This window comes from Ambystoma mexicanum, chromosome 1p (genome assembly GCF_040938575.1).
Source record: "Ambystoma mexicanum isolate Mex_15411 chromosome 1p, UKY_AmexF1_1, whole genome shotgun sequence".
Taxonomy (NCBI): domain Eukaryota; kingdom Metazoa; phylum Chordata; class Amphibia; order Caudata; family Ambystomatidae; genus Ambystoma; species Ambystoma mexicanum.
The window spans coordinates 1,029,826,784-1,029,898,872 of NC_090921.1; the positions used below are offsets into that span (position 1 = coordinate 1,029,826,784).

The 72,089-nt window shown below is 44.1% G+C and overlaps 1 protein-coding gene across 1 annotated transcript; it reads left to right on the top strand.

Annotated features, from left to right (window-relative positions):
• The first annotated feature begins 29,235 nt into the window (after positions 1–29,235).
• On the top strand, positions 29,236–58,351 carry LOC138447663 (chymotrypsin-like protease CTRL-1). The gene is made up of 7 exons (XM_069603908.1): positions 29,236–29,313; positions 36,169–36,272; positions 50,154–50,233; positions 52,011–52,089; positions 54,857–55,037; positions 56,341–56,474; positions 57,855–58,351. The coding sequence occupies exons 1-7, from the start codon at positions 29,262–29,264 to the stop codon at positions 58,014–58,016; spliced, it is 792 nt and encodes a 263-aa protein (XP_069460009.1). The 5' UTR covers positions 29,236–29,261; the 3' UTR covers positions 58,017–58,351.
• Positions 58,352–72,089: the final 13,738 nt, after the last annotated feature.

Consider the following 72,089-nt stretch of genomic DNA (forward strand, 5'->3'; position numbering starts at 1 on the left):
TCGCTCTCCACGAAAAGCACGTACAAGGAAATGGTGTTCTACATGTACCTTATATACTGGCCCACACGTACAGCGTCACTTACGCGGCGTGTACGTTCACCAATCACACGCTTTGTCACTCCTGCATGTATTTCCATTTTCACCAATCACATGCTTTGTCACTTCTGCGTGTAGATCCATTTTCACCAATCACACGCTTTGTCACTTCTGCGTGTAGATCCATTTTCACCAATCACACGCTTTGTCACTTCTGCGTGTAGATCCATTTTCACCAATCACACGCTTTGACACTGGGACGTGTCACGCAACAATTTCCTGCACGTGGTGACTATAGGCGCGCATATGCTGTTGACGGGTTTACGCGCTAAGGGCCTTTGCTGACGTGTGGGATTTCACTCCCTATCAGGCTGTCCATGCGTTCACACACGAGAGACCACGCTCCTGGCCAGGAGGCCAAATTACTGCCCCCCAGAGCCCTGAGCACGCTCCCACCTGCTGCTGCCTGACTGCCTGCTGGCCACGTGTCCCACAGTGCTGGTGGGTGGGGGTGTTGGGAGACATGGGTGGGGGCCTGGTGGAGGGTGCCCCTGCACTGGTGGGGGTGGTGGGAGACATGGGTGGGGGCCTGGTGGAGGCTGCCCCTGGTGGCGGGGGGGGTGGGGGTGGTGGGAGACATGGGTGGGGGCCTGGTGGAGGGTGCCCCTGGTGGCGGGGGGGGTGGGGGTGGTGGGAGACATGGGTGGGGGCCTGGTGGAGGCTGCCCCTGCACTGCTGGGGTTTGGGGGTGGTGGCAGGCATGGGTGGGGGCCTGGTGGAGGCTGCCCCTGGTGGCGGGAGGGTGGGGGTGGTGGGAGACATGTGTGGGGGCCTGGTGGAGGCTGCCCCTGCACTGCTGGGGGTTGGGGGTTGTGGGAGGCATGGGTGGGGGCCTGGTGGAGGCTGCCCCTGGTGGCGGGAGGGTGGGGGTGGTGGGAGACATGGGTGGGGGCCTGGTGGAGGCTGCCCCTGCACTGCTGGGGGGTGGGGGTGGTGGGAGGCATGGGTGGGGGCCTGGTGGAGGCTGCCCCTGCACTGCTGGGGGTTGGGGGTGGTGGGAGGCATGGGTGGGGGCCTGGTGGAGGCTGCCCCTGGTGGCGGGGGGGTGGGGGTGGTGGGAGACATGGGTGGGGGCCTGGTGGAGGCTGCCCCTGGTGGCGGGAGGGTGGGGGTGGTGGGAGACATGAGTGGGGGCCTGGTGGAGGCTGCCCCTGGTGGCGGGGGGGTGGGGGTGGTGGGAGGCATGGGTGGGGGCCTGGTGGAGGCTGCCCCTGGTGGCGGGAGGGTGGGGGTGGTGGGAGACATGAGTGGGGGCCTGGTGGAGGGTGCCCCTGGATGGTGGGGGCTGGGGGTGGTGGGAGACATGTGTGGGGGCCTGGTGGAGGCTGCCCCTGGTGGCGGGGGGGGGGTGGGGGTGGTGGGAGACATGGGTGGGGGCCTGGTGGAGGGTGCCCCTGGTGGCGGGGGGGTGGGGGTGGTGGGAGACATGGGTGGGGGCCTGGTGGAGGCTGCCCCTGCACTGCTGGGGGTTGGGGGTGGTGGGAGGCATGGGTGGGGGCCTGGTGGAGGCTGCCCCTGCACTGCTGGGGGGTGGGGGTGCAGGGGGACATGAGCAGGTGTGCAGGGTAGTCCCCTGTTTTGTAGGCTGCCTGCAGGGGCCGTGGAGGGTGTACAGGGAACACCTGTGAGGACCCACCCAGCCTAATCACGTGTGACTTCCCACGCACCCCTGTAATACACGTACCCAGCCAAATCGCGTGTGATGATTCCCACGCACCCCTGTAATACACGTACCCAGCCAAATCGCGTGTGATAATTCCTGCGCACCCCTGTAATACACGTACCTGGCCAAATCGCATCCCTGTAATACACGTACCCAGCCGAATCGCGTGTAAAACTTCCCGTGTACCCCTGTAATACACGTACACAGCCAAATCGCATGTGATAATTCCCGCGTACCCCTATGATACACGTGCCCTGGCTAATCGCGTGTGAAACTTCCCGCCTACCCCTGTAATACACGTACCCTGGGCAATCTCGTGTTCAACTTCCCGCGTACCCCTGTAATACACGTACCCTGGCTAATCGCATGTAAAACTTCCCGCATACCCCTGTAATACACGTACCCTGGCCAATCGCGTGTTAAACTTCCCGCGTACCCCTGTAATACACATACCCTGGCTAATCGCGTGTTAAACTTCCCGCGTACCCCTGTAATACACGTACCCTGGCTAATCGCATGTTAAACTTCCCGCATACCCCTGTAATACACGTACCCTGGCCAATGGCGTGTTAAACTTCCCGCGTACCCCTGTAATACACGTACCCTGGCTAATCGCGTGTATAACTTCACGCGTACCCCTGATATGCACGTTACCCGCTTTGCGTTCCTTGTTTGGCAGCCCTGTAAACTGGTCCAGGGTTAGCGCAGCCCTTTGCGATGATTTTGCGATTTTGATGGCTTTTCCTTGCGCGAGGGCGTTCTTGGGGGCGTTACTGGCGCTGCTGCAGGGTCGCTGCGATACTCTGCGCCACGGCTGGTTTGGGAGCCTAAAATCCATGAATACGCTGTGCGCGGAAATCGGTTTTAGCGCACGTGCCTGGCGCAGTCAATCGCACGCGGACACTCTGCGCCAGCCGCTTGCGACACTTTTCTGCGAAATTCTATGAATTACCCTGTCAGTCTGTGGGAGAAAAAAAAATCCATGTTGGATTAAAAAAAAACCTTTTTCTGTTATGCTACAGTTTATTTGTTTGTTTGTTTTCAGTGTTCACTTAATGTTTCTGGCTAATGCTTTATACTTTGGCTTGTTGCATTTTTTTGGAGCAGTAACATATTTATTTGTTTGGATATTATAACATTTTGGAGCAGTTAGATAACAATTGGCGTATTCTAACTGTCTATCTTTTTGATATATTTTAGTGGTATTGATTTATCTATTTGGATATTGTAAAATTTTGGGACAGTTAGATACCAATTGGCGTATTCTAACTGTGTATTTATTGGTTTAATTTAGTGGTATTCATTTATCTGATTAGTTGTTCTAGAATCTTTGAGCTGTTAGATAGCTTTTGGAGTATTCTAACAGTTTATATTTTTTAACACAAGTTTACTTAGGGTTTAAATACAGTTTAGTTATCACATTTTGGTTTTAAGAAAATCAAATAAGCGTTTGTAAGATTTGCAGGTAATCTCTGCTTTAGAGTAATGGTACTATCATTACATTCAAACCATCCACATTTCTTTTTTATATATGCAGTGTAGTGCCCTGAATTGGTTGTGGCTCCTGCGTGGTAGATTATACCTATTGTTGTGAAGGTTTTCTTACCAAGTGATATTTGACCATGTGTGAATCCAGTCAGCTTGCAGTTGTTTTTGGTACCATCTGCATTGTAACGTAGAAGCATTAGTATTATGTATTTACTATGTGTTTGTATTACTAACGTGGAGCGATTATCTGAATTGCAGGTAGAGCATAATCTACCATGGTTTGCATTTTGTACAAGTCGCTGAAATGGAATAGATTCACAATTTGGTATTGATATATATATGAAGCGTTCATTGGGGATTTCTTCTTGTGTCACATTGTTGCAGATAGTGCATGTATGTTTCCACATTTATGACATCTGAAAGATTTCATTTATAGGTATGTTTTTGTTTTCCAGTACTTGTAGTAAGTACATCAGAAATTCTTGTGGATCTTCCTGTGAGTTTATAGTGAATTTCACCATTCCAGCACAGTAGTCCAATTGTTGTCTTATTCCATAAACACTATACGTGTTGTCAGGATTGTTTGCTGCATTTTTGTGAAGTACTAACATTTGCAAACACAATGGGTCTGTACTATGTAAGTAAATGTTGTCAACAATTGGTGGTAATTGAAATAGAATATTCATTGCTACATTTGCGTAGCAACTTACACCAACTATATTTGAGAATTTAAATGGTCCAGGTAGTTATGTATCTAACTGCTTTTTTTGGAGTTTGTCTTCCTTCTTTAAAGAAGTACCTGGTTTACTTTCCCTAATTGATTCTTTTTTGCTTGTGGTACTTGATGGAGTATTAGTTTCTTTTACTCTCTTTGGAGGATTTGCAGTGACATCCTGGCATTTCTGTTTGATTTATTTTTCTTTTATAATGTTTTACTTTTTGTGGAACAGAATATGTGTTTAGGTGGGGGGTGTATAGTGAGCGAAGTCTATTGTATTCTAAAATGCAAGGAATATCAGTGTTTATTTTACTTGCATCAAAGTTGATTAGAAATAGACAGTCAAGTGTACGTAAGCGTGTTAGTGCTACGTAGCTCATGCCTTCTTTAAAGACTGTGTTACCAATATCTATCATTGCTTTGTCTAGGGTAAGACCTTGTGATTTATGAATCGTGACTGCGTATGCAAGAGTTAGAGAAAATTGTTCTCTGCGTACATACATATCTTTGAAGAGAAGGAATCTAGCTGTTGAGCTTCCTATCCTTTTTACTTCTGAAAGTTTGTCAAAGAGTATATTGACAAACTGAATTTTGTTGTCGCGTGGGTATGTTTGAAAGCCAACAACTGTACCCAGTGCTCCATTAACTAGTGCTTGGTCCACGTCAAGGTTACGTTTAAGCATTACTCTGCAATTTAAGGATAATTTGAATATCTTTTCTAAGCCTGCTGTGTTTGAGATTGATTTTTCTAAACTATTTAGTCTTGTTGTAGCTTAATCACACATGGGTAGTGTCATACCATGTACATCTAGTTTGTCTGTGGCGCTAATTTCCATGATTGGTTGCATTTCTTTACTTAGCATGATTTCATTGAATTTGAAACAGCTTGCAAGAGTTGGCATTAAGGCCATACAATTGACATTTTTGTGGGCTAATTGTTCCATAACATCTGTAGCACATGAATTATCGCCATAAAGTGCATTAATGTGCCGGGTTTTCAATATTGCTTCTGCTTATTTAGAAAGTATACCAACTTTTTAAAATGTTGGCATAAGTGAGATCTGCAGATTGCCGCATGTTTTCTGTTAATTCTCTGTATTGGAAATGTTGCCAAAGGTTGACATTTCCAATGCTGCCAACAGTTTTACGGCAGAGTTTGTGTCCTAATGTTTTAAAAATAGGCTCACCTTTTACTGGTGTTAATTGAAGCAGATCTCCAAAAACAATAATGTGTTTTCCTGCAAAGAGCTCTTCATAGTCTGTTTTGAGTACTTCTTGTAATCTGAGGTGAATCAAAGCTAACATCAGGTTGGAGACCATGCTCACTTCATCTATTAGTAGCATTTTCATTTGTTTCAATACTCTGCTTAGTTCCATTGCAGCTTCTGCAGAAAGTTTGTAATAGTCTAATTTGTTCTGGTGTTCCACTGGTAATAGTAGTAATCGGTGTAATGTAACACCACCTATGTTGTAGGCAGCTAAACCTGTGGGGGCAGTGACAACAGCTGACAGTTTGTTGTTTGTCAGTTGTTGAAGGAACTTGTTTTGTTACTTCTTGAAAAATGCTACGCTGCTCATTGTTTAGTTTTGATTGTAGTATAGTTAAGTCTTCTTTATCTTCATACTGACACATGGTGTTTTCTACTTCTATCATAGCTAATTCTGCCTCATTTATTAATAGTGGTTTTCCCAGTGGTTCTTGGCTTCCTGTTACAGAAGGTTGACTACTGTCAGGAGTGTTCTTATCTAGTTGGGCTTGGAGTTCTTCTTCGTGTTGCTGTTCATTGTGCAACATTGTTTTGTACTGTGTAAAGTTTACATCAGTTATACTGCTTTCATTTGCTTTGAAAGCATCCTCATATGAGTCATAGTTATCTAGTATTTGTTCTTCTTTTCTCCATGGTTTGAAGAGTTGTAGCAGGGACATGTAATATACTTCTTTATGTTGAGGAGTCTTTAATGACAATTTGATATGATTAATTAAATTTGGTCTAGTGAGTTTAACTAAGCTGCCTTCACAGTTTGTCACTCTATATTTACCTTTTTTTTCATCAGGTTTCATATTATTTTTGTATGTGTAGTTTTGGGCTATGTGGTATAGACACATGTTTTCCAAAGTATTACTTCTGTGTGGGTAGTATGTGTCCAATAAATTGTTTTTTAAAATGTCTTGGCTGTTGGGATCACATTTGGCTATTGTTTCTATATCTTCATATGATTTTAGAACTATTTTTCTAGATTTAGCTGGACCAGGACTTAGCCATACTATATTTTCAGATTTACCATACAATGCAGTACCAGTTAAACGATCAGCTGCTTCATATGATCCACATTCTCTATGGGTGAGCATTTTTATGCCCAAGCTGTATAATTTCTGAGATACTGTTTTATCTGATGACAGGTCATTCCAGAGGTCTTGGAGCTCTGTCTTTTCTGCTTTAGTTAAGTATGCTGTGACATATCGTGCAACTGCAGTACAATTGTCTGCAATTTACTGCACATCTATGTTTGCATTCCATAAGTGGGCAATGATTGCATTATAATCATTGATATATTTTTCTTCTTCTTTTCTTTTTATGTAATATGTATTTTTAGGTGACTTACCTTTAACACTACGTCTAACTGAAGACATGAGGTTGTTCACTTGACCTGTATTTGTAACTGGTCTAGGGAAACCAAATCGGCATTTGGTGTAGTATTTCCCTTTGTTTTGTATTTGCGACGAAAATATTTTCCACATTTGTGTCTTTGAAATTGTGAAATTTGTGCATGAAGATCACTATTTGTGGCTTCTGATGGAATTTCACAAGTGACATATTTTTCAATAAACTGTAAAACAGTGGCATCACTGTCTTGACCAAATTTAGGAGCATCTTTAATCCATAAAAGCATGTGGATATGTGGTGCGCCTCTGGCTTGGTATTCTTTTCTCCAAAAGAAGTGTTGCACTTCTCCAAGGGGAGGAACAGTTTTATTACAAATAAAATGTAGCATAGCAATGAAGCAATGGTGAAAATATTTGGAAACATTAACAGGATCCAAAGAACAAAGTTCTCCAGGTGTTAGTATATCTATGTTTGTTTTGTTTTTGTTTGATATGCGTAGGAAATCATGTAAATCTTCCTATGCATATTCTGCACAACTTAATGTAACAAACCAAGTGGGCGGGCCAAGGTTTCTGATCATACAACGTACATCTCCATGACGTCGAAACCAGTACTCTTTAGTACCACGCATATTTGCTAATAGATCTGTAATATTTGATTGTAAAACCTCTTCCTTTTGTTGCACTTTTTCTAATATTTGTGTAGCTGTCATATATTGAAAGTGTGATCCTGATTTTAATATGTGTGCAACTCCGTAACATAAAGTTGCTAGTTCACTTTCAAAGAGTAGGTGGAATATGTATTCCACATTTTGTCTAAATCTGGGATCTTCAGAAGACATCTGTAATGAGTGGTATTCTGAAGCTGATATTTGAATAGGTCTATCATCCTACCTTCCTCCTTTGCCAGTAGGAAAGAGTAGAGGAAAAGTACGTGCTTCTATACTTTTTTCCCATATGTTGATTGGCGATCCTTTTGTTTGACGCATTTGGTACGTTTCCAGTACGTCTTCTATGGTGTCATTAGAGTGCAAAGGATGAATTGTATAATGATCTAAAGTATTTGATATTGTAGCAGGATCTAGTAGCTCAAATTGACCAGGTTCTTGTGTTTCTTGAATTATTTCAGTTGTATCTTTCAAGTTTTTTTCAATATTAATTTCTTTGCAATATTCATTATTGTCTTTAAGATATTAGAAGGCTTGTCTAACTTTATGTAAATCTACCAGCTGTTGCCATATTTTTTTGTCTTTTGTAGGTTCTCCATTTACTAAGATAATTAAAGATTGCTGCATTGGACGCTGCACTCCTAGAGTATGCACATTTTCTTTTAGATCTAATGGTAAATAAACTACTTTTCCACAAATGCCTTTTACCAATTCAGAGGGAGGTAATTTTGCTGTTTTTGGTTGAAAGCGTATTATTGCTTGAAATGGGTGTACTGTTTGAATTATGATGCTCTCATATAAAATATAAATTAAGTTGTTTTAGGGGTTTTGGTACTGGGTATAATTCCAAATTATTTGTGATAGCACGTGAAGGAGTTTGGTTGTTGTCAAGTTTTGTAGTGCAGTAACGGCAAAGTATTAAGGGCTCAGTTATTTCGTATTTGTTTTCTGCTACAAGGTAGAGATCTAATTCAAACCATTTAGACTCTTCATTGTCTTCTATTTTGTATGATAGGTCTACAGTTTTTGTGTTCCTTTTATAAAAAGTTCTACGGCAACACACACATACATGGCTTGGTACTTCAGCCGATGTACTTTTAAATTTTAGTATTTCTTTTTTGTATGTGTTTAGCAAAAGGTTGCCATGTGTAGAATTGTTGCTTAATTGGTTTAAAGCTATTTCATTCTGTAAATGGCTTTCACTTCCAAAATATTTTTTCTGGATATAGTCAGTTTCTCCAAGTAGGTCTTTTGCTGTACCATGTAGAAGGATGTTATTTAAATTTGCTAGTGCTAAAGCAGGACTTTTAGCATAGTACAGTTTATAGACTAGATTTCTTATAGTTGAATGATGTGTTGATATTCTTTTGATATCATGGAAAGTGGTTTTACAAGTAGGTCCTGTAATGCAGGCCAATTAATGTCCTTGTAGTCCTGTGTACTTGCGCACTGGACAGGTATCCATATTTTGCAGTAATTTAATTTTGATTTTGTCTTTGCTTTTTACATATTTATTGAGAAATTGGCGTAAAAATTTGAAACATTGTTTGGGAATGTTACACATTGACGTGCATGGCCATTTGTACACTAGACGTTCTGATTCAGTTGAATGGAGGGGTAATTCTAAGTTTTCCAGGCATAATTTTGTAAGGAGTACTTCTTGTTCCATTATGGTATTATTCACTTTTTCATAACCTCGACCTATGTATGGCAATTGTATTTGTTTGCTTTTGTTTGTATGCTTCTTCATTAAAATATGGTTCTGTGCTCGTAGTCTGATTCCATTCACCTCTGCAGATACTTAAGAAGTTCTTTCTGTTGACATGTTGCTTATTGAGAAGTCTTTTTTGTAATTTAGTTATTAGTTTTGTTAGTGGTTTCATTTTGTTTAACAGTAAAATAAATAACTTTCTTTTGAGAAGAATTGCACTGTCCATCAACGCTTCTAAGATTAATTTCCTACGATAGGTTTTAAGCATTGAACCTGATTTCTCTCCTGTTTTTATAAGATTTTGAAGGACTTTGTGACGGGACATTTTGGCTAAAATACTTTTCTTGGTATCATTACTTTGCACTATATTAAAATTTAAAGAAGTAGTTTTATCTGTAGTGATAACTGATTTTCTGTTAATTGTTTTTTGGTTTGTTTTACATTTTGATAGAGGAGGCAAAGTTTTTGTACTTGAAACTTCTTGTGTTTCACTAAATGACTGTATTAGCTGTTTTGTTTCAACTATTTTTACAAATTCTGCTAGAGATGGATGCTTATGTTGGACACTTTTATTTTCATTTGCTCTACTTCTGCGTTGCTTTCTACGGACGGAATAAAGAAGGTATGGGTTGGGGTGTTCTGCAATGTATGTGTGCTTTGTGCATGAGTGTTTGAGTAAGATGATAAAGGTGTATGTAATGGTGTGTGATTGTGCATTGGGAACTACAACTAGTAGGGATAGGTATTCTTGAATTTATGTGTTACTAAACTGGGGTTCAGATGACAAAAAAAGTAAGGTAGTGGTGTGGAAAAGTACAAATAGTAAATCTAATGTACACAATTAAAACAGTTGTTTGTTCTATAATATGAAAATTGTAGCGATTCAGTTGGGTAATTTGTATGTCCAAAAATAGGAATTTGTGGGCCATTCTGGCTGTAAATCGCTGTTTAAGACATGGAGATTTTGGGACAAAATGGTAGACAATCTCTATTTTTAGGCACAGAAATAGCTTGTATTAACTTTACAGTATGTTTGAGTAATAATACAAATATTATGGTGATATTCTACTTACTTTTTTTCTTAAATGAACAGGTAACTTCTTAGTTCTTCTTTGTTCTTCGAATTCGGCTGCTTCTTTTCAGGAGACTGGTCTTCACTGCAATTGCAAAAGATTCAAATTAGTAACTTTGTTTGTATATAGCGCTGTTTTTAATTTAGATATTGATTTTTTGAAATCCTCAGCGCCTTCTTCAAAACCATTAAACTAATTTATTTACATAAGAAACATTGCATCAGTTCAGTACATATGATATGTTCTTAATGAACAAATTGTATTGAATGACTAACTTTAGCAAAAAAAAAATATCTTTACTATGTCTTGTGAAATTTATAATATACCGGTGAATACCACTATTTCTGTAACTAAGCTGTTCTAGGTAATAGCGCCTCAATGTCATGTCTAAATTAAAGTAATTAAGTAAATAAATAAATAAAAACAAAAAAATATGAAATTGTATAAGTATTTTTTTTAAAGATTTAAACATAGATTGTGCTTGCATGCAATTTTGTTTGAATATATGTAGTTTATATATTTTATTTAAAAAATGTTAGTCTAACATGATTTGAGTGTGCGTGTATAAAGAAAGTAAATAGTATAAAGGTTTATAAGTGATAGTTGATTTTAGGAAATTGAAAAAAATAGAGTAAATTCATTTTACACAAGCTAAAAGTCTGTTTGAAAATGTGTTCATCTACAAACATAGTTTACGCCATGGTGGTAAAGGTACGACCCAGGCGGTAACTTACCGCCTGGGTCGTAATGAGGCCCACTGACTTTAGCAAAGAACACAGAAACTGAGCAAACTGCACAGTACTCTGGTTTGTAATCTACTAAATATGAGGGTCCAAAAAAAGAAAATGTTGATTATACAATGTAAAAAGTCATTACAAAATACTAACATGCTATTTTCTTTTATCACAGAAATTAACATGAAATACATGTGCTCCAGTTACTAAACCAAACAGTAAGTATATTATACACTCTATGCCATGGCCACAACCATCGCAGCATATCACACCCATAACATCTTATAACTTTGTTCCTTATAAATTTGTTTTTGACCCAAAGTTATAAGCAACTATAAGTGTGATATGCTGCAGTGGTTGTGGCCACGGCATAGAGTTTTGGGTGTATGACCAAATGGTCATGCACCCAACACTCTATGCCCTGGCCACAACCACTGCAGCATATCACACCCATAGAGTCAAACATTTCAACTGTAGCCTATGGAAACTTTTAATGTCCGCGGACATTACCAGTGTTCTTAGAACACTTTCAATTTTCCATCGAACAATACGGACAGCGTCTTCAGAACACCCCCTACGAACATTTCAGGACAACGCGAGAGTTCTTAGAACACTTTCAACTCGACAACGAACAATACGGACAGCGTCCGTGTATAATATACTTACTGCGTCCTCAGGACACCCCCTACGAACATTTCAGGACAACGCGTGTGTTCTTAGAACACACCCCCATTTTGTTTATGTGCGAACATTTCAGGACAACGCAAGAGTTCTTAGAACACTTTCAACTTGACAATGAAAAATACGGACAGGGTCCTCAGAACACCCCCATTTTGTTTATTTGCAAACATTTCAGGACACCCCGAGTGTTCTTAGAACACTTTCAACTTGCCATTGAACAATACGGACAGCGTCTTCAGGACACCCCCTACGAACATTTCAGGACACTGCGAGAGTTCTTAGAACACTTTCAACTCGACAATGAACAATACGGACAGCGTCCTCAGGACACCCCCTAATAACATTTCAGGACAACGCGTGTGTTCTTAGAACACACCCCCATTTTGTTTATGTGCGAATATTTGAGGACAACGCGAAATTTCTTAGAACACTTTCAACTTGCCATTGAACAATACGGACAGCGTCTTCAGGACACCCCCTACGAACATTTCAGGACACTGCGAGAGTTCTTAGAACACTTTTAACTCGACAATGAACAATACGGACAGCGTCCTCAGGACACCCCCTAATAACATTTAAGGACAACGCGTGTGTTCTTAGAACACACCCCCATTTTGTTTATGTGCGAATATTTCAGGACAACGCAAAAGTTCTTAGAACACTTTCAACTTGACAACAAACAATACGGAGAGCGTCCTCAGGACACTCCCTACGAACATTTCAGGACAACGTGTGCGCTCTTAGAACACACCCCATTTTGTTTATTTGCGAACATTTCAGGACACCGAGACAGTTCTTAGAACACTTTCAACTTGCCATCGAACAATATGGACAGCGTCTTCAGGACACCCCCTACGAACATTTCAGGATAACGCGAGAGTTCTTAGAACACTTTCAACTTGACAACGAACAATACGGACAGTGTCCTCAGAACAGCCCCATTTTGTTTATTTGCGAACATTTCAGGACACCCTGAGTGTTCTTAGAACACATTCAACTTGCCACAGAACAATACGCACAGAGTCCCCAGAACACCCCCATTTTGTTTATTTGCGAACATTTCAGGACACCCCGAGTGTTCTTAGGACACATTCAACTTGCCACAGAACAATACGGACAGCGTCCCCAGAACACCCCCATTTTGTTTATTTGCGAACATTTCAGGACACCGCGAGTGTTCTTAGAACAGTTTCAGCTTGCTTGCCAACAAAACGTACACATATTGAGTCCTCAGAACACCCCCATTCAGTTTATTTAGAACATTTCAGAACACCCGTCATGTCCGCAGACAAATCGAACACAAAAAGAACGTCTACCACATAAAAAAGCACAACATTTAACCTATCTCATACCCTCCCATCCTCCCCAAACACTTCTACACACCAACACACTCTACTAAATACACATTTTGAACAAACTTTCACCGCGCTGTCCGCGGACGTCTGCAAATCCAAGATGGCGGGCGCTACCGAAAATCTGACGCGCTTCACGCTTAACACCGTCCAATCAGCGAACACACTATATGTCCGTGGACATGACGTAAGCCACTCGGCCAATCAGGATACTGTCCGTGGAGTGAACAGGGAAGTGTGTCCGCGGACCGAACACAGATATCACACATTTTTTTTACCTACTTTTTGGTCATTTTCACCAAATTTGCAAAAGCACGCTTTCGGGACCAAGCCGCTGCTCCTGGTCCAAATTTGGTGAAAATCCGTCCAGCGGTTTGGGCTGTAGGCGCGAGCAAACATTTTTTCCCATTCAGTCTATGGGAAAAAAAGAAACTTTGGGACCCCCCTATAACTTTCCCCCCCCGGACGAATCCTCACCAAACTTTGCAAATAAATTCAGAGTGGGCCATATACTTTTTTTGCAAAGTTTGGTGTGGATTCGTCCAGGGGGAGCAAAGTTATAAGCCGCCCAAAAAGTGCTCTTCCTATGGAAACACCAACTTAACCATAACTACATGGCCACTACCGTGGCCATGTAAAATATATATATATATATATATATATATAAATAATTTAATAAGAAAATGTGAACCAACTGTGTATTTATTTTTGTCCTGGAAGTTAAGAAACTAAACAATATTTGTGGGAGGAAACTTGAGTATCAAAAACAAGAAGAATAAGAAATCTGTATGATGTTTCTATTAAAAGATGCCTGCCAGGTTTAAGGACTCCAAAAACAGGGAGAAATAGTCCTACTTTGTGCTCAGCACATGATCACAGACCAGCATAAAAGCAGAAACAAAATGGTGCCATGTCCTCTACAGAATGTGATCTCCATGTGGCTAACATACCACGTTTCAATGCCAAACCGGGTCGGAGGTGCAATGAAACGTACATTTCGTTGGTGGGGGTTAACTGATGATGGGAGGGGCCACTTCAGAAAGTGGGCAGGGCAGACTTGGAGGCTCCACCTCCCTCTGTTCTACCACAAGGGTTGTCTGGCAAAGGGCCAAGTATCAAATGGTAGTGGCCCAGGAAAACACCTAAGTGCGTACACACACACACACACACACAATTGCACATCCACTCACTCAACATCCCATTCACCATACACTCACTCATTTACATGTGCACCCAACTTCCCATATATCATATACTCATTCACACATACATTCATTCACACATACATTACATACACTCTCCTTGCACACATGAATACATACATAATGAGCTAACATGCAGCACCCTTTAACACTGCTAGTTTCAGAAAAGGTTTCCCTTGCCTCTCTGCCTAACAGAAAGCAGGTGTGCACATCAGCCGCTCCCCCTTGGATGTAAAAGAACACAAAATGTTGTTATATGTTTGCTTGCATCCATGGGGAGGGGGCTTATGTGTGCATTTGTTTTTTTTAAATTAGCAGCTTTTAAGTTTTGCTGTGTTTGCGCAAATCCATTTTTGTGCATGAACACAGTAACACTTTAAAGCTGTCAGTTTGCAGGAAAGGCTTTGAGCTTAGCGCCCTTTAGTAATGTGCATGAAATGGATGGGTTCACAGAGTACAAATAACCAAACTGACTCAGGAAGATGGCAAAGATACTGTTTTATTAATAATTATCTAAAACACAGAGTTACAACGGACATCAACGGATGTTCGCTCAATTTCTCTCAGCGATCCTTTCACAAAACATAGGGCCTCATTCCGAGTAGGGCGGTAAGGGATACCGGGCACTGGTAAGGAGACCGGTGCCGGTAATCCCTTACCGCTCTACTATGAGGTCCCTTAGCGGGTCCCTCCTTTAACGCCTGGTCTGACCTGGCGTTGTGTACGGGACCTGTTAAAGGACCAGGGCGCAAATAACAGGTTTGACATATGCCAGCCCGTTATTTGCACCCTCCCCATTACCATTGAGCCCTATGGAGGCTCAAATGGGAATGGGGAATGGTTTGGTAAATGGGGACTTACCATTCCCGCAAAGGTTGGATTACACCGGTAAGTCCCCATTGAACCAAACCGAGTCGGTACCGGTATGGGAGGCAGTCATGGCGCAAATAGTGCCATGACTACCACCATACTCGGAATGACCCCCATAGACTTTAGACTAAAAATAGGTCAGAGGTGATGTCATACTACGTGGCAAATAATGAAAAACCTACTAGGGATTGTGATAGGCTTAAGGGGAACATCTAAGTATACATTAAATAGGACCTAGGACTGTGATTGGCTGCCCACTGTCAGGTGAACAATATATGCCTACCTCTAAAACAGGTCATCTTTAAAATCATTAAGTACACAGTTTTCAATTGGTCTTTAAACTATACGGTCCTTCATTATACAGACCTCTACAATAGGTTGGCACGCTTGTGCCATGTCTGAACCATTCGGTTCATTTAGCAGCATGTAAGCCCAGACCTAGGTGCAAGGAGGAGGACCTGACTCTATATCCCCACCCAATTAGCCCAACATCTCTCATCACCCAAGCCTTCTGCCCTAAAGAGTGTCTTTGAACTTGGCCTTGAAAAGTATCCCTGTCTCTGGCAATACATGGGAGTGCGAGCACTCATTATCGTTCTAGTACTCCAAGTTCAAATCTATTTTCATCCTTGGCTCATGTGACAGGAGATCACACAAGAGATGATTCATCCTTCGCACGTTCAGTCCTTTCAAGAATAGATAACCAACATTGGCTGCTTCAGTTTTGATACCAGGCCAGACCGCCTCGCCATGCAGCTCCACGATTTCAGCGTATTTTTGCTGCAACACAATTCCCCCTTTCTTCTTCATGTGTCCTGGCTTACTGAAATTCATGATACCGATGTCCAGCTTTTATACAGTAGCGGCTTCGCCTGCATTCTATTCACTATGTATAGCCAGCTTCTATGATGACTTAGTCTACCTTGTGTTTCAGCGTCTGTACACATATTGAATGGTTGATTCTCTGCAGCACTTCATGTACATGTAATCTTCTTTTTTATATTTAAAAGTTCACTCGATTCTTTACTTCGTCATTAGTTTCTGTAAGATCCATGCATCCATGCATCCTCTTCAGCCAGTATCTCGCGACATCGCACATGTCTTTTGTGACGTCACTAGCTTCTCTCTTTGCACTTTTTCATATTCCTTCAGAGTTCCTCCCTCAGATTGTCATCTCTTCGGGGATACATTTGATAGGGTTGTCTAAATGGGTATCCTCTTTTGAATATACGCTGCGGTATTGGCACAACTGCTGGTGTCAAACACGGCACGATCTCAAACTTCCAACATATACGAGGTAGGGAGGTGGCATTTCCAGCAGAGGCATGTAACTACTCCTCTACATTGCCCCTTCTGGTCGAGTCCTCGACAACCTCCTCCGTCTTTTCCACATCTTGATATTTTTTCTTGAAGAAGTGTTTCTTTGGCGTCCACATCTTCATCACCCCCCTCAAGGTGCCGGCTGATTTTACATGTTCATCTACACTCCAGGTAATGTAGTTACATTGTCCATTCAAATTACAATAGACCCATCGTCCCACGTAATTTGCATTGGGCAATCGCTATCCTGATTACACAGAATCCAAACATCACCAACACTAATATTACTCCAAGGATCTTAAATATATTTGTCAACCCCTGCAGAATCCATGAGAACCGGGAGCCAAATCAACTGTCAACTTCAATGTCATCTGTCTCATCTTCCATCTTGTTATGCAGGTCTGTCAACAACGTTATGGCCTCTGTCAAGTTCTCATTTTCTTCATCATGAGAAGGTATGAATGTGCAACATGATGGCCCAATTTTTGTGTAAACTCCTCCTTCCATCGCTGTGACCCAACAGGATTACAACTACTGGGCCTGATTAATCTTCTACCCACGTCAGTAGTTTGGCATGTTTAGATCATGACTTCTAACATCCATTATTCACCATTTGCACTTCTTGTACATATTCTTTCTTCAGTAGGTGAGCTGTACAGTACATCATTTCTTCTTCCCATCCCTTTGTGGTGTGGACTTCCCTCGCCCATAGATCAAAGATTGAGTTAGTTCCTAACATCCTGGTGATCCAGCTATTTCTGTCACATCAGGGCAGTTCATTCTCTTCATCTCTTCAATGATCACCACATCCTGTCCTGCAGCAGGATACACAAGCATCTTGCTCTTCCATCCAGGTTCCTTTTCCATTTGTAAGGTCTTGATGTAGTCATCCTGGTATGGAAATGACCATTTTGATCTCCATCGCAAAGTTTCCCAGCTTCCTTGGAATTGTCCACGAGTTGTACATGTTGCAATATGACTGAGGCACCTTGCATCATGCTCTGGAACCTCTCTGCCAATTAAAGTTTGCACTGTATTCATGGCATAGGGGATGAGAGAGCAGACGTAGCAACCCTCCTTAGATGCTTTCTCCCCACCTTTTCTCATGTGCTGGTACCACATATTATTCCCCCGAATGTGCTGTGCTATCTAGATAGGTATTTATCCCTTCGCTATCTTCCTCTGCATCTCTTTTGTATCTCCCAAAAAGGTGTGTATTAATCATGGTGTAAATCAAAAGCAGTTTTCATAGTAGGGAGAACCATAGGGACTCCTCCTTCAGCAGAAGTACTAACATGATGTAGGCTGTGAAAGATGAGAAACAGAAAGACAAATAGAACAATCATGCAATCATATATTATGTATAAGAACATAGGCATCCATCTCTCACACCATCCTACTACTCGTTGCACTTGTTTATCTTCTAGAACTCTGACATTCTGTTCATTAATCATTTTTAATACAATAATTAAATGTCTTTATGTTTGTAACTGTAAAATCTGTTCAATCATAGCAATAAGAAGTCTTCTTATCACTGGGCTATTTTTAGGATCCTGCACGAAAGTGTGAATATTAACGTCTCTTCTAACAAGAGCAGGATAAGATTAAAGTATGAACACAAAGACAGCTAGCACAAGCTGATGAACATCACTATCGGCAAGTACCATATGTTTAATTACTTAAAACAAATATTCTCAATGAAACAAATCCGGATACTGATCTCGTTTCCAATTTCTGATCAAGAACTGACGTTTAGGCATAACTCTGATGCTTCAAAATGTACTTCTAAAAGTTAATTTAAAAATTCCTGGAATTCTCTGCAAATCTTTTCACTCTCTGCTAAAATATCTATAAGGAGTGCCCATTGAATTCCAGTTCAATATAAAATCTGTATTAATCACTCATTGTTTTGTTGTCCTTCTTCTTTGTCATCGATCGGGTCTGCACACACTGAAATTCTTCTTCTTGTCTTGCTTCTGGATCAGCAATGACGGGAGGGCAGTTATTTCCTTTATAGATCTTCACATCGCCCATGTGTAGCCAAGTTCTTCTTCCCTGTACCCAAATTGCAGAAGTGGACACTACTTTGGTGATAAAAGGGGCATGAAAACATGGCTCATGCCACTTTCTGGTAATATTTTTAATTAGGACTAGGTCCCCAACATATCACTTAGCTAGTGGTAAAAGTTCACTTGGATTAGTTGTCGAATTATCCAATTCCTGGCGCTTGACTGAAGAAATACTAGAGGTCATACATGTCATATAATCATGGATCACATCACCTAAAGTGTCAGCTACGTTCTGGGCATCACTTCTACTCCTAGATGCAGGTGTAAGAGCCATTCTCATTCGAGGCCCTGTAACTACCTCATGCGGGGTGATGTGGCAGTCTGATCCTGGCTGATTCTGAAAGGCATATAAGGCTAGGGGTAGGCAATACAGCCATCCCTTTTTCAAAGTCAATTTGATCTTGGCAATCCTTTCTTTGAGGAGGCTGTTGAGTCTCTCACATATCCTGTTCTCTTGCAGGTGATAGACAGAAAAAAACACGTGCTTCATGCTTAATAGAAGCCCTATCTGTTCAAATACCTCATTGACAAAATGCGTCCCATTCGCGGATTTCAGCACCTCACACAAATCCCACCTCGGCAAAACGTGTACTAAAAACTTCGCTGCGCAAGTGCTTCGATCCATCTAGAAAAGGGACATACCACAACTAATAGATAGCTATATTGACTACATATCTGCAGTAAATGCTGAAACTGTTCATTTGGTTGAGGTATTACTCCCCTAACCGTTCTCAGTGTATGCCCAGCAGTAAACTTTTGACACAGGATGAAGTTCACCATAAATAGTGCAACATGTTCCAGAAGATTAGGAATGAACCAGTCTTCTGCAAACGTAGCAGGAAGACTCTCTCTAGTTACATGTGCAGGGTAATGCAGCTGTTCGAACGTGACCTTTAATTAAGTTACTGGCATCACTGGCTTTCCAGTGCTGTCCTGTCGCCAAAAAGCTTACGTGGAGGATAAGGAACACCCTTTTTGTTTCCATAATTCCTGCTCTTCCTGTGGTGTGCTTCCTTGAATCTCTATTAATTGGGTTATTGACAACTTATTAAACCCCTCTTGAACTAGCATTGTTGTAACTACTTTTTCTGTAATACTCTCAGTGTCAAAACTCTCTGGGGAATATGAAACCCTTTTGGATTCTTGATCAGCGGCTTCATTCCCACAAGAGATCAAATCTGTTCGCTTAGTATGTGTTGCGCATTTAAAAACCGCTATGGCCACTCGGATTTGTAGTGTCTTAATGAGACTATCCAATAAGGATGCATGCTGCACAGGAGTGCCGTCTGTGCGGAGGTAACCCCTCCTTTTCCAATGTGCTAACCCTGCATGTATGGTTGATATCACATTGGCGGAGTCACTGTACACCGTCACTTCCTGCCCTTCATGTTTCTCAAGCACGACAATAAGCGCTACTAATTCTGCTGCTTGTGCTGAGAAGTTAGATGGTAGTCTTGCACTTGCCACTATTTCAAAATCTCCATTTAACCTGTGTCTTATTACTGCAGCACCTGAATGCCTTTCCCCACTAGTCTGAACAATTTTTGAAGAACCATCATAAAATTCAACATAATTAGCACAGTCATGCACATGATCGCCTAGTCATGCACATGATCGCCTTCTTCTATTGGCTCAGGTGTAAATGGGGCAGGGTTCACTATTTTGCATCTTACAATTTTAATTGCTGGGTTAGAAATCATTACCTCGTAAGCTGAACTTCTTTGGGATGTCAATGTGCCCTTGGGTTTCTCTAAAATGGTGAATAGAGCATGTTCCACGAAGAGGGTCATAGAGCAGCCCATGACAATACTTGTAGACTTCTCAATCATGAATGCAGCAGCTGCCAAAGACTGTTCACAAGGGAAGTGTCCTCTTACACCTGGGTCTAAAATTCCACTATAATACGTCAAAGGTTTGTACCCCAATGTGGTTCTCTGTGTAAGCACTGCTGTCATGACTGTCCCATTTGTGTGTGAAAATAAATACAATTCCTCAGCATAATTGGGAATTCCTAAAACAGGGGCTGTACACATTGCTTTTTTCAACTCTTCAAATCCTTCCTCCAATTATTTAGTCCATTCTAATTTTGGTTTACCAACTGGTGCTTTCTGTAATGATTGCAGAAGTGGTCTTGTCTATGTGCTATAATCAAACATGTAGGCACTAACATAGTTGCATAGACCCCATAACAGTTGCATCTGTTTCACTGTGTTTGGTTTTGAGGTTTTCATAATCGCCTCAGCTCTTTCAGGTGTTTACTTCTTTCCTTCATGCAAAATCAACTGACTTATATAACACCTCTTCTTGGCAGTATTGTAGCTTCTTATTGTCTACTTTATATCCATTGTCTGCTAGAATAGTCATCAACTGAGCAGAATCCTGTCTGCACTCATCCTCTGAGGTGCTACAAATCAAGATGTCATCTACATATTTCCCTGATTCATCAGTGCTGAAACAGTGTAGAATATATCCTCATCAGCTTCTCGAGACATGGGGTACTGTTTTGCTCGTGGTAAAATTGCTCCTGGCTGAAGCTTTATTTTAATCTCTCCTATCTCCTTCAATAAACCTACGTCATAGGGGCCATTGGTCCCTAAGGCACTTGGCACCTTTTCCAATTCTTCCTGAAAAGTTTCTGGTCTTTGCTGCACTATCGCCATTCACTGTTGAACTTCCCTTTTCTCTATTATTATCCATTATGTAATACTCATGAAGTACACTACTTCAACATCACTTCGATCTTCCCTGAACATATGGTCATTGGTTATGTCAGTCAATCTATACCCTTCCTCAAGAGCTATCACTGTTCTCCATGGTCTACTCTCATCGTCTATCCCTTAGAGCATTGTCATTTCCTTTCGTACTACGGCTGCTTCCAATTCTATACGACTAGGATGTCCACCAACCTCATCCATAGGTATTTGTGCTCTAAACAGAAACTCATCAGGTATTCTCACAATCTTTTTCACCAGGCCAGGTAGCCATGTCAGTAAAATGCTCACTCCATATCTCTCTGGATCTACCGGAATGCCTCATAGAGCCAGTTTTCCTGTGAATGCCAGTATAAACTTTCCCACATTTAAATAGTGTATTCCTGGAGTGGAGCACACTATTCCTTGATCAGTAAATGTAATCGGCATACTACATTTCGTCATTAAATCTCTTCCCAAAATATTAACTGGTGTCTGTCATGAATATAACAAGAGAACGGACATTTCACATTCTCCTATTGAGACTGGTAATTTATCAGTAAAAGGAACTTGACTTGTAGCTCGAGAGAACCCTTTAGCATTCATGGCAATACTTGACATTGGATATTTTCCCTCTCGTGTATAGGAACAAGTTGCTCCAGTGTCTACAAGAAAAGACAAGCATTTGCCTCCTATCGTCACATCGACCCTTGGTTCCTCTTGGGGGTCTGGAGTCACCGATAGTACTGAACACATCACGTCACCCTCTGAGCTGTCCTATTATGGATACAGGCTCATCCCCGTCTTTGTGAAAGGATTTACTCCTACCACAGTGACACCTCCTATCCTGGCGGTCAATACTTGTCCTGTGTTTGCATACTGCTGTGTCTGCCTAGGGGCTTGTTGTACCTGCCCTTGTAGCGGATTCATTTGTACTTGTCCCTGCTCTGGTACCTGTTGTACTTGCTGCGCTTGTGTCTGATAAGATGTGTGATCTTGGGCAAACCCTTCTCTGGTCTGTGTCTATATCATGGAGGATATGTTGTCCCCCCTCTTGAGAACTGCCCATTCTGTACATTCCCTTGGCTTCCAAATACGTGTGCAATAGGTCCTGAAATTCCACAATTCCAACATACTGGAGGAACCCTCCTAGTAGCCCCTCCTTGGCTATATCCTCCCTGAGCATTCTGGTTCTCATTCTGTGTACCTTGAAATCCATCCTGATTATTTTGAAATCCACCTCCTGTTCTCCTGCAACCCATACCTTTGCCTCGTGGTATGAACTCATATCCACCTGGATCCATCTGGCGCAGATTATTCGCCTGCGATGTACCAATTGTTTCCTGCATTCCCAATCCTTCTCTGCTTGTCAATACCGCCCCTTCTATGGCAAATTTTGACAATTTATTCAGAACTAATTTAGCTTTCTCTATTTTTCTATTCTCATCCTTCTCCATGTTCTTCTCTTGTAATAACCGACAATGGTGTACTATCGTCAGCTGTATCTCAGCCCATGGCTTTGCTTCCATCCCTACTTTTTTTCTGCATCTGTAGTGGCTCAGGCAACCCCTGACATAAAATGTGGTTAAATAATTCCACTGTCTTTTCCCATGTCTTGCGAATTTGAAGCTGCCATTTCTCCTGAATATCATGCCTGAATGTAAGTAATAGGGTCTTTATCTAATGACACACATATCTGATGTGTCAGGATACTTTACCCTGAGGGCCCTCCAAACATCCACTTTACAATTATTAAATGGCGCTCCATCATGTTTTATGCACTCACACTTGAATATCCTGCTCTCCTCCATATGTCATCAGCCCTTTCCCCAAGAATAGCTGCCAGAAGACCTTGTATGTCCCCCATGGCCAGTGTATTTCCTCCTGTCATTTTTTCTAATTCGTATATCCATTTCTCAGCGCCCGAAGTCAAACTAGGGAGCTTGCATCTTAAATTATCCTTATCCATCTGTGACCATGGAATATATTGCGGTCTTGCTCCCCCTTTTTCTAACAAGGCAAAGTGTGTAAACCCTGTCCCATAGTCGGATCCCACTATTAATCTATCTATGGCAGGGATAATCATCCCTGTTGGTCTCCTTGTGGGTAATGACCTTAACCTGCTCACATATGGTGGCGACTCTCCTTTCTCACTATGCGATCGTCCTTGGGGACGGTCCGCATATGCTATAGGATTTAATGTTCTACCTTTAGATTGTTCCAGATCAAACCATCTCACTTCCTTATCCATTTGCAGACTTCCTTCAGGGGCACACACGCTTCCCCTTGTGCCCCAAGACCGGGCTCTCTTTCCTCGCCTGTCATGTCTAGTCCCCAACTAGTGAAACTACCATCCCCTTCACCTTTGTCTAAGTTCAGCTTACTCAAAGACAATGCCTGATGTTCATCATTGAACAGGTTTCCCTCCTTGATTTAATATAATCAATTAGCTAAATTAATTATACTTTACAAGAGAAATATAAAAGAGAAAAATAAAATGGATATGGAGTTAATAATCTTTTTTTCTTTCTTTTTTTAACAGTTTGTAATTACTACAATTCCAGTCCTGAAGAAGCGTCTACATTGTATTGGAACTTGATGTGAAATATGCATTGGCCCCATTTCTAATTTTCTTATAAAAAAATGAATGTATAAACTGCTTTTGTACTTGAAAAGGATCTTGATTGAGCGGTTTGACATGTCTATCAACAATTGATTCTGTAATTATTTTCTGTATACATTAATTATACTGACTGGGTGTGCAGCTTATTGAATTGTAGTTTTATTCAAATGGATTCTCGTTACATTATTGTTGAATGTATGAATTGTTAAATTTTGTATGTTGCTTTCCTACATAGTATAATGTAAAATGTTAAAATTAATACTTCTTGAGCAATAGCAACATATTGTTTGTAATTCAGTCCTGTTAGGTAGACTATAAAATGCATGAATTAGAAAAAGATGAGTTTATTCTAATCTTTATGTGAGTAATTGGAATGTGTTATGAAGCAGAATTTGAGATCAGCAAAATGAGGGAAACAGGTGTTTTCATCGATCCATTTCGCTGAATTACAGATTACTGCAGAAATTGGCATTGCAAATCCATTGCATCCTTATATGATTGGGTTATATCAGACATTGTGGTCTCATATCTGTGAACTGTATATATTATACAGTACAAGGGGAGTAGGGGCTGCAGGGGTGTCCCCAGCTCCCCTTGCATGGTATAATGAGATTGGGGGTGCAGCATGTCCCATTGGAAGGATTATTATGGAGGATAAATGACCGGTGACCATTCTGTGGTTTTGGAAATGTCAACGTAAAATACTGTCAAATTCCACACGATGAGCAATGGTGCCATCGTGTGGAATTCGACAGTATCGTACAATGACATTTCAAAAACTGCATCATTTCAGTGCTGTTTTCAGTGGTCGAAGTGGGTGGGAGCGGATGGGAACGGTGCTCCTCTACTTTCTTAAATTAAGTTTCACTGTTCCTATACTTTTATTTTAAAAAGAAACCGTTCCGGAATGATTTCGGTTTAAAATGAAATTGTAGGTAGAAGTTGAAACTTGCACTTTCAGTGCACTGCACTGAACGTTCCGTTAAACAGCAGGCTCATCTGTTTGGGGGTTTGTATTGTGCGTGGGAGGGGGGGTGGTGATGGGGTTTGTGGGGAGCGGTGGCAGGCCAGTAGGAAACATAGTTCCACTACTTCTTTCCATACACTTCGACCACCAGCTGTTTCTGTTTACGATGAACACTTTATGAGCATTTAGTAAGCGCAGCAATAGCTTGCTTTCAATTCGGAAGTGTAGTAATCACCCTAAACGAAATGAGTGCACTTGTGCACAGGCAATCCTAAAAGATTCAGAGGGCCTCATCACGAGTTTGGTGGTATCCCGGTGGTATAACTGCTGGGGCTATTAGCTTTACCGTCAAACCCCCGATCACGGGTTTGGTGGACCGATAAGTCCCAATTCCCCACTGGGCCCAATGGCGAATTTTCGGCACTACTACTGCCGGCGGTATTAGCGTGCGGTAAAAGTGCCAAAAATCAGCAAAATTGCGGCGGATTTGCCCCAGATCAGAACTGTGGGTAAATCCTGCCAAACCTGTGATTTGGTGGACCCTTAAATGCAGTGATAATAGCGTTAACACCGCATTTAAGGGATACCACCAAACTCGTGATGAGGCAGTCAGTGTCTTATCTTCTCAGATCTACCTTTATCGTACATCACAGGTCAAACTACAGAATATTAATTGTGGGACTGCCAAGCCTGAGGGCTGAGTAATAGCTGTGTCGGGAGGTGAATGTTTGTGCACATCAGAGGGAGAGAACATGAGGTACTGTCCAAATAACAAATGCCAGCATGTTTTGAAAGTCTGGCAACCTCAAATGTAAGAATTTCTCACGATCAGATTGAGGAGCATTGGATCGCTCTCATTTACATATGGATCTGATGAATTGGCATAATTTAAAAGCTGTCAGATCTGAACTCCACTACTATGGGCTGAGTGCTTTATGTAAGCGAGTATACCACACTAGAATAATGCTATGCGAACAGAAAGCCAAGTGCAAAGATGTGCAATAGGGCACAGAGACCAACTAGGTCATGAAACACAAGAAAAGTATAACAGAGGTTATGCAATATTAAGAAGAAACCCTTGGGTATTACATCACCGTAAGAGGTAGTGAGAGTCTTTGTTGATTCCCCCACACCTGGGCCTTATCAGTTAAGTCAACAGTTCGACATGTATGCAGTGTATGTTGCGGCCTGGGGGACATCTTTTCTGCACGCATGCCTTCCCTTCAGTGCATGCTGCAGAAGAATGTATTTTTTTTTGTTATTCTTTATTTATATATTCAATGCATCAACCCTTCCATATCATTACAAAGATTTCTCCTAAGGTAGTTACATGTATCATCAATTTTTCAGAATCTATTTCCAGAGTGTCTTCTATAATACCTTCTAATGGTGCATTGAGTTTTTTGTCATTCCACTAAATTCAGCAAGTGACTCAGTAACCTTACCATCCGTATAAATAACAATTGAACTCCCCTCTAAACCTGAATGGGTTTCTATTGGGTTTTAAGTGCTGTTGCTACTCAAAGACTACCTACATCACAGATGTCTGCCCTTTGCAACTTGTTGATGGGCTTTTTGGAAAGCAGTCTACATTATCTTGTAGTAGATCAGCCATGCCAAAGCCAAGGATTGAGGGCCTGATTATGAGTGTGGCGGTATTTGCTCTGGAAATACTGCCCATTAGTATTACTGTTACCGAAATAGAATAAGAATTTGGTAACTTGAAGTGTCTGTGTGATTTTGCGTCATATAGACCCTTCCGTTATTCTGCCTTTTGGAGTCCATACGGCTCCATGGAGAAATCCCCATGCAGTAATATCGCACCCGTCAATGCTTTTGCGAAGAGCTATTTACTGGTGTACCGTTACTGCCAAACTTGAAATCAGGTCCTGAGTATGTGCCATCAAGTGATTGGTTTATGGGAGTGGTGGGACATTGTCAAGCAAAAGAGTTACAACTATGTGCCCTTTCCCACTTTTCTTTTTTCCATGACACCTAATATAGGTCGGCATTGTATTCTGGTTCTCTGTTTTTATGTCAGTACTGATGCTGTCCTAGAGTTGTGGGCAAAAGGAACTGTGTCGCAAAGCTCATTTTGCTATATTCTCCCATTTTTGGTTTTGTATTTTGGGCTGTGAAGACACAAGCTTACTACGCGCGTGTGATCTCCTGGTTGGACAGGTCTTACAGTGAGGGCCGGGACGATGGTTTCAGGTAACTCCTCTGGAAACTCCCTACAGAGGTACCCTGTGGCTACAGGCTTACCCTTGCAACGAGTTGCACCGGCTCAGAATGCAGAACTGAATTGAATTCAATGTATGCACCTAGTTGTATGCTTTGAATTGCCGCAGGACCGGGATGTCCTACTGATGGTTTTGGGAGCTCCCTATTGGTGTAATTTATGTGAGATGTCTGTCTGTGGGCATTCACAGGCCCCGCTTCATCTGTTTTGAACCCACTACTTGAGGTTAAGTACCCTTATGGAGAAAGGTGTGCGCTATTAGAGCACTGTGAGCTCTAGTCTTCTGTGGACGGGGATATCCAGTGCAGTCTTCCTTGAGTGGTGTCTTGAAAAAGCTGCTCAAATCCTACCCTGATCTCCTGGATGAGGTTCTAGACCTCCACCCTTTTGGGGTCCATGTCAGAGAATTTTTGGACCCAAGTGTTGGTAAACTGGAGTTTGGTTTCTGAATTGCCCTGCGTTGAGAGGTACGTAGCAATTCCAGGTGGAAACACTCAGCAATCACCAACACAGATCCAAGACAATGACAAAGTGTTTTTGAGTTTAATCGATATATTAATGCCCGCCTTTGTTGGGCTTGTAAGTTCATACCACCTTCTCATTGGCACCTAAAGCTCGCTCTGGGAGGACTGCTGCCCCTGGAATCTGATTGGCCACCCCAGGTGCCACCCCATTATCCTAAACTATGATCATTATATGTGTGTGCGCTCGTACTTCATGCCACCCCTGCATAAGTCAGTGCCCCACTTGGGGTACCCCAGTCAAAAGAGCCTGGACACGCCACTGGCATGAAGGTCTTTCCAGCCCTTGAAATGGTGCCAGCCATTCAGAACATGGCAGGATACAACACTGGCATTTGCTGCGTCTGGAGGAGCTATGTGGGGCATTCAACATAAAATACACACTTGGACATCTTTACCAAAATGCCAAGGCTATACCTATACACGATGCTTGATACCTGCATTCCAAACACTGGCTCTTGCCAACATTTGCTTTCTCATACCCAGTCCCTTGCAGCACTGGGGGTAAGCCAGTGTTGCAGGCCTCCTGGGCTCTCCACTTCAAATCAGACTTTACCCAGAGTTCTTTTCCTGGTTTTGCAAAATGTATGTGTCAGCCTAGGTTTCAGAGCCTCTTTGGTTTTACTTGTACTGGGTTCCAGGAGCCTATCTGGTGGATGCGCTGATCTTCCCTTAATGCACGTGAGCTTGTCCGGAGTTGCTTTAATGTTATTACACAGTGGGTTGAATGTTATTTTAATAACCGAAAAGCTGCAGTACTTTGCCTTGAATGGTAAATGCAAATGCCATATTCTGGGTCATTCTGGATGGCACTTTACGAACCCAATGCTTAAAGACTTTCTCAGAGCAGACAGAGCAGTGTGTCGCTGGTACAACGGAAGCTTTGTGCTTACCATTCTTTCTGCTCAAAATCGTGATTTTCCGGGCTTTGTATAATATATACACCACTCTACGACTCTTGGCGTTTTGGTTTCCGTTTATACGTATTTAGAGTGACTGGCATCTTGCCAGGCAGTCAGGCCGGCGTGTTGCGTCAGGGGACATCTGTTAGTGCCAACAGATACGTGTCATCATGCTGGCCTTATAAAATCCTATGCCTTCTGGCATCTGGAGTGCAGCCTGGCTGCGCCACTGAGAAGCCAGGCGGGCAGGACCTACAGCATTGAGATGTAATCGCAAACGAGATCAGGAAAGAGGGGTTTTGCAGCAGAGGAATGACAATAGAAAGAGGACTTTCTTTGTAGACAGGACGTAGGCCCTAATTACAGATATGCTAGTAATGCTGAACAGTAGAGGTGTTTTAAATAAAAAATTAAAATTACAGGTTGGGATGGCATGGGATATTTATGTCATGGAGTAAACATGGGTAATTTACCCCATTTAGTTCTAAGTACGTACCCCATGTACGCAGTGAGTCCCAGTCTGCGATCAGAGATGCCATTTTAAAAATGGGTGGTGGCATATAAATTGCTGCTTGTTTTGACCGTTTCCGCCATACTTGTAATGGGGCTCTTCATTTTATAAGTGCTGAAGTCGAAGGCATGTAACTGCAGCGGGGGAGCGCTGGCAGTCATGCCGCGAGAAATGGCAGCTTGCGGTATGTGCTATTGGCGGCTGTGGGTGGCAACATGCCCAATGGCAAGGTAACACGTCAGACTATCACATCGTGGGAAAGTGGCATTTGCTCTTTGCGCCTCTTTTAAAACACCTGTTCTCGTCTCTGGCTTATCTATGCTTGCCCGTGCGGTGGGTTGCACCAGTATTGACATGTTAACAGATAAACTATGCAAAATTCAGCTGATGGCCCCTTGACCTTCACAAGCAGTGAGAAAACAAAGATCAGGAACACATGCATAAGAATTGACCTCTCCAGCCTATGCAAATAAACTGCAAGGTTGCAGGCCAGCGCTATAAGGAGGGAGATTTGGCAGAGGCCAGGTACCAGTCTTCCTCAGAGTGCGCGCAGACATGGCCGCCCTCTTGACTCTCTGCGGCTTGGCCCTACTCGGCAGCGCCTATGGTAAGTTTGCATTGCTGGTAGGAATGGGTGGAAAATGAACCATTTTAAGGTCCAACTATGTCCTTCTCTTCGCTAAAGCGGCACTAGCTTCTGCCTGTAAAAGAAGGTGTGCTTCTCTGTTGTTTCAGATCTGATTCTATGGGTCTCCAGTCAGAAAATCGCCTGGAGACTGGCTGCCAGGGGGCGACCTTTCCCCAAAAATGCACCCTCATTAAAATCATACACTCTCCCCAAAACTTCTATGATGGGCGTTTATAATACAACATTAAAGCCCTCTTAGAATATTTGGGGAAAGTAGGGGTCAGGAAAAAAAGTCGCCTACCCAGTGACTTTTTCCAGGCGACATTATCGCATGGAACCATGTAATGTCAATGCCAGATTTCAGCAACCCAGGGGCCAGCCACACCAATGGGATTCTGGAAAATGGAAGGAAGGAAAAGTAGGCAGCGAAAAAAAGTGGAAAGACAAGTTAATGTGTCTGTGAAGTGGAGTGACAGGAGAAGCTAAAGTAGACTGATCAAGATAGCTTTTAGTTTCACAAAACATGTACCAGCAGGGGCGTTGCCAGGGGGGGCTAAGGGGGCTATAGCCCCTGATCTTTTGGTTGTAGCCCCGGATAGAATCTCAGGAGCTACAGCCAAAAGTCTAGCTAGCCCCCAGTCCCAACAGTTCCGACATCAGCTTAGCCCCGGGTCTTTTCCAGACCTAGCAACTCCCCTGTGTACCAGCATGGACTTCAGCTGTAATATCAGGGGTGTTCCTGCCTGATACTATCCCAAGAGCTATACTTGCACATGAACGGGTTCAGAGCAACGGGCTGTACTAATGGTCCATGGTCCCCTACTCAGTGTAAACGTGAAGAAGAGTAGGTGCGTAGTAGGGGCATATGGCTGAAAATAGAATTCTGGATATAAAGGGTTTGCAGGGTATTTTGAACATTGCTCACTTCTGCTGCTTCTCCCAGCCACATTCATGCCACCCATTGAGGGAGAAATCAGTTCATCCTATGATAAAAAACATAGGAAAACAATATCAAGCCGCCAGGACCCCGCCACCCGGCCAACGACTAAGAAAACCAAAATGCAGATGTGTAAGCCTTCCGGATCCAAACAGGGTTTGCAGTTCGGGAAATGAGGTTTAGAGTTCCCCAAAACACTGAAATCATTTGCTTTTTGTAAAGAAAAGATCTGAAAATGTTTGTGTGCAACTCCCCCACACCAGGCTGTGGCTTGTAATTGCCTTAACCTGCTGGAACATCAGTGCCTCCTATGCCTCTGAGCTGTACGTATGCACAGCTTGTGACAGAGCGAGGCAATTGGTCCTCAGAGGCTATGGAGTATGAGTCTGTCTCACTGGAAGAATCTGCCTCTTTTGAGAGTGCATGTCAGACACAACCTGCCTGCATTGAGACCTTGTGGCAGAGGCAGGCCTTAGGCAGTGAGAGTATATGCTAGAGAGAGACATGTGATTGAGTGAGGCTCACATATACGGAGTGTATGATATGAAGACAAAGGGCCTCATTACGAGTATGGCAGTGCGGGGGAAAAAGTGGTGGTAACGGAATTACTGCTACTTTTTCCACTCTGCCATACTATGAGTTTGGTCCTGGAGTGGGGGATTTACCATCAAGTTGGAGGTAAATACTCCCATTGACAAATCAGCAAAATTGGGCAAATTACCGCTGCAATAATTCTGACGGCGGTAATTCCACCGAAATTCCAATGGACTCCCAATGATTGGGGACTAGCACCCCACCACCACTTGTGACCTGGTGATAAATCCGCCAGATCAAGTGGCAGTAACGGTAATTCTGTTGAGCGGTATTCCGTCAGATATACTGCCTTCTAAAGTCTCACATTCTAGCATATGGCTAGAGAGGGTCAGATTGTGCTCCTAGCAAATGGCATATGGATGCAGTCCGTATTCAGGCGTTATACAGACACAGACACGCTCAGTTTAAATGCTTTGGAGCGGGCAATGAAGACGTAAATGTGAGGAGTAATGAATGCATTTACACCTCCCATTTCCCTGCAGGGACAAGGTGGAGGAGATGCACGGATCGCCAACGAGATCTCCGCCGCGCTCATCTCCTCGTCTCGTGTGAGCACTTCCATTAACACTAATTGGTTCCTATGGCCTCCGCCTCGGTTTTCTACCTGGATCGGTAAGAATCCATGAATATATTTGCAGGCCGCGTTTGCATTTCCAAGAGACTGAGTGGAAAATGGAAGAGTAAAAGAGAGTGGACCTTTGAAACTGAATGGAGGGGACTCCAGTCTCTGCCCCTTTTGATAAGATGTAGCTGTCAGTTTTGAGAGTGCGTCATACAGCCAACCTGTCTGTATTAAGGCACAGGGAGACAGCAAAGTTTCAAGAGTTTATTCTGTAGCTAGGCTGCCTGAGGTCTTAGGAAAGCTAACAATTGTAAGCGCTTTGCAGAGAGAATCAGTGCAGAGCCAAAGAATATGGTAGAGGCAGTCAGTATTTGGTGCATATAGGATGGACAGGAGGTCCATATGCGTGGTATATACGGTAGAGACGCGCTGTCAGTATTAAGAGGCCACTATAGAGGGAAACAAGCAGTATTGAAGACTGGTGCAACTCTCCACTGTAGATGCCCTGGGCTGCCTGTCGTCTTCTGTAGAAGGGATGCAGGATGAGGCAAAAAGTAGCTAATCTCCAGAAAATGCACTCCACCGCTGAGGGTATAAAAACTGTCTCCATGACTGTAAACGTGCTACTTCTATGCTGCACCGGAGGGACTATGCCATGTCCTTAGGGTTAAAACTCTTGTTTCAAGCGGAACACAGCGTACCAACAGGTGTGTGGGGGAGCTACCCGCTTAGATAATTTCCACAATGCTAATATCAAGACCAGGTGTGCCTCCATGTGACTGGCCATCATTTGCTATGCTCATTATGACATCATGTGGTAGATTGAATACACCCAAAGTGGGATATTAGCATGAAATGTATCCCTGTCCTATACAAATACACTGCATATAAAACTACTGACTGAAAATCAAATGTCAACTGCATCAGCACAGAGAATATCCTCCAGAAAAGAATAGATTTGGGACAATAGCTGCTAAGCGGAGTACATACATTTGTGACACATCAATGGCGCCCATAGAATTCATAAACAAAGTAGCCAATACATCACAGTGTCAAAAAGCGGATTGCCTTGAGAAAGTTCCTGGGAGCGAAACACGTGTCGGCACGTATCCCTAAGGGTACTGCTGTTCAGCAGTGTTTCCACACATAATTGTTGTCAAATCACATTTTCCAATGGAAGTGCAGCATAGGGAATTATTGACGGATGAGCAAGAATCATGGAGAATGGATTTTTAAATAAACCTCTTAGGGTCACATCTACCTAACAATATGGAATATTGAATCGGGCGTAGTCACGAAGAGTGTAGTAAACATTTGCAAACATGATGGGCAGATATATTATCCCAAATAGGAGTCAATATTGAAACATTCTCGGGACTTTAAAAATTAAGTAACGACAATCGGAACTGTACGAATAAACCCAAAATTGAAGTTTGAAGTTGAAGTTTGTACAGGCATGTAACAAATCATTGAATATTGTATCCTGTACCGCCCGGGGATGCTTACGCACTCATTTTAGGAGTGGCAATCACTGAGGGTGAGACGGCAGTTCGTTTTTCAGTAAGGCAGAGCGCATGTTTTGAATATCATGGGTTCTTCCTGGGCTGGCTCCCAAATACTGTCCCCCGGCTCCTCTCATGTGAAAAGCTGTTCCATTTAGACGCCAACAATTACTCTGTGCCCCGCCAAAAGGAAATTGTGTGCTCCATCTCGCATACTCGCCCCAATGACACTCTATTCCTCTTTCCATGAGCTCAGCAGCACTTTGAACCTGCGTCTCAATTTGTAACGTGGAGACATTTTCGGGGACTGGTATAAAACACAAAATCCGTAGAAGCTGAGAAGTCGGATTCATCAATAGGAAAATATAGATCCAAAAATACAAATCCGACGATTCAAGGAAAGCAGCAGTGGGTCCACCGGTTGTATACTAATTGACCTTTTCAGAACTGACCTCGCGAGAACTGACCTAATTTAGAAGGTCAATTAGGACATATATGCAGAGGGGAACCCCCCGCAGCCCCTCACCCAAACCAATAACTCCCACAACATCCCACCCAATCCCCTTATAGTATTTATAATTCAAACCAACCCAATACATATATAAAATAACTAAAATAATATAAAGGTCAATTGTGCAGAAGGTCAATTAGGACCACTATAATTAGGTCAACTGTGCAAAAGGTCAATTGTAAAAGGTCAATTTGGGTAATACCGGTCCACCAAGCCTACTCCTACTGCGCAATTTTGTTGCGCTGGGTGGACTGATTGTGGGCATTTTAAATAGTGGCTGAAAAAACTCATCCTTTAAAGACATACATGTGTAGGGATTTGTGTATCTTCTGTGGCACCGCATCATGCATTGGACATTTGCACAAGGAAGAATTGTCAATGCATGCAGGCAATGCAGTTGACCGAAGCACCTCAGGAGATCTGTAGAGCAGCCTGTCTACTGGAGGAAGGCTGTGCTTTTTGGGATCCTTTGAGATTTTGGATCAGTTCCCTATGTTGGCCCCTAGACCGGATAATACGGTAACAAATCCAGGCTGTGTTTGTTAACCCAGAGCCTTGTGTTATTGGGACAGTCATGATATCACGTGTCTCAGGGCCTGTTAGATCCAGGTTCTGGACTCTAAATAGCCAGCTTTGCCCCCCACTGGAGGTTCTAATGCTAACCTAACATGGCTAACAACGAAGGTAGCCGTGGGAGAATGTGCTTGGCAATTTGGAGTGAGCATCGAATAGGCCGAATGTTAGGAAGGAGACAGCTGCCCTTGTCACAGTGCTTGGGGTCCTCAGCTGACCCACTCTTTAAAATACCAATGTTGGAATTAAGCATTGTAGACTGACCCGCCAGGCTACACCGGATGTTAAAGTTCAGAAACCCGCAAGAAGGCTTAAGGACATTGAAAATGGAGGAGACCTATGAAGCAAGCAGTAAGTACCTCGCCTCACAATGCCACCATTTTCTGCAGCACACTACCTTCCTCATCTGCCATGCACCTCTTGGCCTCACAACTCCCCACAGAGCCTCCAGTCATCGCTCCACAGAACACTGGATCAAAACACTTTTCGGATGCCGTTCAGAATGACCAATGCTGCAGCCCTCTTCCGAGCCCGCCACCTCTCCCTACCCTTACACCACTGTCCTTCACCTTACCAGGCCAGGACAAACCCGGGGGTGCTAAGAGGAAGGACAAAAAAAGATAAAAACAGAGGTTATGCCTAGTGCGCGATCCGTGCATGAATTATTTGAGAAGAAGAGATAGCCGCCATGGAAATGAGTTGGGGCTCCATGCGGAACTCATCTTCCATTTCCATGGCAACTGCAGGGGAGGTGCCGAAGTGCATAGTGAGGATGGCGTAGAGAGCAGGGGAACTGGTGCGCGCGGTTGTGGGACCTGAAGTGGAGGGTGGAGTAAGCCAGCAATGTGGCTGGGGGCCTCCAGGCAAGGCCAACAATGGTAAGCCAGGGAAATGCAGTGCTGACCAGCCGAGTGGAATGTCCACCTTTACCAGGAAATGAAGCCCTTATTCTATCCATGCCAATTGGCCAGTTACTACCCTTGGGTGCTAATGTGAACAATTAAAAAGAAACAGGAAAGAGGAGGACAGAGAAAGAGAAAAAAAACAGTAGAGGAATGGACAGGGCAAAATGGGGGTGCCCCTTTTACTCATATTAAAAGAAAATTGCTAAAAAATGGTCTTAAAAGCACTGCTAACCATTGGACTCATTCAAGTAAATTCGTAATGTTACCATTAACGTCTGCCGGTCAGGCTTCACCTCGCGATAGGTGATGGAAGCAGTGCAGGAAATGGGCCGTAACAAGACGGAGCAGCGCTCCAGCAAAACATTTCTTGCCAGAGTGCCGCTCTGTCCCAGACACACACACTCTGGCAGATCCTGTGCCTCATTGAGCAGACCTGCTTTCAAAAGTCTCAAAGCAGTCTACTCATTGGGCCTCGTTACGAGGTTGGAGGCAGCCATAAAGCTATTAGCTCCATGGCTGCCTCCAAAACCCTTCGGGCTCAATGGGAATGGGGAAGGCGCTAATAACGGTATTGCAAATTGCCGTACTGTTATTAGCTCTAGAGTCCCTTTGCGGGTCCCGTCCTTAACTCCTGCAAAAACCAGGCATTAAGGAAGGACCCGCAAAGGGAACTCGTAGTAGAGAGGTAAGGGATTAGGCCCATTGTATTGCAGAGTGCTCATGCACAACCTCTTCTTCGAGTGTAGAAAACAAAAAATGGCAAAGCCTCACATACAGTTTAGCTGCTGTTCAAACTGATATATATGTCCAGCATTTTACAGACCTCTCTTTATTAGGGTGAGTATTTTGACCAATCAAAACAGAAGTGTCCTTTATTTGCTTAAAAGGTTTTCTTAATGAATCACTATAAGACATGTTTAACATTTATCATTTTGGACATTATGTTGTTCCCATAATACTCTTTGTTTTTATGCAAATTGCCAGGATTGGGTTTTATATAGAAATACTGTGTTGCACAATCTGGCCGGGGGCCATGCCCCTTGTCCCCGCTCCCTCTTTTCCAAAGCCCCACCCCTGCTAAGAATTGATGGTTCCCGCAATAAATGTTTTCCATTTCCACCACTGGATGAAAGCTTTCCTTTCTAGTCCATATGTTGTCCCTGATCATCGTTATTTCTATACCCTTCTTGTCAGTGTGTGTTACGATTGCACATACACTATTATGAACGCATTTTATTCTTTCTTTGCAGGGTGCGGCGTCCCAGCCATCTCACCATCCATTAGCAACTATAACAGAATAGTGAACGGCGAGAATGCAGTGTCCGGCTCATGGCCCTGGCAGGTGTCCCTTCAGGTAATACCCTCTTACTGCCCCATGGGGGACTAAAGCAGGAGTTACTGAGAGAAACATTGCTGCACTTATTTTACTGCCCCAGAGTGATCTAAAGCAGGGTTCAGAAAGGGGTGTTCAACAACTCACCGGATCTGGACCCTATTAACCCTGATATCCGATCTGGATGCAAAACCCGGGATGGCACTGTACGCATGTTTTGTGCACTACACGGCTGCGTTCGACAGAGTCGACAGGGCCAAATTATGGCCCATGATAGAAAAATGGGAGATAGAGCCTTTGTTGCTTTACTTCATAAAAGCCCTTTATGGGGATACATTGGTGAGAATTAGGTTGTCACAGGATGGGGCCCTCTCGGAAAGCATTCCTACCCGAAAGGGGCTGAAACAGGGCTGTGCATTAGCTCCTCTGTTCTTCAACTTATACCTCTCCATGTTGGCTAGAAGACTGGCGGCAGCTCACAATACTCCCCACCAATATGGTAACAAAGGCCTGACGTGTATTGCATATGCGGACGACGTTGTGATCCTTGATAGAACTAAAGTTTGGCTACAAAATTATTTGACGACATTAAATCTTTTTTCACAATAACTGTTTCTTAAGCCCAATATTAGTAAAACCAAAATCTTAATATTTGGGAATTCTAGTGCTGCCAGGAAGAACACACAATAGTGGTTGGGAGGAGAAAGAATCAACACCACCAACATCTATCGGTATTTGGGAATTAATATCATGATAAAATCTATGACAACCTCTATTTTACAGGAAGTAACAAAAACATGGGGGAAATGGCTAGCCCTAAAGAAAATCATTGCTGGCCAAGGTGGCAGGAATATAGAAGCTAAGCTTTTAGCCTATAAAATCTCAATAGTGCCTCCAATTATGTATGCCCTAGAAACTTTCCCTTTTAAATGGGGTGCGCCTATTGAGAAGCTGGAAGGGAAGATCTTGCAATCAATGTTGAGCCTCCCCCCTGGCTGACCTGTGCAGGCCGTTAGACTTGAGTTGGGCCTCGCCTCCATAGCCATGCGCTGGTCACTGGCTTCATGTAAGCTGTGGGCCAAGATAAAGTTTGATCTAGCAGGTCCTGATAGTCTACTGGTGCATAAATGATATGTATAAAATTGGCCTTACTCAAACACCAAAGACCTGGCTGGATTATAATCTGGCAAAAATTCCTGAAAAGGCCAGGAATAATGACATAGACTCCGCATTGACACACCTTGCTACTGTGAGTAAATATAGAGAATATGCCAATCAGGCATTTGATAGAAATAGCCATTGCCTGTACCTGACTAGGAAACAATATCCTAAAATGACCAGGTTCATCCTTTCACTCAGACTTCAAACTATCAAGGTGTTGGAAAATACCGGTGCATGGAAGGCCATCCCTCGAGAACAAAGGAAATGCAGACTATGCGGGAGACACCTTGAAACTGCTAGACATCTCTTAACTCAATGTGACGTATTAGAGGCAGAATACAAACTAGGGTATGAAAACCATTGTAATCCGAACATGGACGTGTTTTGGAGTGAGTTGTTTGCCACTAGGTCATCGGTACTAAATCACACAGCATTTTATGTGTGGGAGCTAATCACTAAAAGAGTAGCTGAAATAGAGGAAGAATAGGGATTTTAAGACAGCTGCACTTTGGAAATGTATGTATGTAACTGCTTTCTATCAATCATGACGAAAGGTTAAATGAGATAACACATTTTTACATGATTTTATGTAAGCATTTTAAAAATGATGGAAATGTAAAATGTTTTATATAATTGTAAATTGATTTTATATGTCAGTGTGAAAAAGATGCACGTCATCTAATAACACACTATAGACGGAATAAAATAAATAAATAAATAAAGCAGGGAAGAGGGGGATTACTGAGAGAATCCACGAGGGGGATAGCTCAGGAGCAACACGTTTGTCTTGGAAACAAGACAACGCTGCCCAACTCGGGTCTGAATCCCGATCCCACGCGTAAAAAAGAACAATCTATACGTTTTTTATTTAAAAATGTTATTGCTTATAGTGCAAACCAAGCTCAAGACCAGCGGAATGCTTTACATTAGGCCCGGGCAAGCATTGGGTTTGGAATTGTATACAGTAGCACAGAACTATTGGTGAATGGAGGGCAGGGTTTTCATTTGTCCATCAAGTATTGTTAAAAGAACTACGTTTTTAGTGTTTTGTGGGACTGGAGGATGGTTGGGGCATTTTGAACCTCAGTTGAGATCGAGTTTGAGATGGTGCAGTCATGGCAGGAGACAAACTGTTTGCGAGTCTTCTCTTTACGTGCTGGTTTAGACAACAACCTTCTGATAGTTGTGCTACATGAGGTGCGAGAGCCTCCCGAGGTGTGGAGTTTATCTGCCAAGTATGCTGGTGTTCCGTTTGACACTGCTTTGTAGGTGATACATGCAGTTTTGAATATGATCCTGACAGGGAGGTGGGGCAGTGAAGCTTGCACAGTGTAGGAGAAATTTGTGGAAGCCTGTTATGTGATGGACTGTGGCTTAGTGGGCCACAGTCCAGCCAAGTGCGGCGCTGGAAGCCCAGTAAGGAGGGTGTTTCCTCTGTCGATGTGTGAGATCACAAGGGCTTGGACCACCGGGCGAAGTCATGCAGGGGCTGAAGGATTTCATTTTCCGGAGAGTGGCCATGTGGTTTTTGTTTTTTTTAGCTACGTGCTTTTGGAAGGAAAGGCTACTATGGACAATGAGGCACAGGGATTTTGCTGAATTTGACAGTTTTGCAAATCGTCCAGCAATGGTTGCAAAAGTAGTTGTTTGGCAGGGGAGACTGATGAAGACCAATTTGTCCATGTAAGTGCTCGGTTTAAGGTATGTTTTGGATGTTTGGATTGCAGCCAGACATTGACACAGGCGAGCAATACCCTGGGGGTCACTGACCATAAGGTAGAGCTGAGTGGCATCAGCATACGGATGGATGGCAATGTTGGGGTCATTCAAGGATTCAATGTATAGATTGAAGACTATTGGGGAGAGAATGGAACCTTGAGGGTCCTCACATGTAACTGGGAGTCCTATGGAGCTTAATGAGGTCATCTGTATGGCCCGGTGTCTTATGGATTGGTAGGGGTACAGATCCCATTAAGCTCATTCTGTCCATAAGGAGGGCGTGAAGTGTTATTGATTGAATGTGTCCAAGCAGCTGAGAGGGCTGAAAGCACTAAGAGGCACGCGTCCCCTGTGTCAGTGATTTGCAGGGCATAGTCCAGCACGTGGATGATTGCCATCTCAGTGCTGCATTTGGGGAGGATGCCAGACTGACAATCGTGGAGGAAGGCAAACTGGTTGATTTTGGGAAGTTGTAGGGTTGCAACTACACTGTTAAACTTCCAAATGAATGGGAGGTTTGTGATGGACCTGTTTTTGGCTAGGTCTTCTGGGTCAAGCAAGAGTTTTTTGAGAAGGGGTCAGCGGCCTGAGAGGAATAACAGCAAAAGTGTAGCTCCATGTGGTTTTGAAGCTTTGGTGAGACCTTTCATCTCATTAAATTTGCTAATGAAGCAGTTATTTGTTCCGTCAAATTTCTCTTGTGAAGCTTGCACCTTGGGGACAGGAGTGGGGCTGGTGCAGCGCTGCTCTACTTCGAATAAGGATTTGTTCCTGTTAGAGGTTTCCTCAATGGTGGAGATGTATTAAGCCTTTGTGGCCTCAGAGATCTTGTGACTGCATTGGGATTGTAGTGATTTGAGGGGCCATAGATCCTCTCGGCTGTCGTCCTTGCACCATCGCTTTTCAAGGGATCTGAATGAGCAGTTGTTTGCAGCGAGCTCTGTTGTGTACCAGGGTGCGGACAGTTCGAATTTGGCATGAACAGACTTTAGGAGCCTGTGGGAAGCCACTAGTTCTCTGGAAAAGTGGTTTAATGTATACTTAAGGCCTGAGGTATTCCCTGAGGTGGGGAACGTTGCAAAGGTTGTCTCTGGTGTGTTTAGCAGGATATTCTTGAAGGAGCAGTGCTCAATCACAGGGTGTTTAGCCAACACTTTGTGGGGCAGCTTTGGGTGTGATAGGGGGAATGCATTGTGGTCGGTCCAGTCAAGAGGGCGCGATCCAAGTACAGGAGGAGCAGGGAGGAGCTGAAGACGTGGTTGAGCGTCTGGCCTTTGACATTCGTTGTTTAGAGTATGATTTGCTGAAGGTCCATTGTGTCGGTCAAGGAGAATTGAGTGTCATGTAGGTGTTTTGCTGGTGGGCACTCAAGGACCTTGCCGTATCTGAGGAGGATGTTATTAGATTAAGAGATCGTTGCAGAGTACAGAAGTTTGGAGAGATCATCAATGGAGTTACCACTCCCATGGATCACCCTGCAAGCAAGGTGGAATGCAATCAAGTTGTTGCTCAAGATGGGAACTGGCTTGAGAGGGATTTGACGGAGCTGTGTGCGGGGGTCGAGATTACCGTTCAGGGCCAGTCGATCTCATGGATGACTGCTATCCCATCTCTGAATAATAAGACCTTCAGTTCAATGGAGTAGATGCTGTATGCAGGGCTGTCAGGCCGTGCCATATATTCTTCACTCGCTGCCTGGAACCACTGACCCATGTGTAGTGAATGTCAGAAATGAGGATTAGAGGTGAAACAAGATGTTAGGTTACAAATGTTTACCACGCCTACTATGCATGGAATCATCACTTCTGAGCGAAACTCTGAGTGTGGGATTCTGTGGCTCCACTCGGATCCTCCTCTTCTGTCCCCTTGTGGATTAGGCTCATCATTTCACCCATCGGCTTAGAAGATAGTTTAGCAAGCGCACGCTCACTGTGCCTAGTTTTGGCTGAAGGCATATGGGAGGCATTTCCAAAGGTGGAGTGGCTGCCAGGCAGTTCTATACCAGGCCACATCCCTAGAAGTCATCCTTTCCTGAGACTGTACCCAGCGTATTGATCATGTGTTGGGGGATTCAGTGCATCTTCTCATGTGGATACTCCTTGGGATAGTCTAGTTGTCAATTGATCTGATTCTGCAGAGTCGCCTCATTTGGGAGCAAGCACCATATTTCACTGTCTATACCAAGGATCCATGCTCTGATCACAGTGAATATGTGTTTATTTATTTACTCATTCATTCTGCAATGCCCTATCAAAGCATCAGAAAAAAAACTAAAGACAAATCTTTTCTGATCTCCCTGCCGCACCCTCTCTTTCTACCAGGATGAGTCTTGACTTGAAGCAATTCACAGCTCCACCATAAAAGTCCAATCATTAATTCCAGCATTATCTCATTCTTTAAAGCAGATTGGGCAAGTAAGAAGGGGGGGCCAAAGCAAGCAGGAAGTACAAGGATGAATGAGGAGGTCCTTATAATGTGGTAGCCCTGGAACAAGAGCCCCTTTTTTGCCCTATTAAGCTTGAGTCCACTTTTCAAATTCCATGCATTTTGGTACCAAAGTCTGTTTCTAGGAAACACTGACCAGAAGACAGATCTGTATTTCAGCAGCAAGAGAACAAATGCAATGCTCGGACTTCTAGCCAACCCAATGAGTGCATGGGCAAGAACCCGAATCCTGGAAAATAGACATTGTGTGGGGTACAGAAGGCTCGGAAGAGTGTGGGAAGCCTGCAGAGTTTGCTAGCAATTCATTGTGGGGCTGCATGACTGCTTCGGGTTGTGTAGCGGTTTTCAGGAAATGAATCCGATGAAGCCTCGAGGCGCTTGGAAGATTTCTACGGACGCGTTTATTTAGATGTATACAACTGTGGCTGCAAGGGGGCGCTGCTGTGCCGAGAAAATGCACCTTGTTGTCATGTCTGTGCTTGTTTGGAGGAGGTGTGTTCATAGCAACATTTCTGTTCCATTTGACCAGGTTTCGACTCCACTTGCCTAGATCTTTGCTTTATTTGCCATATTTTGCTTTCACAGGGCTAGATTTTCATTTCAATTGGCCAGGTTTGGATTTGTGTCTGACAAGATTTCAATTTCAATTGGCTTAATATCAGCTTCAATTGGCCAGTTTTCGACTTCAATTTGCTCCATTTCTAGTGGCTTTGTCATGGCGGAAACTGGCTGGTGGCAGACTCATCCAAACCCACACTAAGCTGTTGCCCATGCAACACCTCTTATACAATGGCCACTAAGCAGGGCATGTGTTACAGATCAAAGTGACCTCTGGTTGTGTCCAAACGGTCATTACATTACATCTCGCTCTTGAGGAAATGTTAGGCTTCATGCCGACAATCCGAGTCATACCCAGGACTGTCTAACAAGTGGGGCTGAAGCTAATGTAGCTGGGCCCACCGCAGTGATATTAACATCTGTAAATGCCACACAGCGCTGCAGAGTGGGCATTTACAGATTTCGGGTGCGCATTGCCCGCCCAGGCCCTACCCTGTCCACGCATCTGCTGATAATGATAAATATTCCATATTAAAACACTTATATTGATAGTCGAATAATATATCACAGCACTGTGTCCTTCGCTATCTCCAACTTTTATTCCCCTTTGGAAGCACTGCTTCTTCAATCCAAATTCTATTGCAAGGCAAGTCCTCAATGCTGGTAGAATTGCCAGTCTAAACTCACCTGCTGTTTCCTGGAGGAATCATGCAAAGAATTGTAGAGGGCTCAGGAGAGCGCAGCTTGAATACCACGAGATGTCACTCAGAACCCACTGATGGCATGTTGTGTATGGTGTCAGGACGTGTGTGGCTCTAGCAAGCTGCACATCTGCAAGCACCATCTGTAGCTCTAAGCCCTCCACATGCAGGAGTGACCATGTGGAGAAGTAAATAATGGCACCTTGAGGAGGAGAAGTCGCCAAGGACCAAAATAGTCCAAGAAGAAGCAGCCATGAGCTGAGATCTCCTCTCTGTGGCTGACCACAGACTGACTGAGAGCTGGAAAGTACTGCAGTGACCACTCAGAAACAGGCACGAGATTAAACAGGAAGTTGCAAAAGGAAGAAACGGCAGAGCAGCTCCAGGGAACTGCATACCATGCCTGGTACTCTGAATTCACACAGGAAATGATGCGCTTCCCCCCGGGCTGAAGTTGGGTTATTCGGTGCTGTAGTTGACAGGCTTATCGCGCCTTGAAACACTTGTGCCATATCATATCATATCATAAACCCGCAGTTCACACTTTCTAACAGACATTCGTTTTTCCTTATATTTTATTTCGTTAAACAGTTTTCTGACATAAACTACACAGAAGCTCGACGTTGCCACAATCTCCCACACCAAGAATGAATTATGGATGGGGTTGGTGCGCTCATTTGTGTTGTGAATGTATATTTCTATTATGCCAGCTAGGGGAAAGGGCACTTTGAGTAATCCCAGCACTGAGCTGAGAATATTTCGCAAAATCACACAGGGCGTCAGTCAGGGTGAGCCACCGGCATCATGCATGCACAATCTCTGTTACATTTATTGCATTACATTTGTACTCCACTGATTACAGTTGTATAGCTGATGGAGTAACTGCAAGGAAGTCTTTCGGAAATTCAAAGGACATTGGTTCCCAACAGCATCGCTGTTCTTTCAAAGCAGTTTGGTAAAGTGCGGCTGGATATCACACTCTTGTCACCACACTCGAGCAGCACAGCAAGTGTGTGTCTGAACATTGAGGGCAGGCTCATCCAACAAAACAGCTGCATTTAGTAAATAACGGATTTAAAGCACAAGACATGTTTTTGCCCAAAATCTAGAACAAATATCTTCTTTCCAGCCAATTTTCAGGTTTTGGAGTGCATCCTTACCTTCGTTAGTGATAGAGTTCCACATCCCGGGTGTCCTTCTTTGCCAGCGCCCTTATGATACCAACTATTCCAAGTGCTCATCACGCTTGTAGCATCAGCACTGGTGTCTATCCATGCCAGCGACACCAATGCCTGCCAGCTCCAGAGTCCTGAAGGACCATTAGATCCAGGCTCCCCAGTGAGCATTGGAGCCAGAGCTCACAACAATTAACCCAATTAACAATTAAGGGACCCCACTGACCACAACTTCCAGGTGTCCCGATGTGTAGCTCTCGGGGTACTCGGAGGCCATTGGATGTAGATTTCACGGTGACCATTAGCTTGATGGTTTCAATGGACCGTTATCTACAGGGCGCCAACAGATCTTTAATGATCAGCTCCAGGGTGCTCAGTAACCACCAGTATTAGGTCCCATTCTGACCTTTGGTGCTCGAGCCCTCAGTGACTCTCAGTGACCCTCGGCAACATGTTAAGCGTGACAGGTTCTTTGTATCCTTTGCTGGGTTATAAAGGTGGATTTGGGTGGGAAAAGTAATACAGTTATAATGGAATTTTCGATAGCACTGAGTCCAGAGTAGGAATGTTGTGTCAACATAGAGTGAAAGAATATGCATGCAATAAAAGGTTAAGTGGAGCGCTGTTGCAGTGTCATGCACAATAGCAAGACTGTGGATATGTGGGAGGAGTCAGAAAAGGAGAGCACCAATAGTACCACTTCCAATCACAGTGTCTGGATGCAAGGTTTGTTAGCATGAAGAAAGGAAGTTACTGGACACAAATTAAGTGATGAAATATATATTGAGACAACTTGGCACACTTTGTTTTTTTTGTTTTTTTATTCACATATTTATTAACACGTGAACAAGCGGTTTGTTGCCGCGAAACGCGTCATTGTTTTCTTGTTTCTTTCTCTGTCCTGGACATCATAATTATTAAAGTTTATTTCGTGCCTGTAACATCCTGGCTTCCTGACTCTGTGTTTGGAAAGGACTGCTTAAATCCAAACCTCTTCCTGGACTGCCATCCATTTTGCTTGTACCTCGGTACGGGGATTCTTTTGGATATTTATTAACACATTTACAATAAAACAACACAGACAAAATGGCCAGGAAAACAGAGCACAGATCAAATGAAATCACACCTATTCCCGAAACCTCACCCAGATACCCTGAAACAAATTCATTTTCTTCTGCTTACATAAAATAACCCTTTCCAACAGTGATATTTTGGGCAGGTCCTCAATACAGGCTGACCTAGTGGGAAAAACAACACTCGTCCAGTCCCTCAGTGTGATTTTCTTGGCAGAAAGGGCAGCTCTAAAAAACAACATCTTTGTGGACGGAGCAGATCCTCCAAACAACGTTGTCCCCTAAAATTACTGTTTGAAAATCGACATCAGGTTTGTCAATAAAACGCGGTTCATAGTCTGAGTGACTTCCTGCCAGAATGGCGCCCATTGTTGATTTGAGGAATTGAACATTTGCACCTGTTTTGATAATCGTTTAGTCGAGAGCATAAATGTCAAGGTCAATTTAGTGTTAAAAGCTATGAGAGTTTTACATTGGTTTCCTGGGAGTACCCGTGCAGTGGGCGCCAGTGACATTGGTGCGACTGCCCCATAGCCCATCTATGCTAATGAGCACTGCTGTACCGTGCCAGTGCTGTCAGCGTCTTCACCATCTGTGCCCAGTTACCAACGTCCATCAGTGCTAAGGTCCTGTGCCAGAAGGAGCCATCAGTTCTGTCACGGCCCTTGCCCGTTATTGTCTATTGATTCCTTTATGTGAAAACCTCACCCATTGGTTTAATATCCATTCATCAAGCTATAAGGGTGAGCTAGAGCGCGGGCCTGTTCGTTTAATGGGAAAAGGGATGAATGGGAAGAGGATGGGGGTGGGCACTGATTTTTTCCAAAATGGCCGCAATTTATACAAGAATGCTCTAATACAGTGACACAGTGGTTGTATTTTTAAACTCTGGAAGTGGGGTGCTAAGAAAACGCATCCTGTTGTCATGCCTGTGCTTGTTTGGAGGCGCGTTCACAACAAGATTTCAATTAATATTGGCCAGATTTCGACTACAGTTGCCTAGATTTTAGCTGTATTTGCCATATTTTGATTTCACGTGGCTAGATTTTAATTTCAATTGGCCAGATTTGGATTTCAATTTCGGTTGCCTAGATGTCGACTTCATTTGACTAAATTTCGACTTCAGTTGCCCAGATTTCGACTTCAATTTGCAAAATTTCAATTTGATTTTTCATGGCGGAAAAATGGTAGGCAGACTCCACCAAACCCATATTAAACTGTTGGCCATGCAACATCTCTTATTCAATGGAACCTAAACGGGGGGGGGTAGGGGGATGTTACAGATCAAAGTGACCTCTGGGTGGGTCCAAATAGTCATTACATCTCGCACCGAACAAGTCCATTCTGTTGGACTCCTAGAGCCACCACCACCTTCCCAAAGTATATTAAACACAGTTCAGTGTCCTCTTACTTTGTGTTGCCTATTAGTCTTCCTCTGTGTGTTGTGTCACAAACTGATATCATATTCGTTTAAAATACTTTCCCATGAAAGCTAACGGTTGGAATTCTAATACATGAATAGCCATTTTTTTTATTCTAAAAATACATTTAAAATACATCAACACAACATATAACATATACATAGAAAATCATACAGCCAATCCTATGGAACAACACCGAACACGTGTTCCAAAAGTTGCAAAGCCTGCATTAAATATCACTTGCAGTAATTGAAACTCCTTCTGGGAAAAACACTGTGTTTTTCATATCTTTGAGTCCTCGGTGTTAGGTAGCAATGTGTCCAGGATTTGCCTTTACCAAGAAGATTGCTTTCCCTAGCAGGCTTCCTTCCCAGGTGGCACTAGCAGCACGTCCTCCAGAGTCACTAGGTAGAGTGTGACGGGAACTCTTTGTCCGTGCCAATGTGCCATGTGACTGATTTGTGTGGCAACAAATCCTGCATAATTCAATTAGTTACAATGTTATGACAACTTGTAAAATGAGCTGAGCCCTATGACCTCCAGCTGACCTGGTACTCATGCTCATGATGCAGTCCAAAGGATAAAGGGTCGATCCATTATTTTCAATGACTTCCACCAGTGGATCAATTAATCAGTGCAGTGAATGCGTATGCTGATGCAGTCAGCTACTCGTTGCTCTTTTTGTCTTTTATTTTGCCAACATTTTCCTGACTGGCAAATCCATTTTTTAGGCTTCTAATGTTGCAGGAACTTGAATGGCTGCATTGCGGCCTGGGGCATTTCCATATTCAAAGCCCAAAGGGAGGCACATTTCGAAAGGGATTTGCCGCCATAAGGTCAGTGAAACCAACATTAAACTCAAGTTGAAACCTACCTATTGGCATGGCTTTCTCATGAGAGTGGGAGGCTGTGGTCCAGTCCTCGGCCTGCTGATTATATAGTGAAACCTGGTCCTTCAAGTCTTTGCTGTGCTTTCCCATCACTTTTAGGATATCTCGTGCCTGTTTATCTCAGGTGAGGACACCCCCACTGCACTGGAGAATATCAGTGAAATGTCTTCAAGCAGAGTTGCCCAGAGTATTGCAAATTAGAGGGATATGTCCTTGGAACCATTTCCCAAGTGCTCGGCTGCAACATCCTCTTTCAACACCAGGATGATCTTGATTTGGCTGCACCAAGAAGGCAATGCCCTCATATAATAAAGTCTCAAGTTGTGAACCACTCCTACAGAGAATAGTTGGGGTGTTGAGGAGCAGAGGTGAAAGTGAGTATCAAGGATGTGTGTAGAGCTTGCAACTTGCCACTTGCAATGATTTTCACTAGCCCTTGTAAAATGTGTTTTTCTACATCTGGGTCTTCCAGTTTTCACTTTGGCATTCCTAAATCGTCAGAGCAAAACAAAAGAGGTGATGGTGGAAGATTTTGATTTAATCTGAACCTCTGGCATTGCTCTGGTTAACCCTCCAGACCATCGTTCGTTGCCTGCCAAGTCATTACAGAAAGGGGAAAGACCATATGCAAGTCAGGCTTAGTCCCACCCGAAAAGGGGTTGTCCAGCCCAAACTGCTTGGTCACATGCCTTCTGCACGAGATCACAATCAACCCCAGACATGTTTCGACCAGATTGGGCATCATCAGTGAGGAGTAGCTTGGGTCCGAAGGCTTAGCTGGCCAAGGATCCATTTCTGGGCATACCCTTCCCACTCGGGTGCCTAAAGCAAAACAAAAGACATGATGGCTGGAAAGTTTTGAATTAATCTGAACCTCTCACATTGCTCTGCGCAACCCTCCAGACCATCGTTCTTTGCCTGCAAAGCCATAACTGAAAGGGGAAAGATCATATGCATATCAGGCTTGGTCCCAACCTCAAAAGGGCCAGTACAACCCTAACTGCTTGATTTCACCCCTTCATCACAAGACCACACGCAACTCCAGACATGTTTGGGCCTCATTGGGTGCCATCAGTGAGGTGTAGCTTGGATCTCTAGGCTCATCAGGCACGGGATCCACGTTTGGGCATACCCATCCCACTGGGGTGTCTAAAGCAAAAGAAAAGATTGATGGCTGGAAGGTTTTCAATTAATCTAAATCTTTGGCATTGCTCCTTGCTAAATGGTCGAGATAAGACCTTGGGCGAGTGTGCAAATTCAGCTCAGCCATGCTGCATGTGGGTGCATTCTATTGGGAAGTTCCATGGGTGCATTCTATCGGCAGTCTATCGTAGATCTTTGTGGACCCTGAGAGGTTGGTGCTGATTAGCAAAATGACAGCTGAGTGGATGAATATATTTGATCTAGCGTCAATGTGCTTGGAGATGATGTCACCTGCCTGCGATCAGGAGATCTTCCATCCCCTTTCAATGCAGCCTGCTATTGGCAGGACTTTGAACTGGAATTCCTTTATTAGGTGTTATGTAAATCAAGGGTGAGTGCTGCAGCCAAAACAGCCTCATCCCCGGGTCTGACGAAATAAACAAAGGACCAAGCACAGGGGTTTGTAGTAATGGAGTAATTGGCTCATTGCGGCAAACCTAGAAATCCCCTGACTATTTCATTTGAAGACTATGGAGAAGATTTGTACAGAAACCTAAGCATAGCCTACAGCAGCACGATATGAAGATATTATTCATATGATGCCCTGCTGGTCCCCTAGGAGTCATTCCTGACCACACCTGCAAGTGTGGAAACAGAATGATATGCTGACCCCTATTCAAAAAACAGATGCCTCGCTAATATGTAGTGTTACTTTGTAACTATCTGTGCTAATGCTTCGCTTCTTTCTGTCCAATGAAGCACATTGTATAGATGTATGTATGTACAGGATTTATTGAGTGCAAATTTAGCTGGGATGCATGAGAGCCATGCAATCTTGTTATTTCTAATGTCCACCTCCTGTAATGCCCACCTCTCTGTAATGCCCACCTCTCTGTAATATTAGTTAGAATTATATTTACATTTTAATATAACCATTCTCTGCAGTCCCCTCGTCCTGCTCAATGCTGTGCTGTTTTTGGCAGCGCGCCCGCATCTTCAGCATGGGAAGCGCCTGGAGACCTTCAGGAAGATGTAGGGTACAACACTACATTACCCGCACATAAAGGCAGGTCATCCCTAGGACACACCCTGCTTTTGTGAAAGATTCGCCTGGGTCATGATTAATCCCACCCTGCAATGCCGAATGTTCCCACACCACGAGTGATACACCGCCACAGTGCCTCCCAGGCAATACTTGGTACGCTCCCCTGCTTCCATAAGAAGCTGCATGTGGAAAGAAGATTCCCTTACGCTTCCCTTGGTTGCATGGGGAACCTCCACATTCAGTTGAAGGAATGTCCCTTGGTAATGCGGGCCCACAATGTTAGGAGCCGAAAGGGCCGCCCTACCAAATGACGCAGCCTGGTGTGACTCCCACATTCCCTATATAATGGGACACAGGTGGGGGAATCAGGGAGCTAACTGGGCAGCAGCATCTACAGGGCAGAAGATGAAGGTGGCCTCACCATGCAAGGCCTTTGTATTCATTTGAGTGTGTATTGCCCAGTGAGAGCTCAGTGAGAGGGCTTCCTTCCCACACTGTGTGCAGACGAACATGTTTTCCAGTAATGGATCCAGTTTACTCATGCACCTCATTTCTTTCTGTTCCTCCTCAGGACTACAGTGGTTTCCACTTCTGCGGCGCTTCCCTCATCAACCAGTATTGGGTCGTCACAGCTGCTCACTGCAACGTGAAGTAAGTGCTCAGTTATGGGGGAGGTCATGAGGAAGAGGGACCTGTGAAAATGGGGTGAACTAAGAGAACAGTAGTTCTTGGTATGAATGGGTGAGGCAGGTAATATGCGCCTCACACCACCCAAAGGGAACTGGTAAACACTTCTAGTGTAGAGGTGTACTACTGAGAAACTGGCATCGAAAGTAATGGTTGGAAGATCACCACGTGTGCCAGGCCTGGAGAACTAATTTAAATCTATGCCTTTAGGTAGAAAAGTAGGCAGGGTACCCTCACAGACCTCCAGCCAATTGGGTATTGACAGGATTATCCAATTAGAAGAAGTCATGGCTAGGCTAGCATGAGCACATTCCGTAGGGTGGAGGCTGGAAGTGAAAATGTCCTGCCAGATTTCTCTGAATTAAGTTGAAACAATGAGAGGTTTATTCAGCGCAGAACTCAAAGGACACATTGTGGAGTAAAGCCCTTGCTTGCTAATGAAAAGTAAGTTGATCTTTTCAGATGGCTCAATCCGCCATGGACCAGACTTAAATTGCACACGTGGTTCAACGGCAAGCCAATGGAATGCGCGCAAATGGGGAAAACTGTGACCGTACAGAAGGACCACAGATGAAAGAAGAAGGCCATTCATAGTACCTTATTCATTAGATAGGGCCCCCTTGTCTGTCTGATCAGCCACTGCCTGTGAACAACCATAATGGAAAGATGGAAGCCGGCAATGGTTTCTACAAATACATATAGCAATGGAAACAATGAAAAGGGAATCGAAGGGTGCTTGAGTTCAGGGGTGCAGTGTCAAAACCAGGAGGTGCCATAAACAAATCAGATGTGTCATTCCAGTAATGTTTGGGGTGTGGTTTGCGCTTAATAAGACTAGTATAAAAGGATAATATTGCCTTGGCCGTTTAGATAGCAATCGCTGCTGTTTGGATTCAGGGAGAACATTGTTACACAAGATGTGGGGCTGCTCCAGACTTGCCCAATAGTGGAAGAAATTGCAGTGCAGAGTTCCCTTGGCACAGAACTTTCCCTGAGAGCAGATGTGACTTCATTACACATCCATGATCGAATACGCAAACTGTGTAGAGTTCGATGACGCTAGTATCTCGCGTCAACATTGAGATACTGAGGTACTGGTAATGTCCAACTAGGGCGAGTGCTGGCACGTGCATAGAAACAATGGCTCTGCAGTCCCAATAGAAAAAGGTGCAATGCAAGAGTGGCGATCATTTGGTTGATTATGAGGGGGTCTGGGGTCTTTTCATTACCTTTATGGGTGGTTTTGCCTAAGCCATCAGTGTGAATTGTGATCTGTGTTTGTGGATTTACTTGCGTGGTGCCTAGAAACACTTGTGTAGAGGCGCGTTATGATTGCCACATCATATCATATCGTTTTCCCCACACCCATCATGTTGACTTATGTGTTTCCAGAAAAATTGGAAGAGAATTGCGAACATCAAAGAAGTAATTGATGGCTGACATTTTGTTTCTGCTCTTTAAAATTACCTAATTATTAGATTACCTATGCTGAATTAGTTAATGTCTTCTTGAAAACATGTATTAAAAAACGTGTACAACAATATAAATAAGTGGCCCCCTAGAGCAGATCATTTTCAAGGGAAGCGCTTATCCCTGGGGCTATTGAGTCTGCTTGTCACATGACATGAAGACTGTAATCTTGTTAACCCTGTGGCCAGTCCCTGGAGAAGAGGGGAAGCAGGGAAGTGCTAGGATGATAGTTTGATTCCTTGGTCACTCTGTTTTTCTTTATTGTTGACAGTCGCAACCATAGGGTGGTCCTTGGAGAGTACGACCGCTCCTCCAATGCTGAACCGATTCAAGTCAAGAACATCGCCCTGGTGAGTCCTAGACGTAAGGTTTTATCAGTAGACAATATGTGATGAAAAGGTGGTGCTGGAGAAGGAGATATAAAGTAACACAAATAGGTGAAGCAGCGTGGTCCGCAGCGTACCAAATAAAAGCAACTATACCTTCAGCGGCAGCGAACATGCTGCGTGTCAGGAATCTGTTAGCCTACTAAAAGCTCCCCCTGGACCAAAACTTCAATCGTTAGCTTTCAAAATCCATGTTTCTCACTACAATGTTTTTTTTCCCCTCTTCTTAAAAGACATCCTGGTCTAAGCATAAATATGTCACCAAGTACTGCAGAGTTCGTCTTCCCATTCACTGGCACCTCAATAATGGAATTGGCCAAGTGCAGGAGTCACTGCCTTGTGCATTCTGTATTGGTGGGCATAGAGGGTACCATGTGTTAAAATTGCTGAAAAAATGGCCGTTTACACAAACAATCGCAGCAAAAAGGCAGTGGTTTTGCTGCTGCAATCCATGAAACGGATGCGGGGGACACCCCTGTAACTCCCACTCCCCTTAAATGGCATAATGGGTAGACCTTTACCGGGTCAAACCACGATTTCTTTTACAGACGACTTTTTGCTGCGATTTTATTACTGCACACTGCATAGAGGCAGGTCATTCTTCCTGCACTTCATGCACATGTACTTACTCACTCAATCATTTGCTCGCATGTTATCTTAGTTCTCAAGAGGAGTATGTTTTACCATCGGCCGGTAATGGGAAAAGTCGGAAGACATGTTCAAACACAGAGAAGGACTATTTCCTTTGCCATTCCTTTTTAGCAGGGGAAGCACCTTCTGCTCTAAAAGGAGGGATCATTAGAACTGTTGGCTTATTACTTTTCACAGGATTAGCCCTCCTGCAGCCTCTCATCCCAACCTGAGCTACAGAGAGAAGAAGAAATATGGGAAAGGAGAGAAAACACTAGATCCCCAAAAAGCACCCAATAAGAAGGTCCTGGACCAAGCCCTTCCTGAATGCCATGCAAGGTGCACATCCAGCCAGATCTGAGTCTTCAGGGAGGAACGGAGAGCAGACCCAGTGCAGTGGAGAATGTGGTCAAAGAAATGAGAGAAGATTTATACAAAGGGAATGCAAATGGCTCTGAGGAACCAGCTGAATAGTGAGCGAAAGAGAGGGAGTGAGTGCATGAGTGAGTGGAGGAGTGGCATGTTTTGCAAAGTACATCAAGTGATCAGTCCCATCTAAGCACATGTTGGAAAGTCCAAGAGCTCAGATCGTACACAACAGTGCATTCAATGAGGAACACAATTAGCCAATCTCAAATGTGCGCAGGAAAATCCATGAAGGACAACAAAATACAAGCACTAATTCCAAATGGAGTTCAGAGAAGTGTAGACAAAAGGACAGTGTGAGTGGGCCTTACTGTTGAGTTGTTTATGAACTGAATGGATAAGGCATCCATAGATCATGAATTACAAATGGCTACGTAGTTACCGTCACCCAGGAGACGTTGTATAAGCCAATGAAATGGGATCAAGTTTCCCCAACACGATTCGTGATGCCATTTTTGGTATCTTTAGACGGCCCAAGAGTCAGGTTTGCTGAATGAGAAGGTTGATGATGTTTATACAAGAATGGTAAAATAACAGAAACCTTGTGCAAATGTAGCTGTCCCTCTGAGCCGACAAGGCTCTCAGAGGACTCTTCCCAGAGACGTGCCAGGTCTCGTTCCAAAGGCTCAGCTCTCTTTTGGTCAGCACTACAGATGGTCCACAATGCCATGCATACCCTCCATGAAGATCACAGCAAAAGGATGCCTGCGGGGGATCCCTATGTTTGCTGTTTGGCATGAAAAGAATGGCTCAGACTTTGGACGCTTTGGAAAGGACTAGTCGTTGATCGAAGGTCAATGAAGACGCTTACAAACAACATCATACCCACCATTTTAGCAATGGGCAAACCCTTTTTTAAAGGGCGTTTTCCTCTATTTCTTTATAAGCAAAGAAGAGCATTGCAACTCAAGGAAGGACCTCTCTCAGAAAACCAGCAGTGTATGCAGTGTTAGGAATTGACCCAGGTACTCACATTTTAATAGACTCTAAGGATGGATATATGTTTTTGTTGGATTTTATAAAGCACAAACCTAGCTGTGAAGTAACCGAGTGTTATATAACAAGAGGATACAGTAATATGGTACGATAATATGGAGACAATTGAAAGGATGGATGAGGAGCAGCAATCTCGGAAGGACATGGAGGGAGGGATCTAGAGGCATATGGGAATGAGTTAAAGTTAGGAGTAGAATATTACTCATAGACTTCTCCATTTATTGCTGGATCCAGAGCTGGCCTCCGGTTGACGCTACATTCCTGTGGGTTTTTGGTGATCTGACCCGTCTAATTGCTCCACTGAGACCTTGGGCATGCATCAGCGATTAGCTCCCTTGCCTTCTTCTGCTATCACTGATATCTGACGTATATAAGGGGTATTTGCTCTCGAAAGCAACCAGACCGTAGTGCTCAATCTATTTATGATGAAAACATATGTTCCTACTAAGAAGCTAAAATAGAGCATCCATGAACTAGCAGTTTATTGACCTCCTGAGTAACTGAGTGAGTGACTGAGTGAGTGACTGAGTGACTCAGTGAGTAAAGACCTGGCTTTCTGCTCTTTAATTTGGACTATTTTGACAGACGGTGACACAATCATACAAGAAATGTCAAGTTTTTCATATTTTATTTTATAACCATATCCAAGCAACTACCTTTTGCTTGCTCCCTCTGTTAGGCCATCACTCACCCCAACTGGAACCCCAACACATTTAACAATGATATCACCCTGCTGAAGCTCACCTCCCCGGCCCAGCTGAACTCACGTGTCTCACCCGTCTGCCTGGCCGCCTCCAGTGATGTTCTCCCATCAGGAATTCAATGTGTCACCACCGGCTGGGGGCGCACAAGTGGCACTAGTAAGTGTTTGGGTCATCCGACTGTACAGGGGGTGTGGCCTGTTTTCCTGTACCCTCTCTTTATGCAACTGTGGTCCACAAAGCGCTTTCCTATTGTAGTGAGATGATTGCAGCTGAACTCCCTGGGGCATAGATCAGCCCAATGTGTAGCCTGTCCTACCTGAGAGACAGATTACTGCTATGCGTCCCAGAGATGGCGAGCTGTTTACAAGCCTGTATTCTCCCCCCGGTAGCTCCTTCCTGTGTGAGATCATTAAGGGTTCCTGGAGGGACCCTTCACTCCAAGTTGAGTTCTGAAAGCTTGTCTGCTTTCTAGGCTCACTTTCTGCTTAGGCCATCATTGTTTTCTTCCAGGGCCCAGGTTGACCTATGTGTTAGAGTGTTAAATATTTTAAAATCTTTGCTCTTTCTTGCATATGATGATGCAGAATTTGCTCGCAATCAACTTTGGCAACTCCTGCAGTGCATCCGCCCTTTTCTCATAATTGGTGAGACAGATGTGTGTCCAGCAGTGCACTATATTTGTATTTATTTACGATCAGGGTGTCATTTCGAATGGAAATGACTTACGAGAGTAGAGGCAGACGTCAGGTAAGGTTCTTTCACTTAAGAGCATTGTTGGACTGAATGACGTCTGAACAGGAAAACATACAAGCGACAGGGACTGGAGGACATTACAATACTTTTAACATTGAGAGCCTGAGGCCAGTATTTACATATGAACGCATTACACAGAGTGGTTCAGATGGCATAATGCAAGAGAGGTGGGCAGGGAGGCTAGTTTGGATGGTAGGGTGATACATGATATGATATGGTAGGTTATTCATAACGTGCTTAATACCTAGAGGTACTCCTTCCATTGCTAGAAGGTGGAGTTTGAGCCTTGTTTTGAAATGTTGCACGGTCCATATCTCCACAATGGCGCCGAATTTAATGGAAATCTGTCCAGATAACGTGGGCTGACATATATCCGTCTGTATTGATATGGCCGAATCACAGCACAGCACGATATCCATCCGCAGAGTCGCCAAAGGATTCCCATCACAATGACCCACTGACTTCAGTTGAAACTGCTGTCAAGTACACTATTTCACAGTCCAGGTGTATAGCTGAGAAGACTTGTCAGAGAGAGTGGTCAGGCGCAGAAAGATCTATGCAGAAGAACAGGGTACTGGAACACAGACCGCCACACCTACCCGGCCTGCCCTCTCTGTTGTCATGATTGACTTTGGAACATTACATTGATCTTTACAAACCAGGAAGGCACTAAATGTCCGTTGTTTGTTTCTTCTTTTCTTTGTAGCCAACACATCTCCCGCCAGACTGCAGCAAGTGGCTCTTCCACTGATCACTGTGTCCCAGTGCAAGCAGTACTGGGGCAACCAGATCACCGACGCCATGATCTGTGCTGGGGCCTCGGGGGTATCCTCCTGCCAGGTACAGTAGCTGCCTCTTGCACAGTTCACAGGGTTTCCTGCGCTCCACTCTCAAAAGGCACAATGGCGTCTCCCAATGAGTTCACATCCCAAGGGATTCACCTCTGGGCTGTCCTAAGAATGTCAGAATGCAATGTTCCTCACTGTATTCTCCACATTATGAATGTTTTTCCCACCTCCTATTGCTGTGCTGCGCTCGCAGCACCCTGGTGCGCTGCAATCTCTTCTCCCTCGTGAACACTACAGGCACCTGTGAGTTGGAAGAGGTTTGTGTGAGAACACTACAAGGGCTTCCGATCTAAAGCTACCTGTGCGTAATACGTAGGAATCATTCTACTTGGTTTTTAGACAGGTCTCCTGTTGGGAAAGTATGTTTTTTACCGGGATTTATGGTGCACAGCTAAGCCATTTGCCTGGTCTCCGGGCACTGTGGCTGATCTGAAAGAGAGAATGTGGCTTAGCTTAGGGAGGAGATCAGAAAACCCCAATGTCATGCACGATTCAGAGTGACCTTGCACTGCCAACATAAACCTGATTCATGGAACTGTGCACAGTGTATTTTTGCAGGGGAAAGCCACGCAAAGTCATTCGGCCTCATTACACGGTAGACGGTAAGGGTTTACCGGTACCGGTAAGGGCACCGGTACCGGTAAACTATTACTGCCTTACTACGAGGTCCCTTTGCGTGACCCGACGTTAACGGCTGGTGTAGACCAGCCGTTAAAGTTGGGACCCGCAAAGGGACCTTGGTGCTAATTACGGTACCGCAATTTGTGGTACTGTAATTAGCCCCTTCCCCATTCCCATTGAGCCCTATGGGGCAAAAATGGGAATGGGGAAGGGCCATGGAGAAAGGGGGGGATTACCGGCCTGCCAACCTTGGAATAGGGTGGTAATTCCCCTTTTCTCTGTGGTGATACCGGTATGGTAACGGCGGCAACCATGGTACTAATAGCACCATGGTTTACCGCCTACCGTGTAATGAGGCCCATTGTGTACTGCAAAAATGACTATGCAATGAAACATTGAATAAACAACAACTAGTAATATAATTCTAAATATATACATATTACTTGTTGCAGTTACAGAGGTGATCACTTATTTCTATACCTCACTATGACAACCTTGGAAACTGCCACTTGATCAAAAAGTGCCCGCTAGAAACAGGGGAATATTCGACGTTGTACCCAAGATTTCAAATTCCTTCTGATTTCAATGCCAATTCAACATCTATTATCACAGCACTTGGAAGTGGGAGACCTCTGGCATGAAACAGGATATCAAGACATGATATTATCTCTCCCTCTTTTGTCGTAAAACTATATGCAGAAATAAATGTAATCCTTTTTCAAAATGGCTGATGTACTGCCTCTCATTACAGGGTGACTCCGGCGGCCCCCTAGTCTGCCAGAAGGGATCAGCTTGGAACCTCGTTGGCATCGTCTCCTGGGGAACAAGAAACTGTGATGTGAGGTCGCCCGCCATGTACGCCCGCGTGACCTACCTGCGCAGCTGGATCGACAGAACTGTTGCCTCCAACTAATGAAATAAGCTGCAGACACCAAAGGGGGAGACCTTTGAGCGTAGAAGGTTCCATGTGATAATGTCCGTGCAGAAATACGGGGACAATATTACCTGAGACCGCGTACAACCAGTCCGGTATAGAAACTCAATGGATACCTAATGCCCGCTAATCTGTCACACATGACACAAGCAAGGGCACAAAAAGCATCTTACTCCATGATCAACACACACGCAACTAATAAGCCGATGCATGTGCTGTACAGTAATGAAGATGCCCAATTTCCTTTTGATCATTTTGAATGCATGCATTATTCAGGCTTGGAATACTCCTAATAAATGTTAATCTATAAAACAGCTGGACCTGTGATGGGCGTATTGTGTTGGGTCAGGCATTATGATGGAAAGGAATGAGACTCCACTAGAGTGGACGAACAAAAAACAACAATCACGAGTCACACCCTCTGGACATATGTGAAAAGGTGGGGCTCACTGCAGCGTGAGGTCCATTGCATGGAAGGACCAACACTCCATTCTGGGGCCAGGGGTGTGCCAATGAGTGGGATTCTTTTCTGCTTATTGCAGGTGAAGGAAGAAGCAACGATGGGATTCGACTCAATTGTATGTCAGCACGAACCTCACGTGCTACTCTGAGTGACAAGCTGTTTGGGGGTCCCCAGAATCATGAAAGTATTGTATCACACACAGGCAACATGCTTGTGCAATTTGGTGACAAGTCAGGCTTGCATCTTGCCTGATAGACGAAGGGCTTAGGCTGTGATTTGTGCATAGCGCCTATAGAGAGACGAAGCAGGGGTGTGACCAGGCACTATAACCTTGCATCCCTGATGCACAGAAGGGTGCACTGCAGTTTACGCACCCGCTGTCCCAGCCTTTTCTGTCCTAGAGAGGGGACGGGGTGACCCTCCATTCTGAGAAATATTGCTGCATTACCCTAGGTCCTTGACCAGCCTCAGTAAACTTTGAGGCTACTCCTCCCTCTGACTCCTGCTGTGCTGCCTGCCTGTGTAAAACACCTGAATAACGAGGCCTTGAAGGCAATGGAGAAGGTGCTCAATACAGGGATGTGAGACCAGTCCATATATTCTACACTTGCTATAGAACCATTGACCCCTGTGCTGTGACTATGAGATCTGATACTTGAGGATGTACTTAGAGGTGGAAGGAGACTCAGTGTAAGGACTTATAATATAGCATATCCACTACGAACGGAATCATCAAATGTATGATCCATTCTTTTTACGATGATTGCATTTTGTATGTTTTGTGATTTTATGACTTTTATGTCAAAAAATGTTTAATCAGTTAAGCAACATTGCTTTGAGCTGACAAGGGCTAAAATCATGAGCAGGCAAGAGTACGTCATTCTGTTCTTTTTAAGAGCCATTAGACCTGATCCCGCGTATGTATCTGTCTCTTCAAGGACTGTCCAGCAATCCGGTTAGAGGATTGTGTAGCAAGTGCACACACCAGAACAAATACATATAAGTTAGCCTTTCTCTTGACAATAACCAGTATATGAGTAGGGTGCTTGTGCTGAATCAACTTCCGAGGCACCAGTGGTCCAGGGATGAATGTCGGTTTCTAAACCATCAATCAGCCCCTCACTTCTAGTACACCTGAAGGGATCCAAACAGATTGGAAACAGATTGGAAACACAAGTCAATTATAAACCGCCTTGTCCAATTTTGGTAACGTGGATGGAAAGGCAGGTTTATCTCTGCAAGGTCATGGATCAATGGTTAGTTGCAACACAGCAAAAATACAATTACTACTCAAAGATAAAAGGCAAATTGACAAGGGGGGTCCTGGGAGTCTCTCTGCCAGACATTCTTAGAGAGGCACAGCTCCTCCCTACTGATGAGGTCCAACCAGTCCGAAACACGTGTCTGGGGATGCTGTTGGTACTCTTGTTCAGAGGAGAATTGCCTAGCATTTCGGTGCTGGACTGCCCCAGGGCAGGACAAAGACTGATATGTTTGGGATATTTCTTCTCTGTGAAAGATAGTGAGCTAAAGAGTCTGGGTAAGTCTCTCGTAACCAGGACTAATGTCTGGCAGAGAGACTCCGAGGACCCCCCTTGTCAATTTGCATATTTAAGTAACTTTGGGTCTCACCGTAAGTTACTAGGGGAATCCAGACGTGGACCCCTTGCTCACTATTCTTGGAGAGGCACAGCTCCTTCTTACTGATGAGGTCCAACCAGACCGAAACACGTGTCTGGGAATGCTGTTGGTACTCTTGTTCGGAGGAGAATTGCCTAGCATTTCGGTGCTGGACTGCCCCAGGGCGGGACAAAGACTGATATGTTTGGGATATTTCTTCGATGTGAAAGATAGTGAGCTAAAGACTCTGGGTAAGTCTCTCGTAACCAGGACTAATGTCTGGCAGTGAGACTCCCAGGACCCCCCTTGTCAATTTGCATATTTAAGTAACTTTGGGTCTCACCCTAAGTTACTGGGGGTATCTAGACATGGACCCCTTGCTCACTATTCTTAGAGAGGCACAGCTCCTCTCTACTGATGAGGTCCAACCAGACTGAAACACGTGTCTGGGGATGCTGTTGGTACTCTTGTTCAGAGGAGAATTGCCTAGCATTTCGGTGCTGGACTGCCCCAGGGCAGGACAAAGACTGATATGTTTGGGATATTTCTTCTCTGTGAAAGTTAGTGAGCTAAAGACTCTGGGTAAGTCTCTCGTAACCAGGACTAATGTCTGGCAGAGAGACTCCCAGGACCCCCCTTGTCAATTTGCATATTTAAGTAACTTTGGGTCTCACCCTAAGTTACTAGGGGAATCCAGACGTGGACCCCTTGCTCACTATTCTTAGAGAGACACAGCTCCTCCCTACTGATGAGGTCCAACCAGACCAAAACACTTGTCTGGGGATGCTGTTGGTACTCTTGTTCAGAGGAGAATTGCCTAGCATTTCGGTGCTGGACTGCCCCAGGGCAGGACAAAGACTGATATGTTTGGGATATTTCTTCTCTGTGAAAGATAGTGAGCTAAAGACTCTGGGTAAGTCTCTCGTAACCAGGACTAATGTCTGACAGAGAGACTCCCAGGACCCCCTTGTCAATTTGCATATTTAAGTAACTTTGGGTCTCACCCTAAGTTACTAGGGGAATCCAGACGTGGACCCCTTGCTCACTATTCTTAGAGAGGCACAGCTTCTCTCTACTGATGAGGTCCTACCAGACTGAAACACGTGTCTGGGGATGCTGTTGGTACTCTTGTTCAGAGGAGAATTGCCTAGCATTTCGGTGCTGGACTGCCCCAGGGCAGGACAAAGACTGATATGTTTGGCATATTTCTTCTCTGTGAAAGATAGTGAGCTAAAGACTCTGGGTAAGTCTCTCATAACCAGGACTAATGTCTGGCAGAGAGACTCCCAGGACCCCCTTGTCAATTTGCATATTTAAGTAACTTTGGGTCTCACCCTAAGTTACTAGGGGAATCCAGACGTGGACCCCTTGCTCACTATTCTTAGAGAGACACAGCTCCTCCCTACTGATGAGGTCCAACCAGACCGAAACACGTGTCTGGGGATGCTGTTGGTACTCTTGTTCAGAGGAGAATTGCCTAGCATTTCGGTGCTGGACTGCCCCAGGGCAGGACGGAGACAGATATGTTTGGGATATTTCTTCTCTGTGAAAGATAGTGAGTTAAAGACTCTGAGTAAGTCTCTCGTAACCAGGACTAATGTCTGGCAGAGAGACTCCCAGGACCCCCTTGTCAATTTACATATTTAAGTAACTTTGGGTCTTACCCTAAGTTACTAGGGGAATCCAGATGTGGACCCCTTGCTCACTATTCTTAGAGAGGCACAGCTCCTCCCTACTGATGAGGTCCAATCAGACCGAAACACGTGTCTGGGGATGCTGTTGGTACTCTTGTTCAGAGGAGAGTTGCCTAGCATTTCGGTGCTGGACTGCCCCAGGGCAGGACAAAGACTGATATGTTTGGGATATTTCTTCTCTGTGAAAGATAGTGAGCTAAAGACTCTGGGTAAGTCTGTCGTAACCAGGACTAATGTCTGGCAGAGAGACTCCCAGGACCCCCCTTGTCAATTCAAATATAAAAGGGACTGTCCAGTCAAGGTTCTATAAAAAATATCTACTTTATTATTATTACAACAGACAGTTCTAGCACACTACAAAATACAACCCACCCTGTAAATGAACATAGAGGACAGACAGTTTCATGAAGGAAAGCGATGCACTCTGGATACTGACAGGAGGGTAGTCAGTAAAGCAATCAGTCTTAACTGGTCAAGGTTATTTGGTTGCAGCACCAATGGAGCAAGGGGTTGTAAATGTCAATAGGGGCCTTCGGAGAAGGACCAGGTGGACAGATCCACAATGTACCTGGTTCTTAAGATGATCTTAATGCTCAATAGCATCAAATCAGTTCCAGGACGCTTGGCAGCTCCTGCGACAGAGTTCAAGACGGGAGACAGCTGCGGGTAACAGGCAGCAGGCAGTTCATCAAGTGAGGCTGGACGTCCGACTGCAGGCTGGCCTACACGGCGGCTCATGGCCAAGAATCTTTGTCTCTGTGCTGGTTGGCTGTTCAGGAAAGCAAGTCAAGGCATTTCGGGTGCCTTTAGCGACTTCAGCGTGACAACAGTCAGTTCGGTTCAAGGGCTCGACTGCCTCGAAAATGTCCTTAATAGATGGACGCTAGTTGTGGCACTCCTCATAGCTTCTTTGCTGGGCACGTGTTGTCCTTTAAGCTGGACAGCCCAAAGCTGAGGAGAGTGTCTGCAGGCAATAGACTTGTCCTTTGGTCAGAGACTCTCCTGCACTTCCCACCCAGGATGTGAAAATCAGAAAAAGCAAATCTAGAACAATAAATCAATATTTCAATTATACTACTTCCAATGTAGAAATAGTTTTTAAAATAATGTTTTCATTAATAATGTTCAATTATACAACATCACTGCATACATGAATAAATGGACCAAGCAATAAAAGAATGGGGGGAGAGACAAACAGCCCTGATTAACTAAATCTGTCTACATGGGAATGCCCACTAGCATTAACTCATATATTAGCATAATTGCATACAACTGTGCAAGTGTGTTCTAGCACAGGAGGTAACCACACATTCAATAAGAACCTAGGTTAAACCACAAATGTAACTAATTGGAGACACAAATTTAATTAAAAAAAAGTATTGTTGTCTTCTGGCTACTTCAAAAAACACTGAACGGTTTCGACGTTTATCACATTATTTGGAACGTCTTCATCAGGGAAAGAAAGGATTGAACAGAGACAATATATGAGCCGCACATAACATCTTCGGATTGGTTATTTTAGAAGCCTAGAACCAATCACAAATTATGTGTTCCTTCTCAATGCCGTACCACACACTGGTGGGATACGGGCCACGGTTTACCAAGATGATACCCTGGAGGGACAAGGACTCACTGTGATAGCACGAGGAACAGCCAAGAAATGGAGACACTGGGCAAAGACAATAAGCTGTGTAAATCGACAAGCAATGGTCAAAATGCCACGCAGTGTTGATCAAAAGCCCCAGCTGTGGGTTGGGGTGATCAGTCCTCCTAGCTGCTGCCAAACAGTTACCTGAGATAGTCCTGTCCGTGGGTGCTGCAGTCTGGGCGTGTAGCTCTCCGTGGACCGAAGGTGACTAAGCGTGTCCAGGGATGTGTATCAACCCACCTAGGAAGCTTTCTGTCAGAACCCAGCAGGACACGTTGTGTGCTGGCTTGGTACCACTTATGGTTCTGCTGGATGCGTCCTTTGAGGTTGTTATCTCCCTCTGTTCCCTGGGAGATGTTTAGGGGAGGGATCCTGCTTCTCTCTTGGAAATCATGGCCTTCCTTCGCTGGCTGAAGCTTTAAAGGATAGTTCCAGGACTTTTTTTTTATTGTCCCTACGGGTCGGCCATGTGTTTGTAAGCATAAATCGGTAGATCGTAGGAAACTTTCCTATGGACCTTACCCAACTTTTCGCCCATTATCGCACTCGAAATCAGCCTCCATTTTGTGATAATCCTATCATTCCGCCGCATCGACCTGGCTCACCTGCCTTTGCGGCACTAAATCAAATCCCCCGCCCCTGAAACAGACTTTATCAAAACATTCATATTCCCCGCCTCTATCCGTGACGTGACTGAGCTGCGTAGGCAAACGCGCCCAGGCGTCTTCTACGCGACTCCACACAGACCCCGGAAATCAACACAGATCAGCTCACAATACAGCGCACCACAATTCGGAATATGAAACTGTACTTTGAAATCAAACCGCAAGATTGTAAATGTGGTAAAGTACATTTATTTGACATCAAATGTTTAGAGAATATTCAGCGATTTGCATTTTTATTTGCTCATGTTCCAAAAAGTTCGTATTGAGGAACGCGATGGTCCTTTGCTGTACACAGGGTCTTAGAGCATCTCACAATACAGCGCCACAATTCGGAATGTGAAACCGTGGTTTAAAAGCAAACGGCAAGATTGTACATTTGGCAAAGTACGTTTATTGGACATCAAATGTTTAGAGAATATTCAGCGATTTGCATTTTTCTTTGCTCTCGATCCAAATTAGTTCGTCTTGAGGGAAGCGATGTTCGTGTGCAGTACACAGGGTGTTGGTTTACGATAAAAATAAGCTCTTCGGTCGCACTGATAATCGCATGGCTGTTCCAACAACGAGGCACTAGGCCACCACAACGGTAGGTATGTTGCATCTAACCGTTAGTACCGCGTAAGGGCATACTTGTACTTGGCGATCGTCCCATAAAATGGTCAGGGTGGTAACGTTGTTCACGCGGAGAAGCAACTGGCGGCTGTAGAAGCCGTCCGCCGGTGTCCGGTACTCGTGACACAGACAGTAGTGAATGATGTACCTAAAAACATAAAAAATGAAATTAGTCTCACCATCAGATCCTTATTACAATCATAGCGAGGACAGCGCTACTGGGTGTACACAAGTGTTTAAAGGCGTGGCGAGGCAGGGAGGGGGGGGGAGTGGAGTACAAGGTAAGTAGCATAAAATAATAAATAAATAGGGCCAGCTGGTGGCAAGTGCAAGGTAAGTGCAGAACAAGTGCTGGGAAGGGGGGGCTGTAGGATACTGAGACAGTCCCCCAGTGCAGGGGTTGACAGGGAGGCAGTGCAGGTGGAGAGTGGAAGGGCCCAGGACCGAGGTCGCAGACAGTGGACCAGTTGTAGCAGGGGAGAGGGAGAGAGAAAGCAGAAGCAAAGAGGAAGGTTTTGAGGTGCTTCAGTAAAAGCAGATGTTTCTCCTCAAGATAGTGCGCGGTAGAAAACAATATGCCACATAGAACGAACAAGTACAACTGAACCCGTCTTTAAAGCCACTGTATAGTAATGAAATTGCGGTATAAACTCATCAAAAGTTACTTACATTATATTTGCATTTTCCATTGTGTCTCTGTGTAGGGCAGACCCGAAACACCACTCCTTCTTTGCCGACGTTACTTCTTCTAATGAACGTGGCTCATCGTTTCGTTTCTGAAATTTTATTCATTATCTTTTCTTAGTCTTTCAGGATGGTCCCGGCCTGTCAAGGTCAAATCACAATAGAACCTTATACTGGGTCGTGGGCCGTTCCGCCACCCGAGCAAAACATCAAAGCAGCTGACCTTCACTTTGAGCGAGCACACATTTCTAGTTAGCTGCAGTTAGTGTAAGGGCATCTTGTCTGCGTGCCTTTTTTTTTATTGTCCCTATGGGTCGGCCATGTGTTTGTAATACGGAAACATTCTATAATTTTTGTAAAAATGATTTATATTACTGTTTGGTTTAATTGCAATGGGCCTGCAACATGAGGAGACTCGAGAGAACAGACAATCAAATTACAATCATTTAAACCGTGATGTGTATTTCTCAATGAGCTCTGCTTTAGGTGGACATGGAACAGAGGCAATGTTGGGTGGCAATGCAGTTGTCCCCTGCATAGGTTCGTTCACCACTCCATGTATGTGCCTATCGAGGACATCTACGATAAGTCTCTCAATAAACTCATATTGCATATCCTCAAACACTGGTTTGATCACCCATTGTTTACTTCTTTTAGTGAAGGCCTTATTGTAGCGAAGCGTCCCTAAAGTTCCGGTCGTCCTACTTTGTTGACGGCCAACATTATGGTTATGTGCCAAGACCGCTAGAAGAGTCCGATTTATCATGCCTTCCATGCCAAAATGCAATCTTTTGGGCCTGTACTTTAGGCACATATTGTGGAACACCTCCAAATCTCCTGTGTGGCAGAATTCCGTGAGTCCCCTCAAATCTCTTGTTATAGTTTTATCAAATACAATCTTTTCAATGGCCTTGTGAGTGGGTGATGAAGGAATCAACCACTTCTTCTTCCGTGCCTCCTCTGTGGACAAATGGCCATGTTCACATTTGTGGAAATGCTCATTTGTCGACCATCGATGTACGTTGCTACAGTGCAACATTACTGACCGCCATTTTTCCAGTAGAATTTCCAACGACCCTTCACATGTTTTTGAGCTCCACCAAAGATGGTTGCTGATTGACTTGGACCACTGTGAAATACCTTGCATATCTTTTTTTTTTCCTGCAGCCGACAATTTTTTATTGATTGTTTTTGCAAGATGCCATACGTCAAATTGGTGATTTATATTTTTGTACTCTTCTCTCATTGTCTTGGCAATTGAAACGTGTCTGTCCGTGGCTATCAGGTCGATCACCATTCCCCGCGATTGTAGTTCTTGCAATGATGCTACAAAGCCAACTTTCTCCATGGCCACTGAGGATGTACTTTGTGACACCTGCACGACCACCGAACTCACAATTTTCTTACTTTCCATGTCCTGAAAGTGGTAGGTGCAGTACTTGGCTGAAAATCCTGGGCTGTCGCACTGTCCATCACCGGCTAGCCTGAAGCGTTTGCCCGCGAATGTACTTTCCATTGACATTTTTTCCATTCTCCAAGCTTCGCTGATGGCTGGAAATAGATAATCGGTTTGGTATTTGTAGAACTGACTTTTCGCAATGAAATGGATTCCCACAAACTGAAAGAAATACTGTAACTTTTTAAAACTTGAACCACTAAAAAGTGCGGCCGCTGCACAAAGTAGATTGCCTGCTGGTAGTTGCCCCAGCATGGGTTGTGCAGACCATGCGAACGGATGATATTGTGTACAGGTGGCATGTATTTTAAGGTTAGTGCCTCGAATTGCACGAGTCACATTAATCAATGGCTCCCCACATACTTCCCCACCAACCCAATGCCCACATTTCATCATCATAATAATATCCATCAAACAGCTATCGAATACAATGAATTTGGCCTCTTTCCTTATACTGTCACTCTGCATCCCAGCTGGTTCGGCCTGTAACGTTGAGGACATGTCACTCGCATGAAAGGTACAATCTCTGATATCGTCTTCCGCTATGCTGAGTGATATTGATGGTGTTTCATTGTCGTCCACTTCATTCTCTTCCATTGCAACATCTGTTCCTTGTCCGGAGATGGGAGAAAAAAACAATGTCTTCAACTTTCGCGCGCTCTTATTTTTTGCGGGTGTGGATTCTGTGAATTGATCTCCGACTGCATCCAAACTACCAGGAGGACATTCACTATCAATGGCTGGTGGTGGTATAGCTCCGTTGTCAATCACTTCATATTCTTCCCATTGGCACGATGCATCTCCAGTCTCAAGTCCCTGCCAAAAGGTTTGACAAGCAACATCTCTCGTTCGCTTCACTGTCTGTGTAGATCTAGTTCTTACACCCACTCGCAACTAGAGGACAGATTAGAAAAGGGATGTTCAGTTTAAACACAACTTACAGTATTGAACTATTGACAGTGAAAGACAACATAATATAGTGAACAGGACACTAACCTTCTTTTGCTTTCTTTTCTTTGAAACTTTCTTGCCTCGAACTTCAACATCTGGACGCTGTTGCTCCGACTCGTGTGTGCATGTCTCCACTTCCTCTCGCGCTGCAACGACTATATTTTCATGATAAGCACATCCATCACTCACTGAGGCTCCATCGACTCCCTGAAACATAGAACTTTCATTAGTATGTATAATAATATTGAAAACACAAAATGTACTTGGGGACCAATACCCATACGTACATCTCAATAGCAAAACACGAATGAACGCATTGTATAGAACATTCAAACGACAATAGTTCACGCATTGTTGATCTAGTTAGATTGAACTGTCAAGATCCATACCTCGGGCTCCGCATAGACTTCCATTGATGATATTATTGAAGATGACGCTTCAGCAACTCCCTGAAACACAGTAATTGCATTAGTATGGTTTTCTATTTTGTTTAAAAGAACATAAACTTTCTGCAGGCGTCAACGGCTCATCTAAATAGACCTGCACAAATGATCAGTTGTCTAAAATAAATAATGGATATCTAAATATGATTCGATTTGCTCCATCGTTGGAAGTGTCACCACCCAGAGATCTGCATCAACTACTAGGGGTGATGTTCTTGTTGAAGAAGCTCCGTCAGCTCCCTGAAACATAGTACTTGCGTTAATAAAGAAGGAAGTATAGCGGATGTAATCACGTCATTTGATCTCGCATGATTGATCTGTCAGTATCCATACCTCGAAATGCATAAGAACATCAAGGGACGCTGTAACTGCGGTGCACACTTCTGCAAGCTGTTGCGCCGACCCGTAACTGCATGCTCCCCCTTCTTCTTGGACTAATGCTCCATCGACTCCCTGAAACATAGGACTTTCATTAGTAATGAACACAATATTGAAAAAAGAAGACACATAGGAGGGCGACGACAGAAGGACATACCAATGGCTAAAAACGAAAGAAACATTGTGTGTAACAATCACGCTACAAGAATGCAAGATCTGATGATCTCCATCGATGGAACTGTCCGGAAACGTACCTCGAGCATCTGAGTGACATCTACGGTTGTCGTCAATGCGTTGGACTCCTCAGCATCTCCCTGAAAGACAGTACTTGCATTATTTTGGATAACAATAATTATAACTGAAAACAAAGACTAGAGGACGAGTACTGTGGTGTACCATTAGGTAAAATAATTACACGAACAATTAAAACTATTGATTTACATGCCTAAAACAAGTCAGTGTCAGAATAGCTAAGTAAGATTACCCGATAGGCGCTTGAAGTGGCTGATGACTGCAATAACGACACGGATGGAGAATCTTCCGCCTTCATATTGAGTGGATACATAAATGGGGAAATTATTGTTAGCTAATGCTACACACTACCGCAAGGCCGAGAGACAAATACGTAAACTTGACTCACCAGTGGAGGGATGTGGACGAATAGAGTGGGAATAGCGGTTGAGAGCAATTTTCGCCTCGCTCGCGGTGTTTTCTTCTTTATTAGCAATGATGTGGAGTACATGTCTGGGCTAAAGTGCCTGCTGCAGATGCGGTATCGATCACCCCTCTTGTCCGCAAAGACTTCTAGGACTCTACTTTCTAGCTCAGAGGCTGGATATCCGCAATATCGGACCCATTCTCTTATCTGATCTATTGTCTTAGGGAAAACATGCATTATAGTACCTTCAGATTTGTTATGGGTCTTCGAAGGGCAACCGCCAATGGAACAGGCAGGCATTATGGAAAGTTCTGAAAAGTAAAGATCAACAATTCTCTATGAATACCAATGTGTTAAAACATTAAATGACACATAAAAGGTTCAATGCAAGGTCCGTTTTGGTTCTTGGAACTATACACGTTATTCACATGCGGATAAGTATTTCAATAACTTTCAAAAAATAGAAAAAGTAATTTGACTAAACTCAGAACATGTGACTAGTTCCTTGCATGTACTGTCGTGAACGAAAAGAAAACATGGATGCAATTTGATGACTACTAGCAAATAGATATAAATTAAAAAATTGGACGCAAAATGATTATGGTACATGGACTTACCTTGACGAACAAACAGTTAGATGCAGGGATCAGAGTAGTTTCTTGTCGTAGAACAGGGAGCAGTTCACAGGTTGCAAACTGACGAGTTTGCTCAAAGTGGTCACGGAAGTTCACAGAGACGAAGAGCAGATAACCAGCACCTTCACGGGTTGACTAGCAAAGCGCAAAGAAGTTCTCATTAGAAATATGAAGTGGGTTATAAAGAATTCGAAACAGGGGTGTGTTTGTGAATGAATGACGTGTATATGTCGTGGCATTATGCGGATTGCAGGGGGGCGTCCAGCGTGAGGGGGGATGCTTGGCAGGAGACACGGGGTCTGGAGGTAGACATGGGAACAACAACCCATGCTCTATAGACCACTTTGAAGTGTACATGGTCTTTGGCACCTCTTGGCCTTTATCGCTCCCTGACAGCTCCACTTGCCAGCAGCGCAAGTACCCTGGTGCGAACTGCCTTTGATAGGGCGGGGGGGGGGTGGATCGGGGTGGTGGTCGTGCAGACAAGACACAGGAAGACTCGTGAATGGAGACACACTTATGTGGATTGCAGGGGGGCGTCCAGCGTGAGGGGGGATGCTTGGCAGGAGACACGGGGTCTGGAGGTAGACATGGGAACAACAACCCATGCTCTATAGACCACTTTGAAGTGTACATGGTCTTTGGCACCTCTTGGCCTTTATCGCTCCCTGACAGCTCCACTTGCCAGCAGCGCAAGTACCCTGGTGCGAACTGCCTTTGATAGGGCGGGGGGGGGGTGGATCGGGGCGGTGGTCGTGCAGACAAGACCCGTTTGCCGCAGGGCCTCACCAAGGAGAGGCCATCTAACTGAATGTAAGAGGATGGCTGCAGGATCTACTACATGGAAGGCAGGGGGGTGAGTTTATAAATACCTCACCCTCCCAGGAGAATATACACTAGATTCATTTAAAAAATCAAAACAACCATTGTTAAAATATATGTTGGGCTTTATTTTAGATTTTAGTTAAACATAAATAATAAACATTACACATTGTAAAGTTGAGGTTGCAGCACATCGAGGGAAAATCTGCGGTATTGTCCACTGTCACTGGGGAAATGTTGTCTAATGGCAAGTACCGCACAGGCAGGTATTACTCTCCGAACGCGGTGTCCGAGCCTCCCGTGAAGCCACCAAGTGAAGCAACGATAGGCCACCAGCCTGTACCACCTGTGAAAAAAAAAGATGCAAACTGTATTAAACTGACCAAACTTTCTTATCAATGTCGATTCAGGTAACACATGTCATTTTTCTTAGAAAAAAATTATATCTAGAAAATGCACTATATGGAACCAATTTACATGCGTTCGAATGATAAGTAAATGTAATTTTATATGTGGGAGACGACCATGAAATAGTGGTGGCATCACTGACATCACAAACAGAGTATACTTACTCGTTACTCGGATTACGCGGACGAACAGTGCCACGAAGTTCGTGCATAAGCACCATCATCATCCTCAACACTGTCCGTGAGAGGCAGGCTTCCCTGAACTCTGGCAGCTCGGTGATGCATTGCGGACTTTGCTCGCCTTCCTGCAGACTTTGCTCGCTTTCCGAAATGTAGGCCAAGCACCCGGAATTTTCACGGCAGCAGCAGTTCTCCTCCTCAGTTGGCATTAGCTCGCACCGATTGCACGTGCACCAGGTGGAGACGCCGTCCATGCGACATGGTCCAGGCTCTTCATCCGTTAACTGGTCCTCCCAACTGCCGTCCGAATCCCCATCGTTTTCGCGTGCTTGCCTTTCCAGTAGTTCCTCCTCGGTGTACTCGGGCTCGTACATATACGGCATTATTGTGGCCATTGTGCGGTAAAGATAGTAAAATAATTTACAGAGATGGTACAGGTGTTCACACGGGCTACAAGCGGCGAAGGTAGCTGACCAGAGCACTGAAACGAGTCACAGAATACTCAAAGTAACACAGAGAGAGGAATGGAATCGAAAATCTGCTGCTGTATGTTGTGAAACGGTCTGTTTATACTTATTGGGGAAAGAGGCGTCCTGCCATTTCCCTGGCAACACGTCAATAGCTGAGGCGCAGCGATTGTTGACACGAGACGTGCTTGAAATGGGCAGTACGCGTCTGCTGATGTCAGGCTCAGGGGCGGGGGATTTGATTTAGTGCCGCAAAGGCAGGTGAGCCA

Coding starts and splice junctions, on each gene's coding strand:
- LOC138447663 (XM_069603908.1), top strand. CDS start 29,262: ATGGCCGCCCTCTTGACTCTCTGCGGCTTGGCCCTACTCGGCAGCGCC. Junction 29,314..36,168: donor CCTACTCGGCAGCGCCTATG/GTAAGTTTGCAT, acceptor CTTTCTTTGCAG/GGTGCGGCGTCCCAGCCATC. Junction 50,234..52,010: donor GCTGCTCACTGCAACGTGAA/GTAAGTGCTCAG, acceptor TATTGTTGACAG/TCGCAACCATAGGGTGGTCC.